Consider the following 68,667-nt stretch of genomic DNA (forward strand, 5'->3'; position numbering starts at 1 on the left):
CGTTGCGAATGGCCAGAACAGAGAGACAAGGACGTTGTGTGACCCTGTATGGGAATGTTATTTGATCCCAAAAAGGAATGGGTGAATTTTACGGTACATGGATTGGATCTGCCCGAGTGCACTGTCCCCAGGAGACATGTGGGGTCCCTCCAGCCCCGGTCCCGTTAGCCTCTGGCGGTGACCACCGCGGTCTCTCCGGTCAGCCATCCGTCTTCCATCCTCACCGGCATTTGGTGGTTTGGTCGTTTCTCTCGTGGAGGCATTCATTTGCGTTTCCAGTTGGCTGTAAAACCTTCCGCGCGCTTGTCTGCCGTCTGTATGTCCCGTGCTCTGAAATGTCTCCATGTCTTCAGCCGATGTTTAGTCGGACTGTGTTTTCCTGTCGAGATGTGTAGCCTGTGTACTAACTCTTGGTCGCGTATGAGCCCGTGCCAGGTCTTTTCATCTTCCTAACAGTCTTTGGTTGAGCAAAAGTTTAAAATTTTGATAAAGTCAAGTTTATGAGTTTTTGCTTAGGGAAGCACAAGCCCTAGATTCTGGAGGTCTTCCCCTGTCCCTTTTTCTCATTTTCAATCACATGCAGATCTCAGTCCATTTTGGATTAACTTCGTACACGGCATGAAGTCAAGGTTCGTTTGGTTTGCCTCTGGGTGTGCACATGGCCCCGCACCATTTGCTGAAAAGACTGGCTGTCCCTCGCTGACTTCGCTTTTGCATCTTTGTCAAGGGTTCGTTGGGCTTCTTCGTGGGTCTTCAGGGTTCTCTCTTCTGTTCCCTGATCTGTCTCTGTCTGTCTCACACTTTGTTAGCTGTAGCTGTCTGGTAAGCCCTGAAATCAGGCAGCCTGGTTCCTCCCACTGAACTCTTCTTAGAAATTGTCTTAGGTCTCTTGGGGGCCCTTGTGGGGGCTAAGTTGGTTAAGTGTGTGACTTCAGCTCAGGGCATGATCGTGGGGTCCTGGGATCGAGTCCTGCATCGGGTTCCCTGCTCAGTGGGGAGCCTGCTTCTCCCTCTCTCTCTGTCCCTACACCTCCCCCTGCTTGTGCTTGTTCTCTCTCATATAAATAAGTAAAATCTTTTAAAAAATTCTTAGTTATTTTAGTTTCTTTGCCTTTTCAAATACATTTTAGGTTAATCTTGTCTGTTTCTACAAAAAAACGTGCTGGAGGTTTGGTGGATCTCATTAAACCTGTATTATCGATCTGGGGAGAACTCTTTGGGGGAGAATCTTTCCATCCATGAATATGGTATGTCTCTCCGTTTACTAGGATGTAGGTTTCTTTCATCGTCGTTTTGAGGTTATCGGCATACGAGCCCTGTACATCTTTTGTTTTTATTTACATGTCGTGTTTTAAAAAAACTCTACTCCCTACATGGGGCTGGAACTTAGAACCCTGAGATCAAGTGTCATATGTTCTACTGATAGAGCCAGCCAGGCACCCATTACATGTAGATTTTTTTGAATGATCATAGGTTAGTATTGTATTTTTAATTTTTGGTAATTAATAGTATATAGAAATATAATTGTTTATGTTTTATCTTGTAACCTTGATGAAGCCACTTACTAGTTTTAGGAGTTTTTTTGGTGGACTCCCTGGGATTTTCTGTGTAGACAATCCAGCCATCAGCAAATAGGGACAGCTTTATTTCTTCCTCTCCAGTCTGTGTGTATTTTCTTGCTGTATTGTGCTGTGTTAAGAGTAGTGAGGGCAGATGTCCTTGCCATTTTCCCCAGCTTAAGGAGAAAGCACCAACTGTAGGATTTTTGTAGATGCTCTTCTGTTAAGTTGAGGAAGTTCTCTGAGAGTTTTTATCATGGGTGGATGTTGAATATTGTCAAATACTTCTTCATTGAACAGTATGTTCGTGTGATAGTGGGTTACATTGACTGATTTTAGAATATTGAATCAGCCTTGCATCCATCCCTGGAGTAAATCCCACTTGGTCATGGTATATAACTTTTGAAATATATTACTGAATTTTATTTGTTCATATTTTGTTAAGGATTTTGTATCTATATCACGAGGGACATTGGTTTGCTATTTTCTGTCTTTGTGACATCTTTGTTTGGTCTTGGTATCAGGGTAATACTCATTTCATAAATGCATTGGGAAGTGTTCCTTCCTTCCTTTTCTGTTTTTTGGAAAAGATTGTGTACAAGTAGTGTTAATTTGTCTTTTGATGTTTGGTGGAATTCCCCAGGGAAACCGTCTGGCCTTAGGGATTTCTTTTTTTGACAATTTTTAAAATTACAGATTCATTTTCCTTAATAGTTAGAAGGCTATTCAAATGTTGTGTTCCATGTTAGGTGAATTGTGGTAGGTTTTTATTCCCTTAGGAACTGGTTATTTAATTTATGGTGTTGGGTTTATGTGTGTGAAATTGTCATTATTCTTTTTACGTTTGTGGGGTCTGTAGTGATTTCCCGTTTCATTCCTGATACCGGTAATTAACCTGTCTTCTTTCTCTCTTTTTCTTTGTTGGTCATGCGGGAGGTTTGTCAATTTCATTGACCTTTTAAAAGAACCGACTCCTTGTTTCATTGATTTTTTTTTCTATTTTCAATTTCGTTGATTTATCTCTCATTATTTCCTCAGAGTTTATTTTGCTTATTTTTCTAGGTTCTTGAGGAGAGAGCTTAGATTATTGATTTGAAATTTTCCCTTTTTTCTACTGCAAGCACAAGTGCTATACATTTTCCTTTCCTCTCTGAATTGGTGTTCCACACATTCTGGTATGTCGTATTTCCTCTTCACTTGACCTCTTGAGACTTCCTCTGACATGTGGGTGACTTTGAGGCACATGTGTTGCTGCTTCTAGATGTCTGGAGATTTCCTTAACGTTTCTGCTAATGCATTTCTTTTTCTTTTTTAAAAATTTTTCTTAAGGGGTGCCTGGGTGGCTCAGTGGGCTAAAGCCTCTGCCTTTGGCTCAGGTCACGATCCCAGGGTCTTGGGATCGAGCCCCACATCGGGCTGTCTGCTCGGCGGGGAGCCTGCTTCCTCCTCTCTCTCTGTCTGCTTCTCTGCCCACTTGTGAACTCTGTCTGTCAAATAAATAAATAAAAAATCTTTAAAAAAATTTTTTTTAAGATTTTATTTATTTATTTTACTGACAGAGATCACAAGTAGGCAAAGAGGGAGGCGGGGAGGGGGGAGCAGGCTCCCCGCCGAGCAGAGAGCCCGATGCGGGGCTCAATCCCAGGACCCTGAGATCATGACCTGAGCTCAAGGCAGAGGCTTAACCCACTGAGCCACCCAGGTGCCCCGCCGATGCATTTCTAATTCGGTTTTATTGTGGGAGAACACACGGTGTGATTTTGGTTCTTTTAAATTTTGAGATTTGTTTCTTGGCCCAGGATATTGCTCATCTTGGTGTAGGTTCCACAGACCCTTGAAAAGAGTGTGTAGTGTACTGTTGTCGGGTGCGCGGCTCTGTTACGTGCTCATCCTGTTAGCTGACTTTGGTTCTCTGTACCTTTGCTGATCTGCTGTCTAGGGCTGTCTGTTGTTGAGAGAGGGTTGTTGAAGTCCCCAGAAATAATCATGTATTTGTGTTTCTTTTTTAGCTGTTCTGTTGTCTGTACACATTGAGGATGGCTGTGCCTTCTGGGTGGATTAACCCTTTGATCCTTGTAAATTGTCTTTGTCTCTGATGATTTCTTTGCTGAAATCCACTTTATTTGATATAGCAACCCGTTTTCTTTTGACTATTTTTGCATGGTTTATCTTTTCCTGTCTTTTTCTTTTCAAATGGCCTGTATCATGTTTGAAAGTGAGTTTCTTGTAGACAGCATATAATTGGATCTTGTATTTTCATTATTCTGCCAATCTCTGTCTTTTAATTGGTATATTTAGGCCATTTATATTTGATAGAATTATTGATATGCCAGGGCTTAAGTCTGCCATTTGATTTTTTGACGTGTTTGTTTTGTCCTTTTGTTTGTTTCTCTGTGCCCCCCTCCCTAGACATTAAAATTCCATTTTGATGTATCTGTAATGTTTTTCTTTTCAGAAGAAAGCTTTATTAAGATATAATTCACATACCATACACTTACCCATAAGGGACACATCCAGCAGTGTTTACTCAGAGTTGTGTGATCATCATCACAGTCAATTTTAGAACATTTTCATCAACCCAGAAAGAAATCCTACACCTTTTAGCTGTCACTCCTATTCACTCTTTTCCTCCCTGATCTTCTGCCACTTCTGGCTCTAGGCAACCACTGATTTGTTTGTTTGTTTTAAATTTATTTTTTTTAAGAATTTATTTATTTATTTGACGGAGATCACAAGTAGGCAGAGAGGCAGGCAGAGAGGGGGGAAGCAGTCTCCCTGCTGAGCGGAGAGCCCGATGAGGGACTTGATCCCAGGACCCTGAGATCATGACCTGAGCTGAAGGCAGAGGCTTAACCCACTGAGCCACCCAGGCACTCCTGTTTTGCTTTTTGTTGTTGTTGTTGTTGTTTTGTTTTGTTTTAAATTTCATTTATTTATTTGACAGAGAGAGGGATCACAAGCAGGCAGAGAGGCAGGCAGAGAGAGAGGAGGAAGCAGGCTCCCTGTTGAGCAGAGCTCCCGATGTGGGGCTTTATCCCAGGACCTGAGATCGTGACCTGAGCCAAAGGCAGAGGCTTTAACCCACTGAGCCACCCAGGCGCTCCAGCCCTGTTTTGTTTTAAAGATTTTACTTACTTGGCAGTGCACCAGCAGGGGGAGTGGTAGAGGGAGAAGCAGGCTCCCGGCCAAGCAGATGCGGGACTCGATCCCAGGACCCTGGGATCATGACCCGAACTGAAGGCAGATGCTTAACTGACAGCATCCCCACTGACCTGGTTTATGTCTATAAGTTGCCTGTTTGAGTCATTTCATATAGATGGAACCATACAATAATGTGGTCTTGCGTGGCTGGCTTTTTGTACTTAGTGTGATGTTTTCGGGGTTCATGTCGCAGCACGGGTCACTACTTCATTCCTCTTTATGGATGAATAATACTCCATCGTGTGGCTGTGCCACATCGAGAGTTTATCCACTCATTGGTTGGTGGACCTTTGGGCTGTTTCCACTTTCTGGTGATTGTGAGTAACACTGCTATTCATATACGGGTTTTTGCTTGGAGGTTTGTTGTAATTTCTCTTGGTCATACCTAGAAGTGGGGCTGGGTACAGCATGCGGCAGCTCCAGGCTTCACCTTCTGAGGAGCTTCCAGATTGTTCTCCAAATATGGCTGCAACCATTTACGTTCCCGTCACATCCTCACCAACACCATTCATGCATCTTTCTGACGATAGCCATTCAGCTGAGTGTGAAGGGCTCCCTCATTACAGTTTTAATTTGCATTTCCCTGATGGCTCGTGATGTGGAACATCACGTGTGTTGGACGTTTGTGTATCTTCTTTGAGAAATGTTACCGATGCTTGGCCCATTTTTAAATCGGGTTATTTGTCGTTTTATTGTTGAGTTTTCGGGGTTCTTCCTATAGTGTAGATACACGTTTCTTATCAAAGTACGATTCCAGATATCCCCTCCCATTCTTTGTCTTTTCACTTTCTTGATGGCGTCCTTGGATACACAAAAGTTTTTAAACTTAATGAAGTCAAGTTTATCTGGTTTTCTTGTGTTGTTTGTTCTTCTGGGCTCATATCTTAGAATCCGTTGCCTGACCCAGGGTTACAGAGATTTACCCTGCGTGTTCTCTCAAGAGCCGTATAGTTTTGGCTCTTACATTCAGATCTTTGATTTGTTCTAAGTTAATGTTTGTATATGGTGTGAGGTGAGGACCCAACTTCATTTTTTTTTTTAATTTTTATTTGACAGAGAAAGAGAAAGCACAAACAGGGGGAGCAGCAGGGAGAGGGAGAGGGAGAGGGAGAAGCAGGCTCCCCGCTGAGCAGGGAGCCAGACGCGGGTCTCAATCCCAAGACCCCGGGACCATGACCCCAGCTGAAGGCAGACGCCCAACTGACTGAGCCATCCGGGCGCCCCTCTGACTTCATTCTTTTACATGTGGATGTCCAGTTTTCCCAGGACCATATTTTGAAAAGATTATTCTTTTCTTATCAAATGGTCCCCTTGACCCCCTTGTTGTCGGATTCTGGACTCTCCCTTTCACTCCACTGATCTGTGGGTGCGTCCTCATGTCGGTACCACACTGTTTGGATTACGGTAGCTTCCTAGTAAGTCTTGAAATTGAGAGGTGTGAGTGCTCCAACTTTGTTCTTTTTGAATAATGTTTTGGCTGTTCTGGATTCCTTTTATTTCCATATGAATTTTAAGATTGGTTTGTTAATTTCTGTTACGATATCCACTGGGATTTTGATGAGGATCACACTGAATCTGTGGGTCGTTTTGGGGGGCACTGCCACCTAACAGATGTCAGCTCTTCCAGTCCATGGGGTGTCTTCTCATTTATTTAGATCTTCAGTTTCTTTTGACAGAATTCTGCAGTTTTCAAAGTGTAAGTTTTTACACTACTTCTGTTAAATTTATCCCCAAGCATTTTATGTTTTTTGATCTTATAAGTGGGATTATTTACTAAATTCGTGTTCAGATTGTTCGTAGCATGTAGACCTCGTTTTGAGTTTTGTGTATTGATCTTCTGTCTTGTAACCTTGCTGGATTCGTTTATTAGCCCTGGTACTTTTTGGTTGGTTCCTTAGAATTCTTTGTGTTACAAGATCATGTCCTCTACAAATAGAGATAGTTTTACTTTTTTCTTTCAAACTGTTTTTATTTCATTTCGTACCCAGCGGCCTCTGCTAGACCCTGCCCTCCAGCGTTGACCTCCTTGTGTTCCGCCGCACCCTCGCAGAAGCAGCCATTCTTCTGATGAATGTGTCGGTTGTGGGTTTTCCCGTATGCGCTGTCTTCAGGTTGACTGAGTCTCCCTGATTCCTGCTTTGCCGAGTGTCTTTGTGTTGCTTATGAGCTGCGTGTCTGTGGATGGCAGGTGTTCGAAGGACCTGACAGACTTGAGAGCCTCACTCCAGGACCCCATCTTCCCGGAGCTGGAGGTCTCATGCCGTGTTGTTTCCAGTTTTTACATCAGTTCGAATTATTTAATAGAGTTGACAATAAGTTTTCTATTTCTTTGTGGTCTTGAGCATAGTGGTAAAGTGATGCTAGCTTCTCTGGTTGGTCAAACAAGGAGTTTGGAAATAAGGAGAAATAAGGACTTTGGGAAATTCAGATTAGCTACTTTCCTCATGAGAAAACACATCCAGATCTTGAAAACAAAAAGCGCGCTAGATTTTTGAGTCAAAGAAAAGACATCAGTGCCCCCCACCCCCACTACCTCAAGTTATCAGAGTGGTCTGATTTGTTAAGGATTGTGGAAATGTGGCGTTTTATAGGGAAATTACTTTTCGAACTGGTTGTTTCTCTGAAAAGGGTTCCCTCCCCCTTAAATGCTAGCTCATTTACAACATTTGAGGTTCCTTTTCTTTATGTTCGGCGAATTCTAAAGGTTTTAGATTTATAAAATTGTTTACTATCTACTAACGTGGGAGGAAGACACAGCTCTTTCTTTAAGAGACTGTAAGTCATGAACACCCATCAGAGTTAGGAAAAATTCCACCCCGATGTGAGCAGGGGCTCATCTCGGGTCTAGACGCAGAGAACCTGCAGTGTTAACCACGGGTCAGAAGTAAACACGGAGAGCAGCTCACCTTTCCTTGTCGAACAAGAGAGAGCAGTTTCTCACTGCCGTGGACCTGAGCTGTGGCCCTGATTGATGAGCAGACACGATGGACGGCATGGATGAGACCCCTCGTCCACCCTGCACAGTCTCATCGTGCTCAGACCAGAACGCCAGACCTCAGGCACCTCTGCCTCCGCCCGCTCACTGGTTCACAGCTCTGGGGGTGCCTCTGGACAGGGCAGCCCGGACCAGCCTCAGTCCTGGTGACCGCTCCTCCCTGGTCCTTGCCCTGGAGAAGGGACGTGACCCGAACCCCAAGTGACACAGGATTCAGGTGGGCAGACCCACTAGGCCAACAACCAGAGATGAAATGGTCTTGGAGGAAGAAAGACACTGCAGAAGCACAAAGATAGCTTGGGCCCCCTCTGGAAGATGGGGGGCTCGGCGCTGTTCCCACAGGCCCGGCCACCGGTGGCTGTGTTTTTGTTTTTTTAAAGATTTTATTTATTTATTTATTTGACAGACCAAGATCACAAGTAGGCCAAGAGGCAGGCAGAGAGAGAGGGGGGAAGCAGGCTCCCCGCTAAGCAGGGAGCCCGATGCGGGGCTCGATCCCAGGACCCCGGGATCATGACCCCCAGGATCATGACCTGAGCGGAAGGCAGAGGCTTAACCCACTGAGCCACCCTGGTGCCCCCGGTGGTCTTGTTTTATAAGGTATGAACAAGAGCCCGGGGCTGGTACAGCTTTGCGGAGGTGTGTTGCCCCTGGGGGAGGGGCTGGCGGGGCCGGAGGCTGCCTGGGAGGGCGGGCACTGGGCGAGCAGGTGGTCTCCTTGTCCCACTAGACTAGTGTCCTGCAGAGCAAAACCCCTCGTCCTTGGGGCTGTCTTTTCCTGTAGGGAGAGAGCTTTGCGTCTTTCCTGGACAGAAACGAATGTGCTGGTGTGTAACTTGACGGAGCCTGGCTGGACAGTGAGTTGGAGGGTGTCCTCCCAGACGGTGGTCGTCTTGGAGCCGTCTTGGGGGAGGCCTTACTTCCCTGTGATGGTGAGGGGACATCTGCTTTACCTCCAAGTGTTTGGTCATTCTCGGAACAGTGTACCAACCACCTGGACCTGATGCTTGAGCTGCTCCCTTCCCCTGCTGGCCTGCCTGCTCGGAGCCTCATGGCCCTTTCCGACCTGGTGCCTCGGGTGTCTCAATGGGGCGACCCGCTGGCTCCAGGTGCCACAGGGGCCTCGGGCTGGCAGAGGGCAACATGTCCCCACCATCCACCATTCCCCGTCCTGCCTTTCTTGGGTCCTTCCTCTGCAGTCTCGGAGCTTCCCTGGCCCTCCAGCTGCTTCTGCGGGGCTGAATTCCCAGCTGACCCCTCAGTGGCCGGGGCCCCCCAGGGAGAAGGCCAGACCCGGGAAGCCTCTTGTCCTGCGGGACCAGGCCAAGCCTCGTCGTGGAGTGGGTGCCCACTGTGGGTTTGAGGGGCTGGAGGCGGCCCGTGACCCAGGCCAGTGTTGCTGGGATAGCAGGAGCCCTGACCTCATCCGCTCTACCCCTGCCAGGCAGTGCGTTGGTGGCTGCGGCCTCCCCGACCTCCGTGGGATTCTAGGGCCGCTCCCCAGCCCCTGAGCGGGGTCGCCTCCATACTAGAATGTGGTACCGGTGGCCTTGTCCCGACTCTGTGCCATTCCAGGATGAGTAGCGTGATCTGAGGTGCGGGGGTGTTACATGCACACAAACAGCTGTCCCCACCTCCTCCGCTCCCCTTCCGCCTGTGCAGACCCACCCTCCCCAGGCTCTCGGGCAGCGTTCGGGTCTGGGAGGGCTTCGGTATGCGGAGCAGGTTGCGGTGAAGGTGGTGGCCCATAGCCGGCTCCCATGGCTGTATACCCAGATAGCCGCTGCCTGGCAGGGGGATGAGCTGGGCAGGGCCGAGGCCCCAGAGTCGGGAGGGTGGTGAGGCTAGGCCTCTGGGCCCTGAGGGTCTCTGGGGAGCGTGGTCCCCACCCAGCGGCGTCCTCCATGGTCTCACAGGCCTGTCCCGTTGCTGTTTGGTCCTGTGTGTCGACTTCCATCCTCAAAGTGTGATGAGCCTGTGGGTAGGGGTGGGCCGGGCCTCAGCCTGGGGGCCCAGCAGGCGTGGCTGACCCTTGGGGACGCACAGAAGGCCATTCAACCCCGTGTCGGCTGGCCAGCCCGTTGGGGGGTCCAGCCCCTCCCAGGGGTCCTGCCCTTCCCGGTGTGAGCACTGAGCCCTCCGTTCCCGGGCACACCGGCCCGCTTGTCAGTTGTCTGTGCCACAGCTTCTGCGAGGTCTGCGTGTCTGCAGCCCCAACTGCCGGCCAGCCACCGGAGCCACGAGAGACACGGGGTGGGGACTGACGTGAGCCCTGATGGGAGGGGAGCGAGGTTCTGCCCATGGCCCTCGCGCTACGCAGCATTCCCCGGGCTGTAAAGTTTGGTATTTATGGTCTTTATTTTTCATATCAGTAATTACCTTTTATGGCCCCGGCTGTAAGCAGCGGCCCATGCCTCTGGTCGTGGGCGGAGCGCAGACCCCACCCCCCACCCCCACGCAGCAAGATGCGTCCGCCTCGCACTAGGGCTTGGGGAGACCGGGGTTTGTGGTTACGAGCCTCACACTGCACCATGAGCACAATTACGCGTGGCTTTTATCCGGCCCCCAGGATTCTTAGTGCATTATCCGTATTTCCTTTAATTTGTGGGATTTCTAGTAAATGCGCTTAAAAATAGGTCTGGGCGTGATGCCAGGCAGATGCGGGCAGCAGGCATCTCTGTGTCTTCTCTAAAGGCAGCGTGGGGCAACCCCTGTGTCACTTGGGCCCGTGCCTCCCACGGGTCCCCCGAGGTAGTCCTGCCACCACACCCAGGAGGAGCAGGGCTGTGCCAGCCCCGGCGCCCTGCTCCTGGACAGGGCTGGGTCTGGGCTGCAGCTGGGGGCCAGGGCGGGGCCGGGCTGTGCAGCGAGCTGGTGCCTGGGGTGCTCAGGAGGCAGAGCCGGGGGCATTTGGGGTGTGGGTAAGGGGTGGTGCCGGGCCGGGCCAGGTGGAGGCTTCTCTGTGCTCCCTGGCTGGCCGCTTTGCCCTGGGGCCCCACATGTACCAGCTGCAGCCCGGCCCGCGGGCACCCGGAGATCTGTCTGTCAGTGCCACCTACTGGGGTCCTGGATGCCCCTTTGGTGCCCACCTATGAAGGTGGGCACTGTGTTGGGCCCTGAACAGCTGGTGTGGCCTCTGTCCCCCTCTCCCTAGCCCAGACCCTCCTGTTCTCTAGGCCTCTGTGCCGTGTCTCCCTGCAGATGGAGGGTGGGCCCAGACGGCAGAGCCGAAGCCCACCCGGTGCCGGAGCCTCCTTGGTACTCGAAGACCCACTGGCCCATCCCCGGCCCTTGAGGACCAGCGTTCCATCCCCCACGTGGGTGTCGCCCCAGGGGTGGGACCTGGCTGGTTCTGCACTCTGTGGGGCCAGCTGAGCAGGCAAGAGGGCCAGAGTGTCCAAGGGGTTAAACATGGGGACAGGGCGATGGAGACAGCCCCGACCCATGGGGTACACCCTCATGGGTGGGCCACGGGGGCCTCCGTAAGCTGGGCGGCCACGTCAGGTGGGTAGCTGGGTGTCCTCGGGCAGGAAAGAAGGCCCGTGGCTGGGAACCCCTTAGGGAGAAGCTGAGGCAGGCTGGCCGGCCTGGGGAGTGCCCCTGGGCTTCTGCAGGCCTCTCCCCAACCCCACACTTGTCTCCCACTTTAAGGCCAGCAAGGCTGAGGGTGGCAGGGGAGAGGCTGGGGACCCTGCTGCCCAGCCCTGGGTCAAGTGGGCCACCGTCACCAGCAGGCAGCTTGCCTGGAGCCCCCAAGTGGGGGCTGCTGTGTCGTGGCCCCCGGCTCTGCGTAACCCCCCCCCCCCCCCCGCGGCTGATTTAGTATTTCTGTGTCGGTCTGATTTACATTAGGTTTTTAAGCATAATTAGAAATGCGGGGAGCTTTGTGTCTTACCTCGACTATTTATGGCACGATATGCAGATGAGGAAGGGCTATGAATATTAACGGACGGGGGTGGGGGGCGGTGCGCCGCGGAGTCCCTGTGGGTGAGGGGTTGGTGACCGGCACCAGGGGGCGCCCAGCCTCTGCCCGCCGGGGACCCCCACCCAGCCTCCAGCTGCTCTGGGATCCCCCCCCCATCTTCCCCCATGGGCCAGCGGCCAGGGAGAGTGCCCCGTGGGCTGAGGATGGGGTCCAGCTCCATGGGGCTGGCCAGCTCGGGCTAGACAGCCCCCGAGTGCCCCCGGGGCCAGGGGTGCAAGGGGGGCCCCCGTGTCAGCGGATAAGGGAGGAGGCGGCACGTCCGCAGGCGCGTGGAGCTGGCTTTTTAAGTTATTAAACTATGCCCGAGGGACACTCTCTTCCAGCTTACGTTATTGAAATTACAGATACCGTGAGGGAGATTGTCGGCTCTGTTCAAAACACTGCTTCCTTCTCCAGAAGCCTTCCGGAGCCGCTCTGGGGCTCGCGTGTGCCGACCCGAGGGACCGTGTACGCCGTGCTCTTGGCCCCCAACCCCGCACCCACGCTGAAGTCAAAACATTTGAGAGGGCAAGGGTTGGTGGTTGGCATGGTGGTGGCGGGCGGTGGCTCGGCGGAAGGAGCCCAGCAGAGCCGGGCTCACTGGGTCCCACCAGCCACTGGACCGCACCCGTGTCAGAGCCTGCACCGTGGACGCCTGTCGAGATGCAGGACCCGCGGTCTCAACCGAGGGGTGTCTTCCCAGCCTGAGCCCAGCCCCCTGGCCCTGCCAAGTGGCTCTGATGGCCGTTGGTGGCCTGCCCGGCGCCCTGGGTCCTTGGGCGTGTGCTGCCTCTCTGAGGACCAGCCCTGTGTCTGTGGCTCTCCTGGGGGGCGCAGGGGAAGGATTGATAAGCACATGTTTGAATTTTCAGATTCTGGCTTGCTGCCCTTTTCTGTTGGGGGAAAAAAAAGGTTCCAGGCAAACGTGTATTAAAACTGGCTCTGAGGCTTGATGCAGGCCAGGCTGTGGTCTGGGGCAGAGGCTGAGCCCGGGTAGAGGTTTCCGGGGGCCTGTGTGCCCCTTGCCCTGGGGTCTCCTGTGCCGCCGAGCCCTGGGGGCCAAGTCGCCCCTCTGTGGCGGAGCTAGCCTGCCCTCTCCCTCCGCCACGGAAGCCTGCCCCAGCTGGGTGCGGGTGTGGAAGGCTGGGGAGGGCGGGTCCCGGCCCCTGGGCCTGTGCGGGGTCACACTGTGGGTGCCGCGGTCTCCTCGTCTCCTCACCCACCCGGAGAGCAGGGGCTGGGACGCAGGTGCAGCTCGCTAAGCGCACAGTAGGTGTGTGTGGGGGGCTGCATGTGGGGGACTGTGTGGGAGGGGCTCCTGGCTCCTGGCTGCGGAGACCCCCACCCCAGGGGCCTGCTTCTGCTCGCCCCAGTCCGGGAGGGGTGACGACGGGCCCTTCCATTAGCAGCGAGGCAGAGGCTGCGCAGCCTGGTTTTATGATGCACTAGAAGTTTAATGCAAACCTGAGGCCCAAGCTGGCTGGGGCCTTGCTCGGTATGGGGGGACCTGGCCCGCCCCGAGCTGGGCAGCGGTGAGGAGAGCCAGAGCCCTGGCCCCTCGACCCCAGGGGGGCCTGCCTCCCCCTGCTCTCGGAGGAGCGGAGCCAGAGCAGGAGCTGGGTTGGGGCTGGAAGGGAGCTTCTGCTCCCACAGGCCAGGACCAAGCCGCACTGTCAGCTGAAAAGCCGAGGCCAGGGCTCCTGGGCCTCCGTCCAAAGTGAGCCTGCCTTCCCGCCGACCCCTCCTCACCCTCTCCTGGCCGCCCTGCCCTGCTTGTGCTCATTGCCGTCTCCCGGGAGCACCTGCACTTGGAGGACGTGTCCTTGTGGCTGGCTGCTCCCAGGATGGGGGCGCCATGGGGCAGGAAGGCAGGGATGGGTTCCACTTGTCCTGGTGGGCCCGCCCACCCGCCTGCCTGTCTGTCTCCTTCCCTGCCAAGGTGCACTGGCCCTGCATTTGCTCAGGCCCAGGCCTCTCATGAGATGGGAAAAGTTAAATCCTGCGCGATGATTGTATTTAATGTCAGTTAACTTGCCTCTCCTTTCCTCGCTGGTGGTGACCCTGAAGAAGGTAGACGGTGCATTCCTCTGCTGTGGGGGGCGGGGGGCTCCTTGGGATGGAGGGTGGGGCCGGGAGGGTGAGAGGTGGCGGGCCGGGGCCCTGCAGGGCTTCTGAGGAAGTCTGGCCAAGACCTACCTGCAGACCTTGGGGCTGTATCTTGGTGGGGGCCTGGGAAGGAGGCCCCTCCTCTTGGACTGCTCATCCTCCTCTGGTCCTCCAGGCCCCAAAGGGAAGTCCTTGGCGTGCTCCTGGCACCTGTTGGAGCCTAGTGTGACCGGTCTCGGCCTGGCCACACCCCAAGAATCCGGGCCCCACCTGCACCCTCTCTAGGCCCTTGGGTCTGTCTGGGAGCCTGTCTGCAGCTCCGGGGGCCCGTGGCCCACCCCCTTCTCCTCGCGCTCCTTCCCTCGTCCGCCTATAGAAGGCGCTGCGCTTGGGGCTGGGAGGGGCTTTGGTTGACAAACCGTGACCCCAGGTCCTAGATCCTGGCTCTCCCTGAGGGAGGGGTGTGTGAGAGGAGACCCCCCCCATTACCCGTTTCCTCATTCTGGGGGAGGTCTGTATGGGGTGGGGGCCCCTGGGGCTGGCTCAGCTGCAGGGGCTGGACTCTGGCTTTGGGATTTCCCAAAGCGGGTTCCATTCTGCAGGGCGTCATGAGCGGGGAGGGTTCCGTGGTGGAGTGGTTTTGAAGATGGCCGGAATGAATGGAGAGATCTCTGATGTTCTTCCTGGCTCTTCAGAACCTTCCGGATGCCCGCGGGCGTAGTGACTCTTGCTTTTGGGGGGGGACCGAATGCATGTTGCTTGGGAAGCAGGGAGATGGGGAAACTGAGGTATAGAAGGGGACAGGTGTTCTTGGTAGGGCTGGGCCCCGCCGCACAGGGAAGAGTGAGGGGGTGACCCCGCTGCCCTCAGCCCTCTCAGGTCCTGGGGCCCTCCTCTCTGGCCACCGTGCGCCGGTTGGCTGCGGCCTGTCCTGTTTTCAGGGTTCTGGGCACGTAAACCAAGCCTTTATTTTATTCTTGTCTCCTAAAGTTCAGCTTTGTTTGCATCTCAGCCTGGGCTTCTAAGAAAGAATCTAACACCAGCGCCCCCAGGGCCCTTGGGGGGGTGCTGGGCTGTGGGGCAGCAGCTCCAGCCTGCAGGTGGCTTGAGGACACGGCGGCAGCGCCACAGCGGGCCTCTCTCCCCGGAGACCGGACGGCCTCATCACCTTCCAGGGGAATAATGGGCCGGCTCTGGCCAGGCTGGCCTGCGGCCCTGGGGTACGGGGCGGGGGTGGTGGGGGCGAGCGGGGCGGGGAGGGGGGTGGAGGGAGAGACACCCACCTGCACTACTGCCTCCCGTCCAGGTCACGGCAGGTATGCGTCCTCGTGGTGCCGTTTGCTAACACCATCGCCCTCCACCCTGTGGTGACCGTCCAGGGTAACCCTGGCCCCCGCTTCCCAGACGAGCTTCCCAGATGGGGCCCCGTTTGCTTGAGGCCGCAGGACGTGGACACAGAGTAGTCAGGTGGGGCTGGCACAGGGGGTTGTTGTCCTCCTGGGACCCGAGATTCCAGCCTGCTGACCAGGGGGGACCTGCCGTGTGAAGGGACGGGCTCTGAGGGCCTCACGCTGTCCCTTGCTCTCAGTTGTGGACCTGGTCACTGTCCTGCCCAGCCCCAGGCAGTTGAGACCCTCTAGGAACTGGTGCCCAATGCACCTTTGCTGGCCTCTGTCCACCCCTGTCAGCCTGGGTCCCCCCCTCAGCACCAGCGCCCTGGTCTGGCCCAGGGTAGCCTACCTGGCTTTCTGGGAGACTCCTGGCAGCCGGAGCTGCGGGTCTGTGAAGGGGCCATGCGGGGGGCTCCCCTCCAAAGCGCTATGCACTGGCCAGCGCAGCCCCACTCCCGCAGCCCTCCCGGGCATTCCCAGCATTTGGCTAAAGCCCACCAGGCATTGTGCAGACCCACCTGGCCTCGCTCAGCTCAAGAGGGCACCTGGCAGGCTTCTCTGAGGAGGTGATGAAGAGGCAGAGTCCTGAGGTGGGCAGGTCTGTCAGGGAGGACAGGCTGTGTGTCCTGGGGCCCAGGGGCCTGAGTGCTGCACCAGGCCAAGGTTGGCCGTCCCCTCCCCTCCCCAGCACGGGTTCCACCAGTTTTTTGTCTCTGGGTGTCCCCTGTTTCCCCATGACTGCTCTGCCTGTGGCCTAGTCTGCCTTCCTTTGTGGCTGGGTGGCATGTGGGGGCTGTGTCCCCAACCCCCACCCCAGGGCTTCAGCCCCCTCATCTGGGGGCCATTGGGCCTCTCCTGGGCCCCAAGAAAAGGAGACTCTATCCAGTCTGGAGCCTGACAGGGCTTCTGGTGGGGGATACCCTGGGTCGGTCCTTCTGGGTCTGGATCAAGGCAGGCTGGCAAGGCCACCCCCCACAGCCCCCACCCTGGGGTTGTGCAGACTTGAGCATCCACGTGAATGCCCGCTCGGGACTGTTGGTGCCCAGGGCAGCCGAGTGGCCGTCCCCCAGGGCCGGGGCAGTGGGGACCAGGCTGTGAGGGGCGTGTGGCCTAAAGCCGGCCCAGCCGCGGGAATTCTTCATCTAGGTAGAGGCGAGGGGGGACTGGGGTTTGGACTTGCTCCGTCACGAGCCGGGGGTTTTGAGGGGCTGAGGGTTAGGCCCCCGTGTCCCCCGGCTGGCCCCCGGGTCCCCAGAGCAGTGAGCAGGGACCATTTCTGTCAACGCTGCAATCGCAGGGCTTGTCACCCTTCCCCCAGGGTAGTCCTCCGTGAGGTGGGAGGCCCCGAGCCGCCCCTGGGGGCGCTTCCCCACACCTGGATTTCTTCCTGTGCTGCTTTCCGCTTTATGTGCTCTGGGAAGCTGAGCGCGCCGTGTGTGAATGGGAGGCGCCAGATGGCCCTTTCTTTCTCCCGATGCCACTCGCCTGTGGGAGGGCTGCTGCCCCCCACCCCCCCCCCCCCCCCCCCCCCCCCCGGGCCCCCCCCCGGGGGGGGGGGGGCCACCCCCCCCCCCCCCCCCGGGGCCTGACCGCAGCCACTGCCAGCCTCGTCCCTGCCCCTCTCTGTAGGGACCTGTGCTCTGCCCAGGGCCACGGTTGGCAAGAGGGGAAACCAAGGCTGGGCCGGTTGCAGGTGGTGTGAGCCCAGAACGGGCCGGCAGAGGCTCAGCATAGCCTTCCCTCCAGAGAGGGGCCTGGGAGCGGGGGCAGGGGAGATGCCATGGGCCCTGTGTGGCAGCCTGGCCTCCTTCCTACCATCCCATCCCATCATCCCACCATCCCGTCACCAATGGTGACTTTGCCCACCTGTGGGGGATGGGGGATGGGGGGTGGGGGGTTAGGTCCTGCCCAGCTGTGAGGTCTGTGGCCACCCCCCCACCCTGCCCAACTGCACTCACACGTCTTGACAAGACCCACCTCAGGGCATGGGGGGCAGGGTGACTCCTGGGCGAGTGGGATGGGGTGCTGGGCTGCCCTGTTTGGGGCTGCTGCTCTGGGGACCTCAGGGAGAAGTGGGAGGTAGAATGGGGCGCTGCGGGGCTCTGGGTCTCCTCTCCCACTTTTTTTTCTTCACCTCCTTTCTCATCTTCTCATGCTGCTTTTCTCACACCCCCCCCCCCCACTCCTGGGGTCCCTACCCTCATCTAGCTCCTGCCCTGTTTGACCCACCCCCTCGTCCCCTGGTCCCCTATACCCTCTGGTCCTCCTTGTCCCCCGTCCCCTCATCCCCTTGTCCACCCATCCCCTTCCATCCTCCTTGTCCCCCTACCCCCCCAGCCCTCCATACCCGTGATCCCCTTTGTCCTCCCACCCCCTCCTCCTGCCCCTACCCCCTCGTCCCCCCATTCTGACATCCCTCTATCCCCCTTGTTCCTTACCCAATTTGTCCCCTATCCCACTCTCCCCCCCGCCCCCCTTGTTGTCCTGCCCCCCTCCCCCACTCTCATCCCCCCACCCCTACTCCGCCCCGCCCCCGCCCGCCCTGGCGGAGTTGGTGGCTCTGCCAGCCCTGCAGACTGTTTGGAATAGTTTAAATGCTTTGACACTCGGGCCGTCCTGGATGGCAGAGCGGCGGCTGACTGGGTAATTCGCATGCAGAGCTGCACCATACATCTGGGCGCTCAGTTGCCGTGGCACCGCGGAGCGCTCCGCGTACAGTACAGTATTTCTGCCATCTTTGTTTGCACTGCGGTGAGTCATCAAAGTCTGTCTTGTACCAACACCCGGAGCGTGCATTCCTGTGGCACCAGCACTCCACTGTTGTGAAAGCCGGGGCTGGAGCTGGCATTTACTGGGCTCCCAAATCAAAGGCGGCATTCATTCCGGAGAGCCGCCCGAATGTCCGTCTGCATCCGGCCTCTGCATTTAGATGCTGTGCGCTGCCCCGGGAGCCGGGCTGGGTGCAGCTGAGCTGCGGCCGCGAGCCCAGCGCCCAGACTCCCTGCCCTGCTCCCTCCTCCTCCTCCCTCCTTCTCCTCCTCCTCCTCCTCCTCCTCTCCCAGCTCCGCGCGCCCTCCCCACCCCAAGGGCTCCCGCTCTGTTTGCTGCATTCCCGGAGCAGCTGGCGAGCCTGCCCCTGCCAGGCTGAGCGGGCAGTGCCGGGCCCCCGGCGGCTGCTGCCCAAGGTAGGTCTGCCCCGCGGGCCGGTGCCACGGCCGGCCGGCAACTTCTCCGCGGCGGGGGCACTGCGGGCCCTCCCCCAGCAGCCACCCATCTGCCCAACTCCTGTCGCCGGGGTCGGGCGCTCCGCCCTCCCTCCGCCCGCCCTCCCCCGGCCCCGGGCGCCTCTGCGGCCGCCTGCACTTTCCTCCCGCGGGACAGAGCGGCCCTTTGTGCGGGCGCCGCTGTGCGGAGTTCGGCCGGCGCCTCCTCCCCCCTGCCGGCCGTCCCCAGCCCCCCCACCCGTGAATCCGGCATCAGATCAACCTCGCGGAGCCCCGTCCCCAGCCCCTGGGGCACCCGTTGAGCCCTTGCCGGTCCCTCCCCTGTCTCCCCCTGACCCCTTTAGTCACCTGGGCTGGGATCGAGCCAGCAGGGAATGGCCGGCGTGGGGAGCTGGGGGACTGGGAGGGCGGGCAGGTGGGGCTGCGCCAGGCTCCCCAGTGGTGGTCCAGCTGTGGTGCGTCCCTGGCAGTGCCGGTGGCCTGGGGAGCCGGTCCCCCGGGGGAGGGGCGGCGGTGGCGGGCGCGCCTGACTTCTAGCTTCAGTTCACTTCCCTGGGCGCCCCACCCTGGCCCTCCTCGCAGGGGGACGAGGGGCCGGCTTCTCAGCCAGTGGAGCGGGACTCCCCCTTTGAGGGCCCTCTGTGCGGCAGCTCCAAGCGAAGAGGAGAAAAACAAACCAGAGACCAAAAGACCCCCTTCCAGGACCCACTTGGTTTGGGTTCCAGCCCCCCTAGGGGAAGGGCTATGTGGGGCCCTTTGCTGCTAACTTTTTCCTGGGGAGAAGAGCTTGCAGACGGGCCGCCACCCTCACCCCTTCAGCCGCCGCGGCTGGCTGTGCCCTGTTCCGTGTTCTGTCCTCTGTCCTTCCCGTCCTCTCTGTCCTCCCGGAGTGCAGGCCTCCGTTTCTGTTCCTGACTTCTGCTAAGACGGGGCGTTCCTGCCCGAGGGCTCTAGCGCTGTCCTGGGGGTGGGCTCTGGGAGCTGCACAAGGTGTCAGGGGCATCCCCCCCCACCCCGCCGCTGGAATGCGGCTGTGCAGCTCTTGAGTCCCTGTGGGGTGCTGGCCCAGCCAGGGTCCCGCTGTGAGGAGCTCGGCCCCAGGACCTTCCCTGGGCCGTCTGTCCGTCCGCTGGGGAGGGCCCTGCTGGAGGGCCTGGGGCGGGCGAGGAGGAGGGGCGGGGGTGTGTATGTGTGTTTCGGGCCTGCTGGGGTGAGCCCTGGCTGTCCAGCAGCCTGACCCGGGTGTCCCTGCGCCCTGTCTCCCTGCAGATGTGCCCCCCTCGGGCGCTCCCGTGCTGAGTGTGAGGCGAGCCCTCCAGCGCCTGCCCACCATGTCGCAGATGCTGCACATCGAGATCCCCAACTTCGGGAACACCGTGCTCGGCTGCCTCAACGAGCAGCGCCTGCTGGGCCTCTACTGTGATGTGTCCATCGTGGTCAAAGGCCAGGCTTTCAAGGCCCACCGGGCCGTCCTGGCCGCCAGCAGCCTCTACTTCCGGGACCTGTTCAGCGGCAACAGCAAGAGCGCCTTCGAGCTGCCGGGCACCGTGCCGCCCGCCTGCTTCCAGCAGATCCTGTCCTTCTGCTACACGGGCAGGCTGACCATGGCGGCCAGCGAGCAGCTCGTGGTCATGTACACGGCCGGGTTCCTGCAGATCCAGCACATCGTGGAGCGCGGCACGGACCTCATGTTCAAGGTGAGCTCGCCCCACTGTGACTCGCAGACCGCCATGATCGAGGACGCCAGCTCGGAGCCCCAGAGCCCCTGCACCCAGCTGCAGCCGGCCGCCCCCGCAGCCCCCCCCTACGTCGTGTCCCCCTCCGTGCCCATCCCGCTGCTGACCCGCGTGAAGCACGAAGCCACGGAGCTGCCGCCGGCCGCCGGCCCGGGCCTGGCCCCCAAGCGCCCGCTGGAGACGGGGCCCCGGGATGGCACGACGGTGGTGGCGGGTGCCACGGCGGCGGGCGCAGCCCCGCTCAAGCTGCCCCGGGTGTCCTACTACGGGGTGCCCAGCCTGGCCACCCTCATCCCCAGCATCCAGCAGGTGCCCTACTCCCAGGGAGAGCGGACCAGCCCGGGGGCCAGCAGCCTGCCCACCACCGACAGCCCCACCTCTTACCACAACGAGGAGGACGAGGAGGACGACGAGGCCTATGACACGATGGCAGAGGAGCAGTTCGGCCAGATGTACATCAAGGCCACCGGCAGCTACGCAGGTAACGCGCGGAGGGGGCCTGGCCCATGCCCTGCCCGCTGCCCCCACCAGTGGGGGCAGGTGCTCTCTGGGCCCCGCGCGGGCACCGAGGTGGGGCTGACCTCTGGCCGTGAGCGCTCGGGGTGGCCGCTGTGCCAGGGGAGTTCAGGGGACAGTCCCCAGCTGAGGCTGAGGACCGGATGCCTGACTTTGGGTGAAACCTCCCCCCAGAAGCCACAGCCTGGGGCTCACGAGAGGACAGTGAGGACCTCAGTGGCCCAGGGACCTGCCCAAGGGCTCATGGGGTACTGTGCGACCCACCTGCTCAAGGCCTTAGTGACCCAGTGGGGCCCCGTCTACCTGAACTTTGACCTCAGCCCTTCCCTGGGACTCAAGGAGGTGAGAGACTCCCCTGTATCCGGCTTGTGTGCTGCCACCTCCCGGGGTCCAGCATCAAGGGACAGTCTGGAAAGTGCTTGTTGAACTGAGTGAGCGGCCCCCCCAAGGTATTTGTGGGGGGGATCCCCACTGGGGACCTGTGTACCGGGGATGCCCTGACTGGACGTGGCATTACATACTACGTCCCGGTTCCTGGAGACTCTTTGGGGTCTGCTGGCCAGAGGGTCCGGGAGTTGGGGCCCCGGATCGGGTATCCACCTGCCTTCCGTGTTCCCCGAAAACTGGCTGTGTGCCTGGGCCCGCTGCCTGCTCATTTGCATGCAGGTCCCGTGCCCAGTGGATCAGCTCTGGACACGTGGTGCTGGCGGGAAGTGACGTTCCAGAGCTGGGGCCCCGAGGGACAGTGCGCTGACTTTCCTCCCCTCTGGTGCCCTGCGTCCTGGTGCCCTGATGGGACAGATGCTGCCCCCTGCCCCCACGTACTCCATGTCCAGCCTGGAACTGGCCAATCCGACCTGCTGGGAACCTTGGGACGGCCTCTCCCCAAGAGCAGCCAAGGTCGGGGTGGTCTGGCCAAGCCGGCGCCCTCTCAGCACTGTGGGGAGCAGGGAGGCTCTGCCGGGGGCACCCGCCTGTGCTCCTTGGGGCTGTGAGTGGACGGTTTTTCCATAGGACTCATGACTTCATTTGAATGCACGTGGTGGTAGTTAAGTGGCTTCCACAGGACCGTAGTGCAAAGACCACGTTGATCTGGGTGTGGTTCTTCCTTGGGGTGGCAGAGGGAGGGGCTTGGTGTCCCGGTACTAGGATACCGGCTCTGGGCTTGGGCCTTAGGGGGGCCTCTGGGAAGCTGTCCCATGTGTAGTTCCCTCTGCCCACTGCTGACAGCCACCTTGGGGGCCGGGGAAGGGCCGCGTGGGGCCCCAGACTCAGCTGGAGGGAGCCGGAATCTGCCAAAAGTCCAGGGGCAGGGACTGTCCACTAGTGGCCCACCGTGGGACACCATGGGGCCAGGAGAGGACCCCAGTCTCCAGACGTCTCCCTCCAGTGTGGCCATGGGCCTTGGCCGGAGTGGGGTGCTGAGGGAGAGGGCGAGGTGTTGGGACGGCAGAAATGAGTCTGGGGTCTCCTTCTCAGGACTGTAGCGGCCTGCCTCTGTGCTTGGGTTTTCCAAGGAAGCATGGAATGGTGGCCATGGGAAGGGCAGGCTGGGGGAGGCCAAGCTTCCCTGGACTGGCTCCTCTGCCTTGACCGTGACCTGGCTTTCCCACCAGCATCCCCCCAAAACCTCCCCCCAAGACAAGATGCCGGGGGCACAGGCCTGGCCCAGGGCCATGTACCTGCAGGGGGTCACTCATCCAAGGAGCCCCTTGCCGCCTTCTCCCTGGGGGTGTTGGAGGCAGGATGGGAAACGGGAGAGGACAGCAGGCCTCGGCGGGCAGAGCCTGGGGCCGGCCTCGGGTGCTACAGTCTGGGTTTTCTCCTTGGTGAGACCGTAAGTGGGGCAGGGGGGGGAGTGCGATTTCTTGGTTAAAATCTAGGTTATCGGCAGTGACGTCGCTGGCATCGCCGGGCGCCGGGGGAGCGGGGGGGAGAGGGGGGGGGGGGAGGGGCCATGGGGGCAAGCCGGCAGCGAGAGGGGCCTTCCCTCAGAGGCTGCCTGCCCACACCCCAGGCTCCCTCTGCGCGCCGGCGGGGTCGGGTTGGGGGACATCCTCCCAGCCCCTTGGGCGGCTGGACAGCCACTGCCCTCAGTCTGGCGCCCGGACTTGGGTTGGGCAGGCTGTTGAGCTGGTGGCATCCGGATGTTCCAAGGCGCACCCTGCCACATACAGACATGTGGGACCCTCTTCCCAGCCCGTTTACCCACCTGTCCAGGGAGAGCTCGGCCTGGGCGACCTCCTAGGGTCTCTGGGCCAGCATCGTCTGTGCAGGAAGGTGTGGGAGCCCACGGGGTGCCCCCATGTCCACCCTCCACCTTGTCAAGACCAGCTTCTGCGCCCTGAGCCTCTTGCTCTGGAAATGAAGGAATTAAACATGAGAGATGAAGTTAGGGGACTGTCCCCCAGTGGTTCCGCTGTGTTCCCACAGGGCCTGTGTCCCCTGTGTCCCCTGGGCTCCTTGTCCATCACAGCTGACTTACCTAGTCCCCAAGGACACTCTTAGGACTGAGTGACCAGGAGGGTGCTGAGCAGGGGCAGGGGGCATCGGTAGGGCAGGTCAGGCTCCCTCCCGTCTCTCCACAGCCCCTGGCTTGGAGTGGAGTCTCCTGGGGGCCTAGGAAGTCCCTGCCCCAGCGTTGAGCCAGGGGAGTGAGTGGAGGAGGCCCGTCCCCTCCAGGCGGTGGGGTTGGTGGTGGGGCACAGAGGTGTGGGGGCTGCTCCCACCAGCCACCCTTGCCACGCTCCTTGGGCACATGTGTACCCACGGGCCGTGAGCAGCGGTGGCCCAGACAGGGAGAGAGACCGCGAACAGACCTTGAACAAGTATTTAATCTTGGCTGGGGGTCACCCTGAGGCAGGATGGGCGGGAGTGACGCTTAGGGGTGGGGAGAGTGAGCCAGCCAAAGGTGGAGGGGTCCCTCTGCCATCTCTGCAGTGGGGTGGGTCTGGCTGGAGGGGCCACTTTCTGCACCACCTCCCCTCCCCCAACCCCGTCAGGGCTCCCGTGGCACCTTCTGCCACAGGCTCAGCCCCTCCTCCTGCACCTGCGGGTGTCAGAGACAAAGGCGCCGAGCCAGGCACTTCCACTGGGCCCCGCTCGCTCCTGGGAGGGGACCCCCATGGGCCGCTGTCCCAGGTGCGCAGTGGCCCCACCCGGCCTTGCTTCTGCTCCCTCGGGGGCCCAGCCAGCTCCCCTGGGGTCTGCCTATGTGCCCGACACCAGACATGGGACAGGGTCCTAGCTTGCGGCACACGTCTGTTCCCGGTTCCGCCCGCCGGGAGCAGAAGCTGCAGGTGACCCCTGGGACTCCGGAAGGACAGAGTGTGTGCTGTGTCCTGGACCAGGCCCTGCTCATTGCCATCCATGAGGCTGGTGCCCTGCCATCCCGCGGCTGTCCATCCCTGCACCCCGGCCCCCTTCCTGTCGGGGGCCGCGCCCACCTGTAGCCCCACTTCCAGCTTGGGGGTCTCACAGAGAAGGGGAAGGCAAAGTTTGTTCTGCGAATCCCAACCCCAAGCCGCCCTCCCTGCTTCCCGGCCTGGTTCAGGGCGTCCACACTGCTGGAGCTCAGCCCCAAGGCTAGGAGGGCCCGGGGAGGAGTGGGGCTTTTTGTCCCTGGTCTGGTGAGGGTGGGTCCCAAGCAGGGGTGGGGTGGGGGTTCCCGGGTGGGGCAGGGCTTCCCTCCCTGTGAAGGCAGTGCTCCAGCTCAATAGGGGAGGTGCTGGCCCTGAGGGCAGGGGGCTCGGCTGTGCACTCCAGCTGCAGTCTGGGGCTTGTCCCTGAGAGCCTCCAGCGGCGGCCTCCCTGGTTCCCCGGTCCTCATCATCTTCTGTCTACGGGACAGGACAGAGCCCATCATATGTCACGTGTAACCCTCCAGCCCGAGGACCCTGGGGTTTCCTCCTCTGTCTGTTCCCGGGGTCTCATTCTACCTCCCTGCAGTGGGCGTGAAAGGCGCCTGTCTGTGTCTTGGCTGTGGCGGCAGAGCGTGGTCACTGCCCGCCCCGGTGCCCTCCCAGCAGCTCTCTGTCCATCCGGACATACTGGCCTGTTCTAGAATGTCAGGGGAAGCATCGTGCACGAGGCATTCCTGCTTCTGTCTGGGCAGAGTGCGTGTGGGGCTCGTCTGTGCTGTGAGGGTCAGTCCCTCGGTTCCCTCCCCAGTGTGGTGCTCAGTCAGCTGTTCGCATACCCAGGCTGGTTCTGAGCGTCATAGGTCTGGTGACTGGGAGCATTCGGGTCCCGGGGTCACCGTGGCACAGGATACGGACCTGGGCTTCGACCACGTGGGGCTGTAGCTCCTTCCACGCGGCCCGGGGTCCCACCATCCGTCTTTTATCCGAGGCCGTCACATCCCCGGGGTTGGACTTTCAACAGAGCTGCTTCAAGTCTGCCCTCATGGCCCTGTTCCTGTTATCCTCCTGCCAACACCTCCTCGCACCTGGGTGTGTTTTACGATTTTATTCATTATTTGAGAGAGAGAGCGGGTGTGTGAGAGGAGGCAGGGGAACAGAGGGAGAAGCGGACTCTGCACGGAGCGCAGAGCCCGACACGGGGCTCAATCCCACTACCCTGAGATCATGACCTGAGCCAAAATCATAAGTCGGACGCTCAAGCTCCCCCGCGGACCCCCGGCGCCCCTCTGCTGGCACCTTTCGGGTTGAATGTTTCCTTCTTGGCCTCACTGTTGATGTACTCTGTGCCTCGGACGCCTCCCCTCGGCCGGTCCGCTTCCTCCGCGACGCCGCCCCTCCTGCCGCCGCGCTCTCCCGTCCCCTCTGGCCTGGCCTGCCGTGTACCCACGTGCTCCCCGTGCAGCCGTGTGCTCCCCGTGCTCCCACGCAGCGGCCTCCCCCTGCGCCGCTCTGCCCGCCAGAGACCGCCGACTCTCTGGGCTCGGTTTCTAGTCCGTTTTAAAATCTAAGTCCAGGGCCGCCTGGGTGGCTGTCTTGAGCGGAAGCCTCCAACTCTTGATCTCAGGGCTGGGGCGGGGGTGGTGGCTGCGTCTGGACCCGGCATAGAAATAGACAGCGGGTAACAGGTAATGATAGGTGAGTAACCGGCGTCCATCCTGCCGCTCAGTTCTCCCGTCTCACCACTGCGGGTGGTCTTGTCATGGCTCCTGCGCGCCAGAGCCCCTCCCCATGCCACCTTCGTCGGGTCCCTGGGGACCCCGGCTCCCCCTGCTCTTGCCCCGCTGCTCTGCGTTCTCCTGGGGATGGCCCGGGGGTGCCAGACCGCGGGGATGTCCCGTGCACTGTGTGAACGCGTGGCCACAGCAGTCAAGCTGCTCCTTCACCGGTCACGGGGCGTTTCCGTGGCTTCTAGTCCCCAGTAGTGAGAGCGAGGCCGTGTGCACGCTCGTGCTCCCACGCTGGTGCGTGCTGGAGGCTCCCGTCACGCAGCCTGAATCCCCGCAGTGAGGCGGCGGCTGCGTGGCAGGCGTGTGTCTGACTGGGGGACGCTGCCCAGCTCTCGTGGGACGCGGTGCCATGGGTCACTCTGCAGCCAGACGGGCCGCGCGCGCCGACGCTGGGCTCGCCGTGTTTTAAAGCCGCTGCTGCTGGGCCGCGGTGCTGTCCCTGATGTCGGCTTCCTCCCACGTGTCCGCCACCCTCGTACCGCCCGCTGCCGCGCCCCGACCCTCGGCCCTTCTTCGGCTTGTTGGGCTCCCCGGGCCCTGGTGGTAGGTGTGTGTTCCTCGCGTATTCGGGGGAAGCCTCTGCTGGGAGTGTGAGTCCCCGACATTTTCTCCTGGACTCCCGTGTTTGTTCGTCCCCTTGACAGAGTCTCTGCTAAAACACATTCTCGGGGCGCCCGGGGGCTCCGTCGGTGAAGCGTCTGCCTTCGGCTCAGGTCGTGATCCCGGGGTCCTGGGATTGAGACCCGCATCGGGCTCCCTGCTCAGCCGGAAGCCTCCTTCTCCCTCTGCCCCTCCCCCTGCTTGTGCTCCCTCTTTCTCACTGTGTCTCTCAAATATATAGAATCTTAAAAAAACACGAAACAGACATTTTTTAATGTCAATGAAATCAAGCCATTAATTACAGTTGACCCTGAACCGTCGGCTTTGAACTGCTGGGACCCCCTCTGGCGCGTGCGGACGGTCTGCGGCCTCCGCTGTGAGCGTATGTTCTTGTCCCCACAGTCTCCCTCGTGGCACTTTCTGTCCTCCAGCTGACGTCACGGGAAGAGCGTGTCACGCGGGTCACGTTCGCTCACAGACCGGGCGCTGTCATGAGGCTTGTGGTCAGCGGCGGCTGCCACGTCGTGGTGGGGGCAGGTCAGAGTCACACACGGGTTTTCCACGGCACGGGGGCCTCTCACCGTCACCCTGTTCCAGCGTCGGCTCTTTCTCCACAGATCGTGCCCGCCTTGTCTTCAAGTCGTTGCTCACAAGAGCGCAAAGATTCTCCCCTCCGTTTCCTTCTACACGTTCTGCAGCTTTGGGTTTTACATTTCGTCCGTGGGTCGTTCTGGGTTAATTTTTGCAGAAAATGTGAGGTTCTGTTTTCTCTTTCATGTGATGTCCAGTTTCTTTTCAAAGATATTTAAAATACGGAAAAAAGCCCAGGGCGCCTGGGGGCCTCTGTCAGTGAAGCCTCTGCCTTCGGCTCAGGTCACGATCCCGGAGTCCTGGGATCGAGCCCCGCGTCGGGCCCCCTGCTCGGCGGGGAGCCTGCTTCCCCTTTGCCCCTCCCGGCTCGTGCTCATGCTCTCTCTCTAATAATCTTTTTAAAAACATGAGAAGACCCGGTTGGTATTTACCCACGTATTTATTTTGTGTGGACGCGAGTTTCCATCTGGTGCCGTCTTCCTTCCGCCGAATTTCCCGTGACGTTTCTCACGTTGCTGACGCTGGACCAGCGGTGAGTTTCAGAAACTCGCGGGTCCGTCTGAGAGGCGCCTCTGTCAGTCGGCCTCGCTGGTGTGGGACATGCGGGGGTGCCCCTGCCCCGGGCGCAGGTCTGTGCTGGTGTCCCCGGCTCGCAGTCGCGTGTGGTGGACGCCGGCCTCCGGCTTTCCTCCCGGGAAACCGCAGGAAGTCGCTGTGTCTCCACGGGCACCCGTCTTCGTGGCAGCTCCGTTTCGCCCGTGGTTCGGCTGCCCACGGCTCCCCTCCTTGGGCTCCTCTTGGCTCGTCGGCGGCATCGCGGTCAGGTTCCGTCGCTGGGCTAAAGCCTCCGCCCCTTGCGCCGTCCTGCATTTCTTCACCGGTTTTTCTCCTCTTTGGGGTCACCTTTCCGGGTTGGTCCATGTCTGCTCATTGTCGGTCGATCCAGGACTTGCCGCATGTCGCCGTGTGGGGCACCCGCGGCTCGTGGTTCCGGGCCTCTCACGGTGGAGCTGAGCGGGACTCAGAAGTGGCCTGTGTGTGGCTGCGGGCGTGGTGGCCTGCGCTGGGAGCGTCCCCTCTTGTGGGGGAGCTGCCTGTCCTCACTCTGCCTGTCCTGGGTCCGTCATGGAGACGTCCCCACCCGGCCTCCGCCTTCTGCTCGGATACGAGATGTTCACCCGCTTTTCCTTATGATCAGTCGGTTTTTGTGTTTTGTCTAAAGAAAGACTTTTCTCTCCACGTCGAGATATTGTGACGTTCCTCTGTGCTCCTTAAAAAAAAAAAAAAGCCAAAACTTTAGATTTAAAATCATTTTAAATGTGCAGAAACGTCCCGATGCGTGCCATCTGCTCGGATGCGCTCGCGGGCCAGAAGGTGCTGGGTTTGCTCCGCTGCCCTTTCGTCTGCACCCAGAGAGGCTGTGGGGTCTCCGACCCCCCAGAGCACGTTGCCAGAGTCAGCCCCTCTCCCCCCGGGTGAGCGCTTGTGACAAGCAAGGACAATGTCCCACGGAAGTACGCACTCCTGCCAGCTGTGGAGCAGGGCCCCTATGAGCCGTGGTCCACGAGGTGTCCCCGTGGTCCCCTCCGCCCCCCGCAGCCGGCTGTTCTTGGACCCTGGCTCGGGTCAGAAGCACGCTGCGTGTTTGTGGCCGTTCTCCGCCCTCCCCTTAGTCTGGGACAGTTTCTCGCCCCTTGTCCCTCGGGACACCGGCCTCTCGCAGAGCGGCTCAGCGGCTCTGCAGAGCCCTTGTTTGGATTTGGTGGGCTCGGGTTGCGTGTGTCGGTGGAGCTCCGGGGAGGTGGGTCCCTCCCGGTGTGGCCTTCAGGAGGCACCTGATGGCATGTGCTCCTCAGTGGTGACAGGTGACCTCTGCCAGGGAAGGTGACCCCTGCCAGCGAAGCCGGGCTCTTCCCTTTGCAAGACAAGACTGCCGCCCCCTGCCCGCCCCGCAGGTTCAGCGTGCTGAGCTTGCTGTCCGCGGCTGCGGTCTGGCTCCTCAGCCTGGGGTTGGCTCGCCGGTCCCCGCCACGGACGGCGTCCCCGCGTCCCCCACGCGTTCCTGCACTTGCACTTACTGCTAGCGTAGAGGGTGTTTACAGCACTTTTCACCCCGTCTCTTTCCACGAATGTTCCAGGATCGACTCTCCTTTCAGGGGGGCGGGGCACCTGCCACTGTCTGGGCCATCAGAGCTGCGATTCCTGGATTTAAAGCCACACGTTCAGGCCGGTGTCTTCAAATCCGGTTCAGTCCCGGGGTCGTCCTGACCTCCCCTTGTGTCGGTTCTCCTCCTAACAGCCAGGATTCGGACGCAGGAAAGGCTTTAGTGTCTGTGGCATGTCTGGGATTGCGGTTTCAATGGGCTGTGACGGGGCCCAGCATGGACCCTTACCCCACCAGACTCCCCAGCAGGTCAGCCACGGGTCCGCGGGAGACCTCCTCCCACGGCGTCACTCCGCGAGCCCACCTGGGCCGTGCCCTCCCCTGCCCCCATGCGTCCCCCTGCACGTCCCCCACCACGCGTCCCCCCGTCCCTGGTTCTCTTCCTTACGGTGACTGGGCCTGCCTCCTCTTTGCGTTCTTACACACACGCCTTTTAGAATCGCGTTGTCAGACGCCACGCAGCCTGTCTGCTGGGGCTCGGCCGGGGTTTGCCGTCGCCTCCGGCCAGGCCTGGGGCGCACCCAGGTCCCTGCGGTGCTCGCTGTTCCCCTCCACTTCCTTACGCCTTTTCTGGGCTTTTCTTGGGACTGTGGTGGTGGTCTCTGCCTGCCCGTTGTCAGATTGATTCCTAGAAACTCATTGTTTGTTTGAATCTACACGGTGTTTAAGTTTCTTCTTTCTTGTCATTGGTTGTTGTGTTACAGGACAAACGGGATTCATTACTTAAGAAAAAAGTCTGGCCTGAGCTCACTTACGTATTCTGATCGCTCGCCTGCGGATTCTTCCGGACTCTCTGTGTGTGTGCAGCCCTGGCGTCGGCCGCCCCGGGGCTCTGCGGCTGCTCCTGACCGTGCGGCTTCCTCTCTGCCCGGCCGGACTGGCGGGGGCTTCCGGCTCGGCCGCCGCCTCTCCAAACGCGGGAGCAGCTTGCCGTGTGCGTCTTTAAGTGGGGTCTTTGCTCCAGGCGCTTGGGGTGCGCGTTGGGAGAGGAAGGACGTTCTTTTCCTAGGTGAAGAGTGTTTTTTCCTTCTTTTTTTGTAAGTGTTAAATTTTAACCAAAACTTTGTCTCTAAATATTGAAACGGTCACGTGGTTCCCCTCTTCTCCTCTGCTGCTTCTCTGAGCTACGGAGAACAGAGCCCTCTTGAATATTCGAACAAGACAACCGAAACCTTGCGCTCCTGGAATCTGTTCAGCCTCGTTGCAGTTGAAGCTCGCGATTTGGCTTCCTGATTTTTTTTTTTCTTTTCCCCCCGTTTTGGGTGACTGCTGGGGGGCATGTGGCGCTGCCTGGGGTCCGACTCCTGGAAGGGGTGTCGGGCGGACGGAGAGGGCAAGTGCAGGGCCTGCGTCCGGCCGCTGGTGAATCGGGGCAGGGGGCGCCCACTCTGGTTGGAGCCCGGTAGGGGCCGCGTCCTGAGCGCAGCCGACACACATGCAGCCCCGACAGCCTCTTTATGTCGGAACTTTGCCGAGCCCTGTCCGGCAGGCTCCTGCCCCACGTCCTGAATCCTGTTAATTTCTGCCCTTTCTCCTTTTCTTTCTCTCAAAGAAAGATTTTGGGATTTTGTTTCTCTATTTTTCACCCTTATGTGTGTTTTCACTTCAATTTGCTTCCACTTTCCGGGTTCCGCTGCCTGTTGTCTCCCCGGTGCCAAAGGCAGACGCTTACACAACCGGCTCCTCCGACTCTCCACCGTGTGCGCCGAGGGCCGTGCGCTCCCTGGTCTGTGCGGCCGCCTTCCGGGTAATGCGTTTCCCTTGTCGATGGCACAGACCGCGTCCCCCGTGTCCCTGAGCTGACCCACAGGGTGGGCGGCCCGGGGTGCGGCGCTCAGCTCCCAGACACGTGCCAGGCTTTCCGGCCACCTCTTCGCCCCCGGCCAGAGGGTGTTCAGAGCGGCTCTCTGCTTGGGCGTCCGTCAGCTGTCCGCCCCCGCGCACCAGCCACACCTGCGAGGAGCACGAGGGCGTCTTATAGCCTGGTAAACCGTCCCGGCCAGGCGCACCGTGCACACTCCGTCGTGGTTGCTGTCCTCTCCCCGTGGAAGTGGCTGTCCTGCCGCTCCCACGCATCCTCCGACAGCCGGCTGGGAGGGTCTCTGTGCTCTCCGGCTGGCGTGAACTGTCGGGGCGGACGCTGCGGGTCCGCGTGTGGCTTCCAGCCTTTCCTCATCCTTTTGTTCCACGGGCTTCGCAGACTTCCAGTTTCAAGTCCTTTTGAGCCCGGCCTGGTTATATTTCGTGTAATTGCTGACAACCTCGGGTCTCCTCTCCCATCTGTGCTTCCCGTCTGTGCCCGCTGATGCCCCGTGTTCCTCTGTTTCCTCTTTCTGGCCAGTCAGCCTGATTCTGTTTCTTTCCCCTTTTTTCTCTTATTGTAAGTTCATGCGCTGCTGTCTCCAGGGTTAAGGTTTCACGTCCATCCCGACGGACGCTTCTCCTTCAGGGATCTTCAAGGCCTCCCAACTGGGCTCTGTCTTCGTTCTGGGGACGTTTTCAGGGCCCCCAGCCCTTCTTGGCCATGTCCCGAGTTATGCTGACACTTCCCCGCACAGTGTCCCTGGGCTCTTTCCCTCTCTTCCCTCTCCCTCTTCGCTGGGGCCTCTCAGCCACGATGGCCTCCCGTGCACACGGCCCACTTCCTGGGCTCCCGGGACATGGGGTCGTCCTCTCCCCCACGTTCATTGTCACTTTGACTCTTTCTTGGGGCACTTCTTCCCCTTCTCTGCTTCAATCTGGATTGTCTTCCAGGTCGAAAATCTTGTCACCTCCTCTGTTCCGTCTCCAGCACTGATTCCGTGTCCAGGGTCTGATTCTGGCTTTCCGGTGAAGTTCTCCATCGCATCCCCACACTCCCTGCGTGTGTGCGGAGCTCTTGTCCAGGACGGATCCCCAGGGGGTCTGACCTCATGTCTTTTTGTAAATTGGGGTTTTATTACTCATTTTCCCGTGTTCCTGGTGATTTCTTACTGAATGCCGGACCGTGTGTGAGAACGTCCAGGAGCCCCCACCGGGGCTGCTCCAGAGAGGGTCTGCTGGGCCCTCTAGGTCTCGGATGGAGCTGGCAGGATGCCTGGCACCGTGACCAGTCCTGGGTCTTGGCTGAAGGCCTGTGGTCCCCAGAGCACTTCCTCCTGGCAGGCCCCAAGATCTGATGTCTGTTTATCTTGTATGTGGACACCACGTTCTTGATTTAAATTTTTCTTAGTTTCTTGGTGGTCACTTTTCTGAATCTGGCCTCCACACGTGCTGATTTGTTGTGGAAGGAAGTTGAAGGAAAGCCAGGAGGTCCCCCGGGCTGGGGCACCTTGAGTCTGCACCAGGTCCCGCGCCCCTGCTGCCCGGCCCCATGGCCACTGACCGCTCAGCTCAGGGGGCCTGGCCCTGAAAGTTAAGCAACTTTTATGCAGCTTCTGGAATTGATCATGTTGGGGGGACACTCCATGGCCGGGCAGGCATCTCTGGGGAACCTTACAAGTCAAACACAGTTACTTATTTATTTATTTGACAGACAGAGGTCACATGTAGGCAGAGAGGCAGGCAGACAGGGGTGGGGGGAAGCAGGCTTCCCTGCTGAGCAGAGAGCCCGATGCGGGGCTCGATCCCAGGACCCTGAGATCATGACCTGAGCCAAAGGCAGAGGCTTTAACCCACGGAGCCACCCAGGCACACCTAAGCACATTTATTTTGGGGGCGCCTGGGGGGCTCCACCGTTAAGCATCTGCCTTCAGCTCAGGTCATGATCCCGGGGTCCTGGGATCGAGTCCCGCATCAGGCTCCCTGCTCAGCAGAAGCCTGCTTCTCCCTCTCCCTCTTCCCTTGCTTGTGTTTCCTCTCTTGCTGTCTCTCTCTGTCAAATAAATAAAGTCTTTAAAAAAAAATCAAATCAAATAAACACATTTATTTTGGCGTAGCTAATGTACGTCCATCATCGTGCGCAGAGACCACACCGGGGAAGGCCGTTCTCCCAGCTGTCCCTCCGCCTCCCGCTGTCTCCCGGAGACCTGCGTCTCGTCTTTGTACAGAGCGTGTGTGTGCACTTTACCTAAACACGTTCCTCGGACACAGAGCCCTGCTGGGTTTTCATGGTGACCGCTGTCGCCTGGTGTCCCGGCCGTGACCTGTCCGGTTGTGTGCAGGGGACAGGGGACAGAGAGGCAGCTTGCATCTCGAGGCCGGCGCTGGACGAGCCCTGGGAGCAGACAGAGGGGTGGCGGGCAGGAGGAGTTTGGTCAGATGGGCAGTGACAGAGGCCCCCTGGCTTTGCTGGGACTCCATTCGGGGGCTTCATGGGGTCTCCCAGGGCCAGACCCGGGTGCTGGCCACAAGACTAGCAGAACTTGTGGAGTCTAGGCCCAGGCAGTGGCTGCGGCAGGTTTGAGTCGAACGGGGCTGCCCAGAGGACATTTTGGGTATTTGAGCTGGAACCAGAGGGGCGGGGGCTGCGGCAGGAGGACATGGCTTGGGGCTACACCCGGTGCTGTCCAGACGGAGCCATCTCAGTGCTGCGTCCTCCCCTGTGGCTATCTGTGTCTATGCCTTCCCGAGCATGGGGACCCAGAGGCCTGCCACGTCCCTCTCTGTCTGTGCTCCCGGGGGCCCTGGGCAGCGGTGTCTGCACACACGTCGTCCCCACTCCCGGCCTCACCTCTGTTCCCACTTGTGTTTATTTCTTCTGGGCCTTCCCAGCCGGACTTATTTGTGCCCAGCGTGTTGTGTCTGCTGGTTCTGAGATGCCCTGTGTCCTTGCCCTTGAGCATCCACAAGAGGGGGTGATCTTACCGTCGGTGGGGGCCGTGGCTTCTCCACGCGGAGGAGCACCATCCGTGATGACCACCAGCCCCTCAGGCCCAGGTGCACCTTGGGGAACCGCCGCCAGCCCTGTTCCCAGGGTGTTGACATGGTCGTGTCCTGGGGCGCTGCTGCCGGTCTTGGGGTGCCCCTTTCAGAGCTGTGGGTCTGGTTGGTGCAGAGCGGGGAGGCCACCTGGGGCTGAGCAGGGACAGGGCAGGGCGGGCGCGGGGCGGTGCGGCGTGTGTTCACCCTGCAGAGCAGCTCCGTTGGCCTCCACGCGGCTGCCGTCGGGCCCCGGCCCCGCGCTGTCCCCTGCAGTCACCGGCTAGTTCTCTCTCCCCAGAGTCCTGCGTTTGGGACCCTGTCCCACACACCAGGTTTGTGACCGTGGGAGACCGGCCCCTTCCGTCCCACCGGCGAGTTTGAGGCTCCCCTGTGCAGTGCCGCGGTCTTCCTGACGTCCGCATGGCGGTGACCTGCTCTGCGGGCGCTCGGCCGTGTCCGCCTGCTGCCACGGGGCCTGGGCTATCTCCGGCCTGGCGTGCTGGTGAGCAGAGCAGGGTGAGCTGGGGGCCTGTGCGGACTATGTCCGTGTCTCGTTTCTCCCAGGCAAGTGCCTCGGGTGGGACCGCCGGCTCCCGGGAAGCTGTGTACCTGTGTCCCCGCGTGCACGCCCGCCGGCTGGGGCCCCGTGCCCAGCTGCTCCGCACCCCCGCGCCGCCCGGCATGCCCGGGGTTCGTGAGCTGCTCTGCTCCGTACGCGTGGAGTGGGGTCTCTCCGTGCAGTGTATGTGCCGCTTTCCAACAGCTGATGACGTGGAGCATCTTTTCATGGGCTAATCGGCCACCTGGACCATCTCTGGCCGAGTGTCTGTTCAGATCTTTTGCCCATTTTAAAAACCAAACCATCCGTCTTCTTGCTGTTGAGTTTTGAGAGTTTGTGCTGGATTTTCGGGGCAAGCCCTGGGTCGCGTGTGGTCCGCGGACCGCTCCTTCTGGCCTGGGGGCGGCCTTGTCTGTACCTCGTTCCCACACGGGAGGTTTTCGTCCTCATCTGGTCGGTTTTAACCCATCGATTCTTCTGTGGGTTGTGTCTGAGCTTTTAGCTGAACTCAAGATCACAGAGATTTTCTTCCAAAAGGTTTACGCTTTTGTATCATACATTAGGTCCATGACCCGTTTTTACTCTTTTTCGGGTAAGGTGTAAGGTTTAGATCGAGGGTAGTTCTGTGGTTTCCTTTTGCGATTTGCCCACATACAACCCGTTCCAGGCACCCCGTGTCGGAGCAGCTGTCCCTTCCCCTGCTGTGGTGAGTGACCCTTGGTCACAAGTGAGCCGAGTGTGTTTTTGCGGGTCTGACTCAGGCCTGTGGACGGGGGGGTCCCTCACTTGCCCTCATGAACCTCACAGGCTTGGTCACAGTCACCACAGTCGGGAGAGGTGGACAGTGTGATTTACCGTTTTTCTTTCCATTTGGTTGTAAGTTGTATTTTCCCATATAATCACGGACCAGGGGTCCCTTTCCTTCCTCTGCCATTTTAACAAACAGCATATACTCTCATAGGGTGGCAGTCCCCTTCCCTGTCCCCCCACCTGCCCGCCCAGCCTCAGTGGTACTCCATCCTCTGCAGGCGACCACTGGCCCTGGTGGGGGCTCCCCATGCCATCCCTGAGGTGCACCTGGGGACAGGAACAAAGTTGGCCCCTGGGGCCCCGTGACACACCGGTGTCCCGCAGGCTGGGGGATCTGTGTGCTTTGCTTGGGGAGAGGGCCCAGCACATTTTCTAGATTCCCGGTCAGGGAGCCACGGGAGGGGGAGGAAGTGCCGGAGAGGAAGCTGGGGAGCCTGCCAGGGTCCCTCCAGGCCTGCCTCGCCCACTCTGCCCTCTGTCGCCCCCCCCCACCGCCCCAGTTGTACTGAGATTGAGCTGACGGACGTCACCGTGTGAACTGGGGGGTGAGGGCCACGTCTCCACAGTCACTGTTCGTCTCTCAAGAGACATGCACCAGGACATGCACCAGGATGTGCACACTGGGGTTTCCTGTCCCGCTGGTGTCCGGTGCGCCGTCCAAGGCCCGCGGGTGCGCTCACGCTGCTTTGCTGCCGTCCCCTCATCCGTCTCCAGGACTCTCCATCTTCCTGACCTGAACTCCGCCCCATTACACACGGATCTCCCCTCCTGTGGTCCGTCCCCACGGGCCTGAGCCCTCTCGGGCCCACACAGCGGCAGAGTCTGGCAGGATCTGTCCTCTGCTGGACTCATCTCCTTCAGCGCAATGTCCTTGAGGCCCCGTCCTTCCTCGGCTGGACTCTGCAGCGTCCCCGAGTCTGGGAGCACTTGGGGCCCTTCTCGGTGCCCAGAGTCCCCCGCAGGGTCCATCCTTGTGTCTGGTCACAGCTCTCTCTGTCCAGTGGTCTGAGGGGCACTGTTTGCCTGTCCTTGGTCGCTGTCCCCTTTGGCCCAGACCGGCTGCTGCTCCAGATCCTTCTGTGCAGGCCCTGTCGACGGTGACTCAGTTCCCGCACTGAGCGATTACTTCCTCTCCATACAAATAGCGAATCGCTCTTTCATGTGCCTCTCCACATTCTATGGGGCCAAAATATTTGGAGCCCTCAGTCCTGAAGCCGGGTAAAAACAGGGCCATTGATGGGGAAGGGGGTGGGGTGCCTCAATGTGATCTGCAGGGCAGCCCGTGGGCTGCTGTGTCCCTGCCCACAGCCCACCGAGGGGGCCTCCCAGCACGCCTGCCGGAATGCCCACCTGAAGGCCACAGGGATGCCCTAGGGGCCCCCCTGCTCCCCTGTGCCCCCACGGCCCCCGCCTCCATGCCCCTGTGCCCCTGTACCCCCCCATGTCCCTGCGCCCCCGTCCCCCCCACTCCTGCACTTTCCCCCAGGTCCGCCAGAACCTGGTCACATGCCGCCCTTTCCGCTCCGCTCAGCTGTGGGCTGCTGTGGCGGGAGATCTGGGGCCCGGGGAAGGGGCAGGGAAGGACTCCAGAGCACCTCTCCAGATGAGCCACTGCTCGGGTTCGGTATTTTTAGCCGGCGCGGTATCCGGCGCTCGGCAGAGCAGAAATAGAAGAGGCTCTTTTGGATGTTCTGGATATGCCGCTCTCTGCTCTCAGGAGCCGGGCTGGGGGCTGGGGGCTGGGGGGCAGGCGTGCCGGGTGCAGACAACTTCTGCTGTTCAGAGAGACACGGCAGGACGCACGGTGGATGGCGGGGTTTCTGCTGGTGAGCGTTCTGCATGTAAACGCCGCGGGCCGGCCGCGCTGTGCTGCGTCTGCGTGTGTAGTCACAGCAGGCCGTGGGGGGACGGGGGCGGGTAATTATGTTTTAAAATATCCGGGTTGTTTTCCCTGTGCTCCCTGGGCCCACGGGCACTCCGGGTTTGGAAGAGTCTTCCGTCCCACCCGGTGCCCCGCACACACCTGCTGGGAGGTGCGCCCAGCCCCCAGAGCGGCCCAGCACCCTCTGACCCATGTCCAGGTCCGGGCTGGATGGGCTGGAGCTGCAGGCCCCCCTCAGCTCTGGTCTCAGCCGCCTGCCCTCTCCGCAGAGGCCCACCCACAGTGTCTAGGATGCCAGCCCCCAGCGGCTGAGTGGTCCTCACCACTCCCCTCTGGGAGCTTGAGGCTGCACCAGGGTCTGGAGGCCTGGGAGTGGGAGGGTCTGCCCAGGACCCTTCCTTCCCATCCTCCCTCCCAAAGCCCCTTTGCGGCAGCCCCCATACGGCTTCCCCAGGTGCTTGGCCCAGCCTGGCCCCTCCCGCCCTCAGTGCCCACAGGTGCTGATTCTTCCTGTAACCCCTAAGGGGGAGTGGGTCACAGTGCAGAGGGGACAGCTGAGGGGACAGGCTGGCCCAGCCTCAGTGGTGGCCGGGTGCACCTGCCCTGGGCCTGCCTGATGGAGAGCAGTTTCCCACGGCCAGACCAGGCCTGGGGGCGGGGGCGGGCGGCAGCCACCTCCATGCCCACAGCCTGCTGCCCTCGTGCTTCCCTGTCCCCCGCCCCATCGGGGCTGCGCATGGGGCCAGTGCTGCTTCCGGCCCGCACTTTGTCCTGCAGAGGGGCTGCTCTCCCTGGTCAGACCACGGGTCTGGCTCCCTCGCACCGGCCACTCGTTCCTGCCTCATCTGCAGGCCTATGCCTGGGGGATACCTCGTGGGAGCCTCCTAGGCCCTCCCAGCTCGTTTCCAGGTCTGGGGGCGGGCAGCCCTCCCCTGCCTTCCTCCGTTCGCTCACTCCCTCTTGTCCTGCCCGCTGGGGTCAGGACCAGGTGGGCAGGAGAGAGAACGGAGGGCGGGCATGGAGTGGGTCTGACCTGGGCCTGGGCGGGAGGGAAGGGCGTTCTCCATCTCCATCCCTGTCCTGGCACAGCCCGAGAGCTCCCCTAACCAGATTGGGTCTGTGTCCACAGTGCAAGAGAAGCCAGAGCCCGTGCCCCTGGAGAGCCGCTCCTGCGTCCTCATCCGCCGTGACCTCGTGGCCCTACCCGCCAGCCTCATCAGCCAGATCGGGTACCGCTGCCACCCCAAGCTGTACTCGGAAGGGGACCCCGGCGAGAAGCTGGAGCTGGTGGCAGGTGAAGGGTCCCTCCCCGCCCTGTCTGTTGTATGCAAATGCCCTCTCCTCCCTTCTCCTCAGAGCTGTGAACAATGTACTCATCACCAATCAGTCAAAAAAAAGAAGATAGAACATCTTAAATTTCCTCTAATTTCCTTTTAGAAGAATGTGTCATTAAGAGGAGTTATTCAATTGAATTAATTTAGCATTTTAATTGAATCCCCTGGGCCGGCCACATGTCTGATTGGCAGGGACTGCAATCACGATTGTGTTTTAATTTAGGTAGCAGATAAAACCAAATCGAGTTTGCGTGCTGGTCCCCTCACCCAGCCCCCAGAGTGTCCCCACCGGATGCAGCTCAGAGTTGGAAACGGAGTTCGATGAAAACAGACAGCACCCGTTGGGGCCGGGTGCCTTTGTCAGCAAGAGCCCTCCTCCCCGCGTGGGGCCGCGTGGGGCCTCGCCGCTCCTGGCAGATCTAAGGCTGTTCTCGGGGAACCGTCACCCGTGCCGGGGGAGGTGGAGCCGTTTTCTGGGAGTGTCCTCCCGTGGTCACCGGGGGAGCCCCAGACGGGCCAGCCAGGACCCACGGGCACCATCCCTCCTCCTCAGTGCTGTTGTGCACCCACTGGGAGCCTCTGGGTTCCCCCAGTCCTTTTTGCTCCTCCTGATCGCCGTACCCAGGGCAGCACTGTGGGGCTCTGCCTGACTGTCCCCTCTGCTGGGAGCTATGGTCCCAGGGGACAGCAGTAGAGCAGGGCAGAGAGTGGTGGGGCACACGTCTGTCAGCGTTTGGGGTTGGGACGGACGAGGGCTGGCCCCCTTCTCTGGCCCGACCCATAGCTAGACATTGGTGGGGCAGACCCCCCGGTACCCCAGCCCCTGTTACAGAGTCCCTTCAACAAGGGAGTGCCCAGCCTGTGTGGCCCGGGTGACCTGCTCTGCTGTCGGCCTTGAGCCTCTGCAGACGAGAGACGTCCTGACAGGGGCCTTCACAGACCCAGCACAGACCCAATGCTCTGATGGTGGTCTCCATCCAGGGCCCCCCCGGGGCTAGAGCACCTCCAAGTACCTTCCTTCCACCCTGCCCCACCCACTTCCCTCCCATGGTTCAGTGCGGGATCTGTGATGGCGGGTCCTCGGGGAAGGCCTGACGGGGACGGTGGGCGTCCTGAGGACCCCACGCACGTGCCCTTGGTGTCGTCTTCTCCAGAGTCGGGGACACTGAGCGACACGTGCATCCGCTCCTTTCCCCACAAGCAGAGTCTGGGCTGACTGAGGCCGCCCCACGCTCTCGGCGGGCCTTGGCCTCGCCACTGCCGGGCCCTCCTGGGTGTCCGGGGCTTGCCAGGCTCCTTCAGATGAACAGCGGCGCGTCAGCTCGCTGAGAGCACCCCTGCCCATGGCGGGCTGCACCCCCCCCCCCCCGCCCCTGCATGTGCTGGGCCGGCTGACCTCCCTGATTCCACCTCCTCCCACTGCCTGAGGGGCTTTGGTTTTGGGGAAGGGATGGAGAGGCGAGGAGGCAGAGCCTGGGATGCCCTCGAGGCCGGAAGGGCGACCTGGGGACAGCGCTCGGGCATGTGACCGAGGGCACCTCCTGCAGGTGACAGGGCCTCGGCACAGTGAGGGACCCCTAGAGCGATGTCCCCAGCCTGTGGGGTCCCAGGCCCCAGGGGGAGCGCTGCTGCTGAAGTCGGGGTGGCCCGGCGCTGCCCCCTGCTTCCCAGCAGCCCCCAGCCCGGGCTCGCCTGCTCTGGCCCCCATGGCCCTGGGAAGCTCATGGCCCCGGGTCGTGGGTCACGGCCTCCCTGTCCGGCGGTCACAGGCTCCGGGGTCTACATCACTCGCGGTCAGCTCATGAACTGCCACCTGTGTGCGGGCGTGAAGCACAAGGTCCTGCTGCGGCGCCTGCTGGCCACCTTCTTCGACAGGTGGGTCCCTGGACGGGTGTGGAGGCCGCGCGGGCCTCTTGGCAATGCGCTCGCTGTGGTCTTGGGTCCATGGCCCCCCGCCGTGCTGATGTCCCACCGTGGGTCGGGGATGTGCGAGGGGACACGTCCATCGGAGGGGGCCTGGCTGCCCTGGACACCCCCTCCCCATAAAATAAGAGCCACACGTGCTTCGTGAGTGGGTCAGAGGAGCCCATCCCCAAGGGGCTTTGCTTCCCTCCCGTCTCTTGGAGAGTGGTGGGGTTAGGGTCACCCCCACCCCCGGAAGTCAGTAGCAGTGCAGGGGGGAGGCCCGGAGGGCAGGACCCCCTGGCCGGCGGCCTCACTTCCCTTCCCGCCCCACCAGGAACACCCTGGCCAACAGCTGTGGCACAGGCATCCGCTCCTCCACGAGCGACCCCAGCCGCAAGCCTCTGGACAGCCGGGTTCTGAATGCTGTGAAACGTGAGTGCCCCGGGGTGCCCTGGGGGGCTGGGGGGCTGCCGGTCCCCTGGGCTGGGGACCGAGGCCGCGGGAGGTGGCTTCTCCTGGGCGGTGTGCCGGCCCTGTAGGGCTTGGGGGCGGAGGGGGAAGAAAAAAGAGCAGCTCGTGGGAGCCAGGTCTCGAGGTGTTAACGTTCTTGGTGGGTTTCCAAGCGTGATGGATTCAGCTGCGTGCGGAACTATTTTAATATGTGAAATAGATCTAATTTTCCTTTTTGAACAAAACCCCTTATTTACATTTCGAGGTTATTTTGAGCCTTTGCCATCTGCTCGCCGGCTTCTGCCTCCCGCTCCTGGGCGCGGGGGTGGGGTGTCGTGGAGCCCGGTCCATCTCCGCGGCTGACTGCTGCCCCCGGCCCAGCCCCCCAGCCCTGGGAAGCACAACCGCCCTGCTCGGGCCACCCTGGCCAGCCGCGGGCCCTCCCGCGGCGGTCAGCACGCGAAACACTGTCTCACTTCCTTGCTTGGAACATGTGTCTCGTGAGACCGATTTTGTTCTAGAGCAGGGAGGGCCCTTTGTGATCGGTCGTGACAGTCCCAAAGCTGGCGACTGGCTGGGCTCCGGGAACGGGCAGTGTGCGGCGATGCTGCCGTGAGGGGTTCGCCCCAGGGACCTGTGTCCCGCCTCCAGGCTGCTTGCAGAGCTAGGTCCTGGGGCTTCCGGGGCAGGGGACTCTCAGTAAGGTTGGAGTGCGGATATGGCCCTGGCCGCCGCTTCCTCCTGGTGGGGGCTGGGTGCAGGACGGGTGTGGGCCGGCTCCCACCACACTCCTCATCCAGCCTGTGAGGAAGAGCCTCTGTAAGGGCCCAAGAGGCCTGAGCCTCACAGTGGGTAAGTGCAAGGGCCACCTGACTTGGGGCCCTGCCCGGTTGCCCTTCTGTCCAGAGCAAGGTGACTGAGCCGGCTTGTCTCAGCAGGCCCTGGGACCCAGGGTGGGTGGGACAGAGCAGGAAGGTGAGGCCCAGAGATGCCAGGGACCTGCCCAAGGGCACACAGCCAACCGGTGCTCAGGGAGGGCCCGTCATGGTCTCATGCTCTGACGCCGACTGTCCCTCTTCCCCTGGACGTTCCGGCCTGAGGGAACAGGGCAGGGCCTCCAGGATCGAGTGGTGAGAAGGGTGACCACCGGTCTGCCAGCTGAGGCCAGGATGGACCCCGGGGCCAGCGGCCAGCAGGGTGGAGGCCCCCTTCCCCGCTGGCCCAGGAGGACGGCTGCAGCACATGAGCGCCCCGTTCCCCGGGTTGCTGACACCGCCCCTCCCCACCCCTGCAGTGTACTGTCAGAGCTTCGCCCCCAGCTTCAAGGAGAGCGAGATGAACGTCATCGCCGCGGACATGTGCACCAACGCCCGCCGCGTCCGCAAGCGCTGGCTGCCCAAGATCAAGTCAATGCTGCCCGAGGGGGTGGAGATGTACCGCACGGTCATGGGCTCCTCGGCGGCTGGCGTGCCCCTCGACCCCGACTTCCCGCCCACCGCAGCGCAGGTGTTCGAGCAGCGCATCTACGCGGAGCGGCGGGGGGACGCGGCCACCATCGTGGCTCTGAGGACTGACGCCGTGAACGTCGACCTGAGCGCCGCCGCCCACCCGGGCTTCGACGCGGCCGAGGAGGCGGACGGGGCTGGCTCGGTCATCCAGGAGGTGGCCGCGCCTGAGCCGCCGCCCGCCGCGGCCCCGAGCCCCCCGCAGCCCTTCGAGCAGGCGGGCGCGAGCTCCAGCCGGCCGCAGACGCCCGCGGCGCCCCGGAGACCGGAGGCGTCCTACCCAGGGACCTTGTAGAGGGGCCGCCGGGAGGCTCGCGGCCGGTACTAAAGCTGCTTGCATGCATTACTAATACAAACAGATGTGATCAAGCCACTTACTACGGAACTGCTACTGTTGCCTGAAAAAAATGTGATTTTTATCCTGCTTGTATTTAAAGTTTATGAAGGAAACAAATGCATTCGTTATACTGTAAAGGGTTAGTCCGCTGGTGACCTAGTTGCGAGGAAGGTCCCAGGGCTCCTTTGATACCTGCGAGGTTCGTCTCCAGGCCGTGGGCCTCTGATCCCACTCCGGGAGGGGCGAGAGCCTGCGGTCCCCAGTGCCTGGGAGCCAGATCGGGGGTCCTGTGGCCTGGGGCCCATCTCCCGACCCTCGCTGCTCACTCGGGGGACCCCACCCACCCTTTGGGGCCAGGGGCCAGGGCTGGGCCCTCAGGGGCCAAACTCCTCCTTTTCCCTTATTCCTGAGACTCGAGGGTCAGGCCTGCCGGGCCGGCCGCGTGCATGGGGCGCGCGAGCGCATGTGTGAGTGCGTGTGTGTTTGAGCGTGTGCGGGGGCAGCGGTGTGAGCACAGCAGGGGGAGGGAGAGCTCCGTGCATCTCCATCCTCCCGCCCTGCGCCCGGGGGCCCTCCCGGCCCCCTCAGCTCCACAGCCTCTGGTGCCCCTGGGCCCCATGGGCGCGGCCGCTGCCCCGAGTGCCCGTCGGCTCTGCCCGGCTGCCCGCCGTCCTGTGGTGCAGCCCCGCCGCCCTCGGCCATGTTGGGATTACATTTGTTTGTTTGTTTGTTTTTGTCTTAATTCAGATCTAGTTCATGTATGGTTTGAAAACTTTCAGACCCATAAGAGCAAAAAATTAGGGAGGATTTGGTGTCCCTGCCCTCAACCCTCTATGCCTGGGTCTGGGTCACCTGTGGCCCGCACTCCGCCCTGCCCTGGCCCGGGTCCCAGGAGATGCAGTGGGGGTGTGTGACGGAGGAGGGTGTGGAGGCCCCTCGTGGCTGGGCTGGGCCTGAGCGGTCCCGAGTCCTGCTGCAGACCCTGGGCCCCGGGCGGGCGGGAGGAGCCCTGCAGTAGCAGGGCTGACGATCCAGAGCGTGGGGTGGGGGGAGCGCAGTGAGGAGGGGCCTGAGACCAGACGTGGGTGGGTGAGGCTGGAAGGCTCACTTCCAAGCTCGGTTGCCGGTCTTTGGTGAGTGAGGGCACGGGTTGTGCGCACGTGGCCAGTGGTCGGGAGGCTTCCTCCTGAGTCCCAGGCGCCCCCCCACCCCCCACCCCTGCCAACTGCCCGTGAGACCAGACGCCCTTCCATTCCCAGATGAAGGGATCTGTTGCCCCCCCCTCCCCCACTGGCACGCTGCCTCCCCTGACCAGGTGCAGAGCAGGCGGCAGCCCCTGTGCTCAGCCTCCCTGTGACCCACAAACCTGAACCTCCCCCAGCTGCGGGCCTGCCCTGCGGGGCTGCGGCACCCACGTGCTCAGGTGCCCTCTGACCACGGCCCTACATGGAGAGGCTTCCCACACATGGGCCTGCCCTCCAGAAAGATCTGAGGGCTCCCAGGAGGGAGTGGGGGCACCTCGGGCAGGCCTGTGGGAGCACCTTGGGCAGGCCCGTGGGAGCTCGTCTCAGCCCCTGTGCCCGAGAGCAGCAGTGGTGGGGGGTCTGGGCCCGAAGGGGCCGCACTCCTACTGGGGATCCGAGCCAGCCCCCTGGCCCAGAGGTGAGCCGCACTGTCTCCGCCTCTTTCTCCCCTGACCTGGGCCCAGCTGGGGTTGGAGCTGTATGGGCCTGGGGCCCCAAGGCCACTCAGGACCTAGCCCTCAGCATCCTCAGGCGGCCACTGGGGGTGTGGAGGGGAGGATGGGGAGGCTTGACCCCCATCCCCCTCTGTAGCTTCCCTTCCCGACCCTGATGTGCACTTTAATTTGACCATCCCTGAGGACCCTGGGGAGACAGCGGCTGGCCTGTCCTGGCCGTCAGCAGAAGGGCTCACGTGCTTGCTCTCCCTGTCCGCCCCCCCCACTCCAGAGTGGGAGCGGCCCCCGACCTGAGGCCGGGACACGAAGGGGTGCCCGTGGCCCGGTGACGGCGGCAGCGCCCGCACAGAGAAGGCCTGACCGCTGTTCAGGCCAGCACAATGTCCCGCGACCTCTGTCCCTTAATCGTGTGTAGCCGCCGTCCGTTTTGTTGTTCCGGGTAGGGAAGGCAGGAGTCATGTGTGAAACTTCAGTACTTCAATGTGAATGGGTCCTGAGCTCCCCCTGAGCCCCAGGCGGGCCAGGCCGAGCGTTTTGCACTAATGTGTCCCGCGGCGGACGTGGGTCGGGAGCGTTTGCGGACGGGCGTGGCTGATGATTGTATCTGCCGGGCGCTCCCTCCGCGTCCAGAATGTTCCGTGGGGCGGGCGGCGGCGGGCCTGGACTCGGAGGGGCCGACCAGAGTGCCTTAGCATCTTCTGATCATTTTTCCCAAGGAAAACCAGTTAAAACCGGACCCTCCCCCTCCTCTGTTTACAAGACGACTAATGCCTGTCCTGTGAGCGTGATCCCGACTCACCCAGACCCTGTAGAGCGAGAGACAAGCCACTCAGTATTTATGACGCGTCTGCACCTGACCCCCAGCTTGACTATTAGCAATACACATACACTACGTAGACTAACACAGAGCTGAGTTAGACTCGCGCCTTTCTGAGGAGGAGAGAAGGGACTGGACCCCGTCGGGGTGGACGTGGCGGGCGGCCGGCCCGGCCCCCACCCTCGCCCACCCTCCCTGGCGGACAGGCTGTGCCGCAGGAGGCAGTGGGACGGAGTGCAAAAGGTCCAGAAGCAGGGATGGGGAGATGGGACGGGATACCGTGAGCTGGCGGGGCCGTCCAGCCGGCGCGCCTCGGTGCTTGAATTCTGTCTTGTGTTCTGTGCCGTGTCTGCTGTCACCCAGAGTTCTCTGTGGTCGCTTGACTTCGCGTTGGATTCACGTGTCTTGCCTTGCCCCCGACTGTGGCCGTGGCTGCGGGTGCGTGGCCGCGGGGAGAGACGGTCTTGGGAGCCCCCCAGCTGCGGTCTGGTCTGTGGCGTCTGGTTCTGGGGCGGTTGTGTTTGGAGCTGGGAGGGGGGCAGGGGGTGAGGGCTGGGGGAGGACGGGGACTCTGGGGTGCCCGGCCCTGACTTCCCCTTGAAGGGCGGAAGGTTCTAGTACCAGCCCTGTGCCATCCCCGGCCACTTACTGCTTAGCTCCCCCTCTCGAGTTACTTTTATGGAAGTATCTTGATGCCAGTGGAAGGCCGATGGCCCATTAACCACCTGAAAACTGTGAGAAAACCTCTGTTTGCCTTTGCCAGCAGTGAATCCTGCACACAGAGCTGGGAGTCTGGAGCTGCTGTTTCAGAATGTTGCTGGGGCGTAAGTTTGCCCTCCCGTCAGCCAGGCCACTCCGAGCGCGTCACCTGCCGCCTGCCGGAGAGCGCTAGGGCTTTGGTACAAGACGTTTCTAACGCGCCAAAAGGTTTTGGGTTTTGTTTGTTTGTTTGTTTTGTTTCTTTGGAAAAAAAAAAACATGCAAAGGAAAATTACGCAGAATCTAAAGCATTCGGATTGGACAACCTGCTTGAATTCCGATCAACTCCTTCGTTGTTAGCGTTTTGCACATGATTGTAATTTTTATGTCAAAAGAAGCCAAAACTTGCAATACTATTTTTAGCAGACAAAAAAAAAGAACTAAGTATAAAATGTATAAATATTTTTGACTTGAACATTGGATGGCACTGGGTGCAAACAGACCGTTCATCCTCCGGACGGAGCGTTTGGGAAAAAGAGCCTTTTTACAAAGACACGGTTCCTGTCCAGTCTGGGAGGGGTTAAGTCCTGCTGTAACTCACGACTGTTAAACAATAAATAAATGAAATCACTGTTCCTTGTGCCGTGGAGCAGGTTTGTTTTCCTAGAACCACCCCCGCCCCCGTCCGCGGCCCCCCCACAGCGAGCAAGCTCGTCCCCCACCTTCCCGCAGGTGCGTCCTCCCTCCTGCCGGCCTCTGGGCCCTGCCGCTCAGCAGAGTCAACACTGTCGCCTTTGCTGCCGTACTAGCCACAGCCTGCGGAGACGTCCACCGGCCAGGAAACCCCGGGCTTGCGCAGCGAGTGGAGCCCGAGCAGGACGTGGAAGTCCTTGCAAACAGAAGGATGTGATCGTTACTTGTAAAGCGCTTTGTAAAATTCACATTTACAGAATAATAAAGTCAGTTCAAACCCAAGTGGCTTGCGCTTTGCTCCGTCAGTGGGACTGGGGGAGACATTGTGGAGCCAAGGAGAAAGCCGGCTGTTGGGCGGGGTGGCCCAGCGACCCAGGACATCCCAGGAGCCAGAAACACAGGTGGGGGCAGGGGCCCGCCCAGGCTTGCTGCCCAGCAGGCGCACTCACCTCCCCTTCCCCCAGTGACGTATCTTGCATGGGAAGGGGGCTGGGTGGGCAGGATGCGGGGAGGGGGTGTCACATGCCTGGGGCAGGGCCTTGGGCTGGCCTGGGAGGGGCCCCTTTTCTTCGTATTGTCTGCAGACTAGGAGAGCCACCTCACCTGGCTCACCTGCCTGCCCCCCGCCAGGTGTGAGGCTACCTGCTTCCGGTCCCCAGCTGCCCCCACGTGGACAGAGGGGGAATTGCAGATGAACGGCAGGTCTCCTGGCCTGACCGGGAGCCCCTGGTGTCCACCGGGTCCCTGCCAGGCCTGGAGTCCTCAGATCCAGGCCAGGCCACTCCCTGCCTCCTTTGTTTCTCTGCTGTGTCTGCAAGGACGTTTTAGCGCTAGGCCCCTTGTGTGTGCTTCCCACACCCGGACACCTGCGAGGTGGGCTCCTGTCTTCCTTCTCCGCTGCACCACTGGTCTCTGGCTGAGCTAAACCATGAATGTATTTGCTCCCTTGTTTAGCGAGCTTGTCCCAGGGACAGGGTGCTTCGTGGTGACGTCCCCAGAATGGGGTCCCCTGTATCCACGGCACATCACACTCTCTCCCCGGGAATGCTCAAGGAGCCCGGCCCTCACAGGGCTGGGGAGCTGCGTGTGCGTGTCCCCACCCTGCTGCTGAGCCCAGCTCTGGCCACGGGGACAGCTTGCTGCTTCGGTCTTGTTTCCACAGCCACCCCCAGCCCAGCTGACCAGTGTCATCTCGGGCCTGTGCCAGCCCCTTCCCACCCACGCCTCCAAGCTGCTGGACAGGGTGCAGACCCTGTCACCTCCCTGGGCTGGTAGAGACACCTGTCTCTGGGCCACGGGATGCCCACAGGCCTCCAGACACCCGATCCAGGCGGCCTAGGGCCAGCCGAGGCCCACGCGGGACGGGAGTACGAGGAGGGTCTGGGCTTGGAACCCAGTTCTGCTGGGACCTGGGACATGGGGCCTCCTGGTGTTTCAGGAGGAGCAGCCGGACACCTGTCGGCAATCCCCCCGCCGCCGCCCCTGTCGTTCAGCCGGCCTCCCTGCCCTCACAGTCTGGGGAGAGACTGGCTGAGGCGTCAGAAGCTCAGCCCCTCCGCTCAGCCCTTTGTCCCTCCTGGGCGGAGGGTGCGGCTCAGCAGGACCAGAGGCTCTGCCCGGGGAGCCCTTTGTCCCTAGCATAAAGGGTCAGAGCCCCTGGGGTGGGGGTGATCCTGAGCCTGTGGAGGAAAGGCCTGCTGGTCCAAGCTGTGTGGAGGTCAGGGTGAGGGCCTGGCCGGTGCAGGGGGCGGTGCAGGGGGAGAGCAGGGAGGAGGGGGGGCGGGGGGGCTGGGAGCTCCCGGTCGTCATTGACGAGCTTTGTTCTTCACAACCCCACCGGGTGGGCACCGTCCGTCCCTGGAGGGGGACTGCGGGCCTGCACTGAGGACCCAGGGCCGTGCGGGCAGTGGCCTCCACTGTTGCCCAGGAGGCTTGGGGCGAGGCAGTCTCAGCTCTGCGTCACATCCGCTCTATCAGGTGGCCCAGGAGGGCTGGGCAAGAGGGTCTGTCGGGAAGTGGACACAGACACTTGCGCAGGGACCACTGGGGGATCTCTGTTGGGACTGAAAGGGGAACAGTGGGCCAGTGGGCAGTAGATTAGGGCCCTGGGCCGGGCAGGGAGGGATGGGGTGCTGAGATCCCCCCAGCTTGGAGACATTTTGGCTACTGCACACACGGGACGAGCACACGGGGTGAGTAGGAGGTGACAGTAGGGCTTTACGGGGGTCTGGCCGCCTGTGTACCTGGTGGGGGGTGCGATGCCATTCCCCCCTGGTGCTGCTTCTTGGGCTCCCCGAGAGTGTCTGTGGCCAGGGGTGAGGGCCAGGGCTGGGCCGGGGTAAGGTGCGGGTTGGGGCACCCCGGGTAGCCTCAGGGGAAATGCAGCCATGAGGGCGGGCTGGAAGGGACCTCTGGTCCGGGGCTGTTCTTCTGGCCCTATGACCCACCTCGAGGGGGTCTCCATCAGTCCAACGGAGGCCGTCCTGGGTGGGCCGGGGCTGTGAAGGCTGCTGTGATCCCAGGTCCCCACCCAGAGCTCCCTGGGCCCCCTTGCAGGGACTGGGCCTACAGAGAGAGGGTGCAGGGAGGGCAGAGGAACCAAAGTGGGCAACATTCTGGCCCAGGCGGCGCCGGCGCCGGGGGTCCTCCTCGGGTTCCCCCCCACCCCTCCCACAAACACAACCCACACCAGGGAGGTAGGTCTCACTGAGCAGAAGCTGCTCCCAGCCCCCATGGGACCCATAATTGACTAACTGCTCCAGACAGACTGCAGAGCTGGGAGATGGATGGCGTTGCCTCAAGGGGTGGGGGCGTCTGGAGGCCCTGATTTCCCGGAAAGGCAGCCTGCTTCTCCAGGGCTGGCCATCAGGGGCAGGGGAGACCAAGGCCTTGACCGGGGCCAGCCAGGCTGGGACAGAGCCCGTGTCCCAGGCTGGGTACATAGCCTGGGGCCGGCCGGCTCCTGGCTCCGCTCCCCCCTTCCTGGAGGGGTGGGCTGGTGTGTGGCTGTAGCCCAGCTCTATCAGTTAAGGACAGAAGCCACCCTGGCAAGGAGCCAGCCATGTGTGTCTCTCTTGCCTCCCTGTGGTGGGGCAGGTTCTGGCAAAGGGCTCCCCCAGCAGCACTGGGCACCCGTTCAGGAAGCAGCTCTCCCTGGTATGGGAGGTTCTGGGGGCCCCATGCTGGCAGCCCAGAGGGGCCCCACCCGCTTGTAAACCACCTCTCAGGGCATCCAGCTCTGCGGCCCTCACCCTGCTCAGGCCCTTGGCCAGCCCTTCTCCTGCAGCGGGGCAGGGGCAGAAGTTCACCCCCAAGGAAGAAGTCATGGCCCCCAGCTAGGGGGCTGCACTTGGGCGGGAGGGCGGAAGTCACCCCTAGTGGCAGGGTGTTCAGATACAGGCCCTGGGCAGCCCCCAGGGACAGTCTCAGCGGCAGGGATGGGGAACGTGACCTCCACGTGTCCCGGAGGTCTGGGTATCCGTCCTGAGCTGCCTCCTGAGGCCCCTCCTTCCGCTGGGCCCACGGAGGCCTGGATGCCGTGGACCCTGAGCCATCCCGGAATGAACACTCCTAGCCTCCCTGCCAGCTGGGACCCTGGTGGTTCAACTGTCCCGTCCTTCATCCACCAGCTGGGCCCCTCTCCAGGCCCCCGTCCTCGACGCCCCAGTGATGTGGCGCTGAAGGGACTCTCCGGGTTTGAGGTCCAGCTTAGGGCCACGGACTGTGAGACTGGCACGTGTCTGCCCATCCCCGAACTGCGGCTTCGGTCTCCAGACTGCAGGGACTCTGCAATGGGCCCTGCCCACAGGGCTCCCCCGTCCCTCGTGGGGAAGCCACCCTTTCCCCTGTGCCCTATGGCCTGCAGAAGCTGAGGCCTGCAGAGGGGCGGGGCCGCGGGACACAGCCTCGCCCTGGGCCCACCCCCGCAGGCGGGGATGGCCCTGAGGGCTGATGCCCCAGGCAGCGGCCACAAGTTGCAGACCGGGGCACGTGCTCCCACAAGGCACCCGTGCCACACAGACAGGGGACCAGGGTCATATGGAGGGGGATTGGGGTGCAGAGCTTGAGGCGGAGAGGGATGGCCTTTGGGCCAGGATGGACTCCAGGCCTCAGGAAGGGGCTCCAGGCTTGGACTGGCGGCTTCTTTCCCTGCCCACGGAGTGGGGGTGAAAGGGAGGGCTCTGCTCTTTGTCCAAGGACGAGAGACGAGACAGTGGGGTGGGAGAGGCCGGGGGGAGGGGAGGGGAGGGGTAGGGGGGGGAGGGGAGGTAGGCAAAGCTGGGCTCACCACCTGGAGGCTCTGCGGGGCTGGAAAGGGTCCCCGTGGACTCAGGGACCAGCTGCAGGGGTGTTGGCCTCTGTCTCCACATAGGCCCTGGGCAGCCACTGGGCCTTACAACCCCACGCACCCCTTCCAGTGCCTCCTCGGGCCGGGGCTCTGTGCAGACCCAGAGCCTGCCTAGGCTGGAGGGCTGACTTGTGCCCTGGCTTCAGCCCTGATGGGGACTCCAGTCCCAGGGGACATGCCAGGAGGACGTGCACTGCCCAGTGCTGGTCCCAAGAGCATCTCCAGGACTGAGTGGGGGAGGCCCTCCCGCAGGGGACCCTGGACTTGGGCTGGAAGGGAAACGTCAGGCCACCGCAGCTGAGAGAGCAGGACTGGCAAAGCGCGCATGTCTGGGAGGGAAATTAGGACCTGATGCCAAAATGCTCGGAAAAGCCCGGCCTTGATCGGATGGGCTTTGCCGTAGACCCACCCCAAGTGGGAATACATCAGTGATTAGGCCTAAAAGCTCGGGCCATTTAGCTTTTATTCGATTGGCAGAGAGGTCTTCTGTGCCCTCTGCTTTTTGCCGTTTGATTATATGTCTGTGCTCAGGATGCGGTCCTGGAGTGCAGGCCGCCTGCAGGACTCAGTGGGATGGAAATCAGTTTCATCAGTGAGCAGTCGATTTCGTGAGGACTGTGAGGACGGAGGCTGTGGTCCAGGCGGAAGCCAGCTCTGCAGACTTGGAACTTTCTGAGGACACACCTGTGTGGAGGGACCCACGCAGGAGGAGCCGTGGCTGGAAGGGGAGGGCGCGGGGCCCCTGGGAGCACCCAGGGCCAGTGGTTAGAGGGCTCCCTGCTGCTTTCTCCCTCCTTGGCCTTGGCGAGCTCTCAGCTCCTCTGGGCCTCAGTCCCCCCCACCCCACCCCCGTCAGATGGAATCTGGGGAGGAGTAGAGGGCAAGACAGCCATCCAGCAGGCCAAGGGAAGGGATCAAGGAGCCAGTAGACTCCCCGTCCCAAGCCCCCAGGATGTCCCCACATGCCCTCCCCCCATTCCCAATGTCCGCATTCATCCGTGAACCCCGACCCCTGCAGACTGTGGGAGGAAGGTGCTCCATCCCCCCCAGGCCTGTCCCCCATCTTGTCCCCCTTCCAGAGAGGTCCTGGAGTCAGACCCTAGCCACACAGGTGCGTGGAGAAGCCCCCGTGTCCCTGAGTCCAGTGTCCAGGGTGGGCTGTCGGGAGGTTTCCCCCCTGCAGATCCTGCGGGCCCACAGGCGCCCACGGTGTGCTTGCTGGACACCCTGCGCGTCTCCAGGGTCCATGGTGCTCTGGGCAGCAGCTGAGGACCAGGAAAGGCGTCCTGCTGGGGGTGCCCCAGAGCGGGCACTGAAGGACGTCAGGGCAGAGGCCCAGCAGGAAGAGAGATGGGGTGCCCAGCCCTGGAGAGAGGAGGTCTCCTGTGGCCTTGAATGCCAGGGCCAGGACACCCCATCTCCTGGCAGACTCCCGGTCTGGTTCTGGGGTTGCGCTCCCTGAGACAGAGGCCCGGGCGGGCCTGCTGGGGCGGGGGTGGGGGGGCGGCCCCCAGGAGCCACAGTTGCACGGGCGGGCGAGTCCCAGAGCCCCGCTTCTGCGCTGCTGAGTCACGTGCGCCCGGCGTCTGTGTTTCGTGGAGCAGATGGTGGGTGCAGTAACACTTTAAATTAAGGATTCTAGAAGCACGTTAAATTTAGATTTAATAAGACAGTTATTGTATGGAAATTAAAGACCCATTGATTATTCTTTGATTATTGAGATCCAGGCACCTACCTCAGAATCAGTCGCTGGAGCTGAGGTGCAGAGGGAGCGGGGCGTGGGGTGTGGCTTCTCTGGCCTGCCCCGCCCCCGCCTGGAGTTTCCCGAGCCCAGTCCCTCCTGGCTGACCTGGAGCACAGGGTGGAATCCCGGGTTCCTTCAGCCTGCGGGGACCTGGGGGAGGCGCGGGGAAGGCTGGGGCCCTTCTCAGCATGAGGACGTTGCGCCGCAAGGGACATTGCCCGGGAGGGGCCCCTGCGGACCCAGGTTGCCAGTTAGGAAACTGAAGCCTGGGCCCCTCCCCCTCCCCATCTCTCTCTGCTCCCTCCTCTGCCCGACTCCATCTCCCACCCCCCCACTGGAGTCTCCTCACCCTCCTGGTGGCCTGTGGACCCTCCTGGGGTTCTCCCCGAGATGCTCGCCATCCCTCCCACACTCACTGGGACCCTGCTGCGCACTGAGGTCCCAGGCTGTCTTGGGGTGGCTGTCAGGGACATGCCCTCCCCGTCCGTGGGAGGCCGGTGGGCAGCGTGACGTCGGCCTCCGTAGAGAGTAGGGCTAGGACAGGCTGGGAGGCAAGAGAGGTTGCCCTCTACCCCTCCCCAGAGGAGGTCGGTCAGCTCAGCCCACCTGGCAGCCCACCTGGGAGGACAGAGAGAGAAGAGACCCCTGGCAGGGGATCCAAGGCTCCTCCCCCAGGTCTCATCCAGGTGCCCACCACCCTATGGCCCACAGGGTGGCCACCCTGACTGTCCACAGAGGTGGGGAGGGGAGAGCTTGGAGGGTTTGGACCCCAGCCTGGCACCAGAGCCCAGGCCAGGCTGCCAGGGGTGGATAAGGTGGGGAGGGGAGGCTCCCCCAGCATCCCAGCCCCCAGGGGATGTGCCCTCTGCATCTGCGCCTTGCCTGCCTCCTCCCGGTGGGGATCTGCCTGTGGGCACTGCTCACTTCTTCTGTTTAACCAGCGCGGCTTCGGCTGGGAAGCTGTCGGTGGCAGTCTGCAAACATCCCTTCCCGCCTGCCAAGCGGCACCAGCCGCCAGCTTGGCTGGCAGTCGGCTCACACAGGCTGCCCGGCCTGGCACGCGGCTTCTTGCCCGTGGCCGGGGAGGGTGTCCCCTGCTGCGCTCCGGGTCTTGTAGCCCCACGACAGGGCTCTGGCCCCCACCTGTCCCCCAGCCTCATCCCTGGGGCAGCCTCGGCAGACCTGGGAGGATGGGGAACCCCGCGGCTGGGAGATGCTGTGGGAGGAATTACAGAACTCTGGGGAGACGGGAGGTGTGGGAAGAGATGAGAAGCTCTAGGAGGGAGCAAGTGTCCCTGAGGTTTGGGGATAGGCCACCTCTTGAGGTCAGCCTTGTGCCAATGCCCAAGTCCCCTTCCTTCCCGAGACACTCGTGCCGACACCCGCCCTGGCTGGAGGGACTCCTAGGCCCTGGACCTTCTCAGCGGAACTGGGCCCTTCGGAAAGGAGGTCTGCCCAGTGCCGACTGCAAGATGGGCCCTCTGTGGGCATGAGGGGCTGGCTCGGTCTCACTGGGGTCAGACTCGGGCATGCTGGCAGGGCAGCCTCTGTGGGGGACCGGAGCCCTGGCCCCACCACTCCCCTGCAACCTAGACTCCCCTGGTTGGAGGGAGAGGTTTGGGGCTGCCTGGAAGCCCCCCACTCTGGTGCTTGGAACCCCCTAGCCTCCGACTGCTCCCAGGGCCCCAGGAGCGTCCACGCTGTCCACGCTGTCCACGCTGTCCACGCTTAGCTTTCAGGAGTGGGTTGCATGATTCAAAATTAATAATCTTGCTGTCTCATGGCCTCATAATTAAGTGTCCAGTCATCTGATTATTGTCAGAGAGCAATTTGTCCTCCAGCAATAAGGACAGCCTGCCGACGGCGGGGCCGGGAGGGGCTTGAACCCCTCCGCCCGCAGCGCTCACCCCTCTCGGGCTGGTGGACCCTCAGCCTCGGCTTTCTTTGCAGCCACCCCGGGGGCGCAGCGGCGTGCTGGACGGTCTCGCTGCATCTGGGGCTGCTGGGCAGAGGGGGCCAAGGAGTGCTGCAGGCTCCTGGACGCTGGGCTCGGTCAGGCTCGGGGGCTCCGGGAGCGCGGTGCCCCCAGCACCCATTTGGACGCGTGTGAACGCAGCATGCTGAGGCTGGCTCTCTGGGGCCGGGGGCTTCGCGTAGGAGCCCTCACCGAACCTGTTTCTCCACCTCCCTCTGCGGTGGCTGAGGGGAGAGACCGTTTCTGCCACACGGTGGGTGGAGGGGCCATGTGTAGACCACGGCCAGCAGCCGGCCCTGGGGTCTCTCCTCATCTGTGTCTGGGCCCCGGCCTCCAGAGACCTGGCAGCCAGGTCACTGGGAACAGAGTCAGAGGCCCCAGGGGCTCGTGAGGCCCGCGCCCAGGTACCCAGCAGAAGGCAACCACAAAGGCCCCGTGGTGTTCCCCGGCCTCCGAGGAAGCAAGGCCCGGGATGCTCAGCTCCCGAGCCCGCCCCTTCGCCTCTGCCCCAGGCCGGAGGACAACGGAGGACAACGGAGCTGCTCGTCTCACAGGTCCCCTAAGGGCCATGCCTCACCATCCCTGCAGGCTCCAAGGGGTCCCCCAATGGGGGAGGAGCATCCCCTTGGGCTGACGGTGAGTCCCCAGCGGGCAGGAAGCACAGAAGCCTCTTGCACACCCTGAACCTTCCCTGGGAGGAAGGAGGGAGGGGCCCTGAGCCCGCAGGAGCTGGCTCTGCACCTCAGATCCCCTCGGGCCGGTCCGTGCCCGCCCATACAGCCCCAGGCATAATCCATATTCCTTTGAACATTTAAAAATTAGGGCCAGAATAAAAGGGTTTTTTTTGAGGGAGGAGAAAATGTGAAATAATGAGCTAACAAAAGGCTTTTGGTCAAACATAATCTTCTAACAAGGATGGAGTCTACAATCGCGGTTGTTGGCCGAGTTTCCTTCCAGGAGCAGTTAAACGCTCCACGGAAGGGCAGAGCAATGAACGTCTGAGCTTCTGCTGCACATTTGAGCCCAGCAGGCCCCTGACCAGGGGCCACTAACCCGAGCGCCCTGGGCCAGCAGCGGTGGCCACTCCGGGGACGTTCACCGGACCGCCCTGCCGAGCCGCTGGGCCACATTCAGCCCTGCAGGACCGTGTGGGGGTCTCGGAAGTCAGGGCGCAGAGCAGGGCTCAGGCTCACAGCTGGCCGGGCCAGCCACGCTTCCATCCAGTCCGACCCTCTCTGTCCGCTTCTCCAGCTCTCCGCTCCTCTCCCAGCCTCAGTCTCCCCACGAGGAGCAACTGTCAGGCGTCTCCTGCCCTTACTCGTGACCAGCATTGGCCGGGCAGAGGACGCTGCTGCAACCACAGCCCTGGGGTTCGGGGGAGAGGCTGCAGGGTGCTGTCTCCAGCCCTGGCCACCCCTTCCCAGCCCCTTTCACCGCCCCTCCCCCCACCCCGGTACCCCTCCTGCAGGCTCTAGGCTTGACTTTCCCCAGGTCAGGGGTCGGGGGTGGGGGTGGGCAGTGGCAGGGGAGAAAGGGCAGGAGTGACAGCCTGTGGTGAACGGTGCTGGTGCCAGCGTCTCAGCCTCTGACATCTGGTGGGGGACAGCTTTGAGGGGAGGGTCGCGGAGCACAAGGGGACAGCCTGGGGCAGGAGACAGGCCCGCTCCCGGGTTTGTGGACCAGTTCTCTGGGCCTGGGAGAAAGGGATGCTCTCCCCAGCCCCCAGGCAAGCTCTGGAGTCACCTCCTCCTGCTTCTTCCCTGAATTGTCTGGTCCCAGAGGGCCAGGGCGAGGGGCTAGTGCCTTTCCTACACCTCGACCCCTTATAGTACAAAACCCTGTGAAATGTCGGTGTTGAGAACTCTTATAAAGGTCACCTTGGGCTAGGGGGTGCCCTACCTTCTCAGGAGGCCCCCTGATCCCCATCTCAGGAAGTCACTGTGGACCAGCCGTCTGGGGCCAGCCTGGGATCCCCACTCCTGGTCCCACTGCCCGCCCTGCTTCTGAGCCAGCGCCCCGGCCGCAGATGCTCTCTCCGTGTGAGAAAGGCAAGTCGCTTTGGGTCGACTCCTGGTCTCCTCCTCTGGGCCCTGCTGCCCCTGGTGGATGGGTGCACGTAGGGTTGGGACAGGACGGGCACCTTCCGTCCTGCTTCGGCCCGTCCTCCCACCAGGGGCAGGTGGCGGGAGCAGAAGGTGTCCTGGGACCGCGGCCCCCACGTCATGCTGCGGGCCTCCACCAACGAGACTCAGTCTGAGCCGGATCTGCGAAGTCTCATACCTATAACTTTAAATTAAAAAAGCCATGTGCTGCTTATGGCTTCGCTGGCAGCTCCACACGGCAGCCCCATAAAGATCATATTCAGTACAAGCCATTATGTGCCGAGTTTACTCTATATACATTTCTAAATGGTTCAGCAAACAGCGGCCTACTTATGGGCAGGGAAGGAGAGCTGGTTCATTTGGGGTAACAAATGATCCTTGATTTGATTTTAAATGCAGTGACAGCCAAATTTATTTCTTATTTAACCACTTCCCTGTGCTGTTGAGAACAGGGCAGTACTAGGCGCCACAGCGCAGAGCGGGGTTTGCCAGCCGCCGGAAGAGGCGGCACGTAGCTTCTGTGCTCGGGGCAGAGCGAGATCGCGGAGCGCGGCACGTAACCGGAATGGGCATTTCTGTCGTTTATCCAGTAGCTGACATCACTATTTCTTCCTGCTTCCAATTTTTCAGTAATAAAAATATAGGCAATGTGATTCTCTGTGCATTACAGATAAAACATCTTGATTCTTTATTAAATATTTGTATTAATTTCAAGTACTACAAAGCGTCTGTGCCGATAAATCAGGCTCGGAGCAGGCGGTCGGTCCCCTCCGCTCGCTCTCCAGGAAGCGGCCCCTTTCTGAGCGCGCAGCCTCGGAGAAGGTTTCCGTATTCGCCGCCAGGCTCCCTGTGTCCCTGCTTTATGGCCGCGCGTCCGCACCACGATGGGCACGTGTTTGCTCCTCAAGGTCCAACGTTTCGGGCAATCGCTCCCCCGTCCCCAGTTTTGTGTCTATCTAATTAGGAATTACTGCCCTGGTATCACGCCTGGGCACCATCTGGGACATGTGACCCCTCTCTGCCACGAGAGCCATGGGGAGACTCTGCGAGCCATGGGGGCCGGGTCTGAGGACTGGGGCAGCCCGGGTCCTCCCGAAGCTCAAGAGAAAGGAGGGTCCCTTGGCCCCCTGCCGCACCCCCACATCTTCCTTTCACTCCTCTCTGATTCGATCGCTCCATGGGGCTTGGTCAAGGCAGCTCTGACGACAACACAATAGTGGGGACTTCTCTGGGTGGCCCTGGAGGGTGTCTACTCTTGGATGGGTGCAGGTCTCAACCTATCCCAGTTCTGGGAGGGGCAGGTGTCTGGGGCTGGGGCCCTGCAGACTCCAGGGGTCTCCTAGACGGGGGGGTGTTCCAGTGGCCCCGGGGCTGTGGCTGGGGAGCCAGCAGATGGTCTGCGGAGGGGACAGTGCGTATGGTTCACTGCGACCACTAAGGACACCTGTTACTCACAGTCCGTGCACCTGAGACATGGCCACCGCCGGGCCCCCTTCACAGTCCTCACCGCCCCAACCCCTGCTTACCAACCTGATCTGTGCACGCCAAGGCCCCATGGCCCCTCACCTCTGGGCCCTTGGCAGGCTGGGGCTGGGGGCTCTCTAGTCTCCACCCCCTGAATCCTCCACCGACTCCACGATCAGGGACTGTGGAAGGCTCAGTCAGGTCCTGACTCTGCCAGGCATGTCTGGAGACCTCCGACAAGCCCCGGCCTCTACACCCACCTTCTGGTCTGGAAGGGCTGCTGGGGGTCCTAGTGAGTGGGTGAGCCGCGGGTCAGGAACCCTGTCCCTCGGTCCCCAGAAGGATGCCTGAGGTCCACCTTGACCGGGTGATGCTTCAGGAACAGTCTGGAAGGCTTCATGGAGGAGGAGCTCTGGAGCAGGCCACGTGTCCAGCATGAGCCAGGCCAGAGAAGGGACAAGCTTGGAGGGGGCAGGGCATGGGCAAGGGGTAGAGCAGGGAGATGGATGGTGGGGAGGAGCAGAGGCCAGAGTCCCCGAAAGCCAGGGAGGATGTGTCTCTGGCTCTCTGGGGTCACTGTGCTGGGGGAGCACCCGCGGGACACCTAGGAAGCGGTGCCTGGAGGCGGCCACACGTCGGGACTCAGCACGAAAACTTCAAAGCTGCCGGTGTGTCTCCAAGACAATCTCGGAGGTGGCCAAGGGGCAGAGCGATTCTTGAACCCAGGTCAGGCCTTAGCCCGGGTCTGAGCGGCCCCAGAGGAAGGAGGGCTGGCCAGAACCACTGCCCAGTCCAGCCCGGGGTTGGGGGTCGGCCATGGGCAGGTGTAAGCCCCATGGGACACTCGGCCCAGAGCAGGAGGGACATATCTTCTGGGCTTCTGGGCGGCCAAGACATCCTCTGGGGGCCGGCCAGACAGCATGTGTCTGGGGATGGGGTGGTGTCCGGGAACTTCGCTGCCTCTGCAGAAAGTGCCTGCGTGGAGGAGGGAGGGTGGACAGGGTAAGGGTTAGGAACGTTGTGTTCCCACCACCTCCTGGGCAGGGACCTGATCTGAATGCCGTGTGTGCAGCTGCAGGCGCCTCCATGACGGCGGGGGGGGGGGGGGGGGGGGCCGGGCGGGGGGGGGGGGAGGAGGAGGGGACGGAGGTCGGGGAGGGTGGCTGGAGGAGGGGGAGAGAAGAGAGGTGGGGAGGGGTGGGGAGGGGGGAGACTTGCTGGGGAGGGGGGGGGAAGGGAGGGGGGGGGGGCCGGGGGCCTCCCAACGACCACTCCATCCCAAGCCCCGTGACCATCCCAGGGAGACCCCGTCCATGGCAAAATTGGATGACTGAAGTGGGGACCCCTCCAAATCCTGCCACCTCCCTAACAGTCTGGGTCCTGTTGGGGGAACGGGAGGTTGGGGGGTGTGAGCCGCCGGCACCCCCTTCTGTGCCTCTGTGTGCTCTTCTCTTCGTGGGACTTGTTCCCCCGGGGTGGGGGGTGAGCCCATGAGTGACAGGGACTGAGCACAGCCAGGTGGGCACCCACTACAGCCCATGGGGACCAAGGTCCCCTGCACCCCGGACCCCTGTGCCCTCCTGAGTCCCCCTCACCCACCCCTCCAGCCTGGCTCTGTTGCCCTGCAGATGGCGGCCCAGGGTGCAGATGGGCTGAGGGGCTGGGGTGCATGTCCTGCCTCCAGTCCCCTGCGGCCGTGTGACTGGGGGAGGTGGGGACTCACCATCCTTACCCATGAAAGCAGAATTCTCCTCGGGTGTCCTGGAGCTGAGTGGGGCATGGGTGGCTCAGGCCTCCTGGCTCTCTGCATAGGGACCGGATGAAGATGGGCCGACATTGTGTCCCTACTGGGTTCCACGTGGCCCCCAGTTGGGACAGACCATTGCCACCTGGGCTGCGTGCCAGGTTCCCAGCTGGCTGATGAGAGGCCGGTGCGCTGAGCCTGCTGGTTCCTGACTCACTCACAGCTGGGCGTCCCTGGGTTGGTGCCTCCGTGTTTGGTCGCCAAGGTCGGTGGCACACCAGCCCAGTGGGAGGAGGAGGGATTTGTGAGGCCCCTAGGGGCTCCCTTAACCCCCACAGGAATGGCCCCCAGAGGCAGCCAGCCTCCCCCTCCCCACCCTGGGAGCAGGCACCTGGGCTGGGCTCAGCCCCAGGACCCCCAAGGGTGGGAAAGCCACGGGGCAGCCCATAGAGTCCCGGGATCTGCAGGGAGGTTCCGGGTGACTGCACATCGCCTCCCCCTTGAGCCTCAGTTTTCCAGAGGCCCTGATGGGAGTGCACAGGGGGCCAGCGGTGTCACCCTCATGACCAACCTCCCCGGGGCTGTGGGGGTCAGCTGTCACCCCCCACACACCTCCTCCAAGTCCTGATCCCCTCCCCCCGCGGTGGCTGCAGAGTGAGGGCTCGTCCAGGCCGCCCTCACAGCCTGTCCTCGGGCTGGAACCTGTGAGGCCTCTGTTCCGGACGTGATGTCTACGGGGCTGGGCCCAGGTGTCTGAGGTCTTAGCCGCTGACAGCTGGGGTGACCCAGGGCTCTCTCGGGGCGAGCAGATATGTTGGAGAGGAGCCAGCAAGCCCCTGGCATTAGACCTCACGAGCAAAGGCCACGCGTTGCTTAGAAGAAACTGATTTTGTTTTGTTCGCGTCCTGCTGACAGCGTCTTGCCTCGGCACCTCTAAGCAGCTTTTGATGGTTTTGGTTTTGGGGATGTTGTACTAGGAGGTTTGAAATATTCCAGCCCCCCTAGGGCACCATGGGTCCTGCGGAGCGTGGGGGCCTGAACCCTGGGGCCTGGCTGGGCACCCTGCCCTGGGGTGAGGGGGCAGGACTCTCCCCGTTGTGGCTCCCCCCACCTGCCCCCACCCCGCCGGTGGAGGCCCCCGCCCCCACGGTAATGCCTTGCTGAGCTGCGGCAGCCCGTGGACGTTAGCGCGTTGGCCTCCGGGCGGGGGAAGGGAGCGGTCAGCGTTCCGAGGGGACAGAGGCTCAGTCTGAGAAGGTGGAGTGTCCTGGGGACGGAGGGAGGGGCGGCCGCGTGGTGGCGTGAGTGTTTCTGACACCCCTGAGCTGTGCGCTCAAAAACGCTAAGGTGGTAAATTTTATGTTTTATATTCTTTACCACAATTAAAAGATATATGCTTAAGAAAGTATCTGGGGGCCATGAACAGAGCACCACTGAGGGTACAAGGGACACAGAGGCCAGCATGAAAGAGACCCAGGGGCCCAAAGTGGAACAGAGTGAGCAAAACAGGGTCATGTCGGACTCTAAGCTGAGGTCATAAATCTCTGTGGGCCACGCTGGTCTGCAGAGCGGGTGGGGAGACGGGTCTCCGCACAGACACCCCTCGGGGCACACGGTATGCATTGGCGTGGGTGGCCGCGGCAAGCCCTGCTCACCAAGCCTCCGCTGGCCACCAAGGTCACCAAGGTCACTGTCTGGCCTATCACCTGATGGTGTGTCTGACATGTGGGCTGAGAAGGGGCACCTCAGCTCTGGGGTCTCCCCGAAACCGCCCCCCCAGTCCAGTCACAAAGGACACGTTGAACAAATCCCAGCTGAGGGCCATTCCACAAAATCCCAGTCCTGTGCTCCCCAGAGCTGTCAAGGTCATTGAAACGAGGAAAGTCTGAACAGCCGTCCAGGCCCAGAGCAACCCCTACGACAGCGAAGGGACCCTGGGCAGGCGAGAGACTTCAGTAAAAACTCAGGTGCTTTGACAGAGCGCGCACTTTGATTAACTACAAAAGTGTATTCCTGGGGGTGCCTGGCGCTCTCAGGGAGCATGTGACGGGGACCTGTGGGGGTCCCTCCAGCTCCAGACCCCAGGCCAGCTTGTGGGGCACATCTCAGTGCCTAAGCCCCGGCTTCGGGCAGGACCGTGGGTCCTGGAGGAGGGGCGCCTGGGTTAGGACACGCGGGCTCGGGGAGGAGTCAGGTAGACAGGGGATGGTAGCCGGCGCTCTGAGAGGGTGTGCAGAGGGAGAGTGGCTGGAATGACCACATCTTAACCCATCATAATGTGGACAGTTTTGTTATGAAAAACACCAGAAAGCCATTAATGTAAATCATGAAATATTCAGCAAGGCAGTCACTTAAATGGCTCGTGTTCCCAGAATCGGAGCCGGGTGCTTCCTGCCTTGGGGGCGTCCGGACATCAGCTCTCTGGTGCGTGTTCAGAGGTCATTATCTCAGAACTGGGAAGTGTTAGCTCATCGCTGAGGACGCCCGCCTCGGAGCGGGGGAAGGAGGTGCTTCTGAGGCCGCGGCCACCATGCCCCGCGCCCCCAGAGGTGCTGTCCTCAGAGGGGGCTGGCCAGGGTGGGGCCCTCTCCGCAGCTTTCCTGCAGCTGGGTCACCCGTGTGAGCCGTCCTCTGCATGACAGTCCTCCCTAAACACGCAGCCCAGCCCAGGTCATGCTGACAATAAAGGGAGCTGCCGTGTCCCCCTGTTTGCCCTTTGCTGGTCCCTCACAGGCCTTCCCTCCTTTCTCGGGACAGCAGGCCGCAATCACGCAGCTGGTGAGTGTCAGGGCGAGTGTTTGGATCAGATCCGTTTGGCTCCAGAATCATGATCTCGACCATCATGCCTGCCCCTGGAAAACTCCCCACAAGATGAAACAAAGCAAAAGAACAGCGGGAGGAAAACAAGAGAAGGATGGGCCCATTGGGATAGCTGCTATCAAACGCAGAAGATGAAAGTGTCGGCGAGGACGTGGAGACGGGGAGCCTTGCGTGCTTTGGGTGCAGGTGCAGAGTGGTGTGGCCACCATGGAAGGAAGGACGGGGGGGGGCGGGGGGCGTCCTCTAAAAACTGAATATTGACCTGCCATCTGACCCAGCAATCCCCCTCTGGGTATGTGCCCTGAAGAATGGAAAGCAGGTTTTAAGAAGGTGTTCATGTGCCCATGTCCACAGCAGCTTCGTTCAAAGCAGCCAGAAGTAGACACAACCCAAGGGTCCAGTGATGGATGGACGAACGGATAAACCACGCAGTCCGTCCACACCATGGAACATGACTCAGCCTGAAAGAGGCAGGAATCCCGAAACCGGCCACACCGTGGATGGACGAGGAGGACGTGGTCCCCGGTGAGGTCCGCCCGGCGCAGAGGGACTGACCCAAAGGAGTCACTCCCAGGAGGGCCCGGAGGAGCTGGACCACAGAGGCAGGGAGGGGGAGGGCGGGGGTTGGGGGCTGGAGTTGGGGGGACGGGTCAATGGTTAATGGGGAAAGAGGCTCAGTCTGGACAGACGAACGTCGTGTTCTAGGGATGGATGTGAATGTGCCTGACACCCCTGGACGTGCGCTTAAAAACGGTTAAAACGGTCAGTGTCATGTCATATATATTTTACCACAATTACAAAGTTTAAAAGTGAGCACACGAGGATGGTGAGCAGTGTGGGTGGAGGGGCTGGAAGGGCGTCCACGGGTAGCCCAGACGGGATGACGCCAGCCGGAGGGGCAGCCTGAGCCAGGGCAGTGTTTCAGCACCTCGGAGAGAGACACGGCCGCGCCTGCACGGGGTCCGGGACACCGTCCTGACCTCTGCCTGCGGGCTCCTCACTCTGGCAAAGCGGGCAGGGGCTTGGTAACATTTCCCAAGGACTTTGCATCTCAGGGTCTACGGGGCTTCTCCAGCAAGGGTGGAGGGCGGTTCTGCCTGAGGCTGTGCACCTGAGGCCACCCCAGCTGGGAAAGACTCTCAGGGGTCTGGGTCCCAACCTGTTCTGCACTGACTGGGCATGACCTCAGGGAGTCTCCTGTCGATCTAGGGGCCTCTTGACTCTACCCACTGCCACGGGGGCTTCCTGGAACCAGGGCGCCCGTCTGAAAACAGGAAGGGTGCAGGGGAGGCCGGGACAGGGGACAGAGAAGGCCTGCCTGCTTCTCAGCTCCTGAAACCAAGCTTGTCCCCAGGGTGGCGTGGCCCCAGCCCGTGAGAGAGGCTTGCGTGCTGTTCTTGTCCCGGAGGCAAGGGGTGTGGTATTGGCTTGTATCCCCCGGCTGGGACTGGAAACGGCACTCCTGGGTGAGCGGCTCTGCCCCCTGAGCCCCTCCCCGCACAGCGCCGATGGCGTCCCTGGGAAAAATCACCGCATGTCCCACAAATGCCATTTCAGCAAAAAGCACACAGCCTTCTGGAAACGAAGCCTCTGGAGGCCCTGGACACTCAAATTCTCTGCGACAAGATCCCGGGGACAGTTGAAGACGTCTGGTTACGGTAAGGCTGCTCTGGTCCCCATCAGTGGCTTGCAGCGGGGGTCGGTGATGCCTTCTGTGCACGCGGTGCTGCCTGCCTATCCGAGCACGCCTTGGCGCTGGGGAGGAGAAGCACCCAGCCCCGTGAGATTTCCACTTTTTGCACCAACCCCATCCCTGGGGCCTGGGGGGCGGCACCTCGGTTGTCCACAGAGGGCACTGTGGGCCCCTGGAGGTCCAGACCCCGGAATGGACACACCTTCTGTAACTCTGTTCTGGAAGAGTGAGACATGGTGTGATGCTCCGAGAGGAGTTCTCGGGGCCACACCTTGTCCGTGCGTACTATTTCCAGAGTAAACCTGTGTCACGGCTCTCCCCCGTCTGACAGGTGAGCAACCGAGGCCCAGAGCGACTTGTTCATTCATTCGTTCTTCACTCGTTCAAAACAAACAAGAGGGGCACCTGGCTCAGTGGGTTAAAGCCTCTGCCTTCCGCTCAGGTCATGGTCTCAGGGTCCTGGGATCGAGACCCGCATCGGGCTCTTTGCTCAGCGGGGAGCCTGCTTCCTCCTCTCTCTCTGCCTCTCTGCCTGCTTGTGATCTCCGTCTCTCAAATAAATAAATAAAGTCTTTAAAAAAACAAAAACAAAAAACAAGAACATGGCCACGGGCTCTCCCACAAGCGCTGCACTGGGGCTGGGGTCCAGGAACCAGAGATGTCTGCCAGTGAGGCAGGTGAGGCAGAAGTGAGGACAGGGAGACAGGAAGGCCTGAGCTCGGATCCAGGGGGACTCACGTCTGGTGGGGGCAGTCGGGGTGGGCTCTGTAGCAGAGGGAGGCTGGAATGGAGTCTCGGGGGCTGTGGGGGGGGTTCAGTACAAGCTGGGGTGGGGGCTTTGTGGTGCAGAGAGTGAGGAAGTCCAGGCAGGTGAGGTGCGGGGCTGGGCCCCCTTGGCCACCGACCTGAGACCAGGCTGAGAAGGTGACCCCCAGTCCACAGATGGCCGTGGTGGGGGCCCTTAGGGTCTGTCTGGCGACAGGCTGGGGGCAGGGAGGCTAGCGCTGACGAGGGCACCGAGGCTCGGGGGAGGGCTGGGGTCCGAGGAGCTTCCCACCTACCAGCAGCCCATCTCTGAAAAGGAGTTCCTTCCCGTCTGAACAGTCATGGAAGGGAGACATGGCATCGGATTTTCCACTTAAACACGTGTTTAGTGAGCTGCTGCGGGTTACTGGGTGCTTGGAACGGCCCATAATTTCATCAAGTGGTAGAGATCACACTGAGAAGACGTTCCCTGGGACGCTGCCGGGCGGTAGGCCTCCTCCGTCTGCCCGGGGGTGCCATCACTCCTGCTCCACGGAGATCGAAGATCTAAACGTCAGGGCCGGGGGTCCCGGTACTCTGTCTCCCCAGACCTGAGGCCGAAGCAAGAGCCTTAAGAACACCGGCTCTGGCATCGGCTAAGCCCGGCTCAAATCCTGGCTCGAGACCCCATTTCACAGGTGAGCAATGGAGGTCCAGAGGGACTTGGCTAGGGTCACTTGGGATCAGGATTTGAACTGGCCTCTCTGTCTAGCTTCCCACCTCCTTGGCTAGTGACAACGATCGTGGCCAGGAGGATCTCAGGAGCCAAGGGTACACCTGCTTATAAACTGTGAAGTGCCCAGGGGAAGGGAAGGGGCTGCAGCCCACCTGCTGCTCAGGCAGCGATGCTCCCATGGGCTGACCGTGTGTCCGGACGGCGTGATAGGGAGGCCTGGAACCCCCACCCGGTCCCCTACGGGGCAGGGACTGGACCAGAAAGTCGCTGCCATTTCATTATTTCAGGGCCTGGAATATTACTATTCATGACAGCAAGCTTAAAAATGAAATAATAAGTCTGTCCTTTTAAAAAGCAAATTGTGACCCTGGAATATTCATGAGTCGTGACTTCCCAGGAAAGGCAGCAGTGTGGGGATTAGCATTCGGTTAAGTCAGCAGCCCAGGAATTTAGGGAAATGCACTTGTCACTCTGAGGAAACGAGTGATTAATACTTTTCCTGTTTGCGGGGCCCCTAACGGGTGAATTTTTAATGTAATGATTAATTAACCTTGGGACCACTCCTATCTGCCGGCTCCCGAGGCTTCGGTCCTCGAGGATGGGGTGCGCCCAGCTCGCACACACCCAGCGGGGTGGGTGCCCATGACCTCTTGGCTGGGGCTTGAGTAGGGTGTCCCCCGAGCCCACACCCCACCCAGACCTCAGCCTGGCTTTACTTGGCCACAGCGTCTTTGCAGATGTGATCGGTTAGGGATCTGGGGATGAGGTCACCCTGGATTGACGGAGGGCCCTGCACCCCGTGACATGTGTCTTCTAGAAGGAGGAGAGACAGGGCATGGGGTGGAGAGGGAAATCTGGGACACAGGGAGCAGGCCTAGGGAAGAGTGAACAGCAACAAGTTTGGGGTGTTTCCACGCGGAAGGACACCAACGGCAGGCTCCCCCACAGAGGGGACGAGCCCTACCCCCACCTGCAGCCCCCAGAGCAGGATGAGAGTAGATTCTCGTGCCGGAAGTCCCCTGCTTTGTGGAACACTCCCACACTCGGCGACCTTGGGGGGTGGTACCAGACGGAGGGCAGCTAAGCGTGGCGCTGTCTCCTGGGAATCAGGAGCCCCCCCGCCCCCAGACCTAAGCAGCGGGTGCTGGGTGCGGGCTTTTGCGTGAACAGGTTAAATGACCAGATGCCTGCCCCTCCGGTCTCTGGGCCTGGGTCTCCCACCATAAGGTGTTGGCCCAGGGCTGTGGTTTTCAAACTGGGCTCCTCAGGGCACCCACAAGGGTGACAGGGTTGTTGCTTCTTTTTGGGTGCCTCAGTTTCCCCCTCAACCACTTCCTCCTTCCTCTTGCCATCTGGAGGAGAGCTCTTAGGCATCCTTTATGGCCCGTCCCCATGACCCTCGAAGGGGGTGCTTGCTGGGCCCAAGAGGGCTCCAGCAGGGGCGCTGAGAGGACTCCAGCTGGGTCCTGCCTGCGGGTCACCTGGGAGCCCGCGGGACCGCGGCTCGCTCCCGCCCTCTAGCGGTCGCCGAGAGACACCGCTGGGAAGCCGCTGGGCAGCCGCTGTTGGAGGCTTTGGGTCCCCACAGGATGGGCTGCCCTGGGGGCCAGGAGCTCCAGGATGGACGTCCCTCTCGGCCAGACTTGGAGTCCCCTTAGCCAGGAGACCCTCTCCAGCCTTTATGGCCTAGCCGCTGTCTGCTGGGGGCCCAGGAGCTGAGTCCCGGCGAGAGTCAGAGGGTGTGACACCACGGGAAGGGAGCTCATCCTCTTGGCACCAGCCTGGGCAGCTCGCGCTCTTCCCGGGCACTCTTGCTGCTGGGACGGGAGCAAAGCTGGCTCTGCTGCATTCAGGGAAACCCTCGGCTCGTGCCGAAGCCCCGTTGGGTCCTGGGCCTGCCACGTTCAGACCAACCGGCCCTTGGTCCCGAGAGCGCCTCCCGGACCGGGTGGCCAGCTCACTCGTGCCGTGCTGCTGCGCTGCTGGTACCTGCAGGGGCGCCCAGCACACAGTCGGTACTGAACAGACACAGGTGGGGGCGAGGCAGGCGCACCAGGCAGCTCTTGCAGCGAGAGGCTGTGACGAGTCAGGTGCACAGTGTGCTTTAGGGACCAGCCTCTGTTGGGGGGCAGGGGAGGCAGGGGTTTGACATGGGAAGCTCAGCTGGCTGTGGCCGGGCCGGTGGGGAGCTCTAGGGCCGGGGAGGGGCTGGGTCCTCATACGCCACGGCTCAGCTGCTGGAGAAGCAGGAGCTATGACTCCGCAAAGCCGGGGGGTTAGTCTTCCCTCTGCATGTCCACACGTGTCCTAATCCTCACGTAGAAGAGGAAACAGCTCGGTGCCTTCAACTGCCTTCTGGCCTGGTCCCCTCGGACGCCCCGCACATCCACCCCTGCACATGGAGAGCAGAGCTCAGCATCTTCCCACGCCACCTTCTCCTCCTCCCCTAGGGGGGCGGCACCGCTGTGCACCTTGTCAGCACGCTGGAGGCACTCACAGCACCCTGGATTTTGCTCTCGCCTCACCTGCCCTCCTCCGTTAGACCTATTCTCACACTGGGCCGCGTCTC

The 68,667-nt window shown here is 61.2% G+C and overlaps 1 protein-coding gene across 1 annotated transcript; it reads left to right on the forward strand.

Annotated features, from left to right (window-relative positions):
* Nucleotides 1-19,733: 19,733 nt before the first annotated feature.
* LOC111146068 (NACC family member 2) lies at nt 19,734-42,935 on the forward strand. Its single transcript, XM_022501445.1, has 5 exons — nt 19,734-20,657; nt 38,419-38,583; nt 40,393-40,498; nt 40,863-40,960; nt 42,273-42,935. Exons 1-5 carry the CDS (start codon nt 19,772-19,774, stop codon nt 42,776-42,778), a joined length of 1,761 nt encoding a protein of 586 aa, XP_022357153.1. The 5' UTR covers nt 19,734-19,771; the 3' UTR covers nt 42,779-42,935.
* The last annotated feature ends 25,732 nt before the right edge of the window (nt 42,936-68,667 follow it).

Source organism: Enhydra lutris, unplaced genomic scaffold, assembly GCF_002288905.1.
Source record: "Enhydra lutris kenyoni isolate GAN:26980312 unplaced genomic scaffold, ASM228890v2 scaffoldscaffold13, whole genome shotgun sequence".
Taxonomy (NCBI): domain Eukaryota; kingdom Metazoa; phylum Chordata; class Mammalia; order Carnivora; family Mustelidae; genus Enhydra; species Enhydra lutris.

Bases quoted from the DNA above. Each gene is read 5' to 3' on its own strand.
- LOC111146068 (XM_022501445.1), top strand. From the start codon at position 19,772: ATGTCGCAGATGCTGCACATCGAGATCCCCAACTTCGGGAACACCGTG. The intron at 20,658-38,418 runs GTAACGCGCGGA...CTGTGTCCACAG, and splicing joins GGCCACCGGCAGCTACGCAG to TGCAAGAGAAGCCAGAGCCC. The intron at 40,961-42,272 runs GTGAGTGCCCCG...CCACCCCTGCAG, and splicing joins GGTTCTGAATGCTGTGAAAC to TGTACTGTCAGAGCTTCGCC.